This window comes from Microcebus murinus, chromosome 4, assembly GCF_040939455.1.
Source record: "Microcebus murinus isolate Inina chromosome 4, M.murinus_Inina_mat1.0, whole genome shotgun sequence".
NCBI lineage: Eukaryota > Metazoa > Chordata > Mammalia > Primates > Cheirogaleidae > Microcebus > Microcebus murinus.
In genome coordinates, this window is record NC_134107.1 from 67,287,692 (window position 1) to 67,346,122 (window position 58,431).

General features: G+C 36.8%; 1 protein-coding gene across 4 annotated transcripts; it reads left to right on the forward strand.

Moving 5' to 3' along the window:
• The first annotated feature begins 33,408 nt into the window (after positions 1-33,408).
• Positions 33,409-58,172, forward strand: PCF11 (PCF11 cleavage and polyadenylation factor subunit). Of its 4 annotated transcripts, none has more exons than XM_012736124.2 (16): positions 33,409-33,947; positions 37,617-37,742; positions 39,625-39,813; positions 40,159-40,353; positions 41,740-42,854; positions 43,264-43,447; positions 43,558-44,041; positions 44,591-46,152; positions 48,256-48,355; positions 50,941-51,060; positions 51,654-51,759; positions 54,979-55,162; positions 55,703-55,858; positions 56,262-56,354; positions 56,842-56,877; positions 57,646-58,172. In XM_012736124.2, the coding sequence occupies exons 1-16, from the start codon at positions 33,756-33,758 to the stop codon at positions 57,859-57,861; spliced, it is 5,058 nt and encodes a 1,685-aa protein (XP_012591578.1). In that variant the 5' UTR covers positions 33,409-33,755; the 3' UTR covers positions 57,862-58,172. The 4 variants fall into 4 exon arrangements, with proteins under 4 accessions (XP_012591578.1, XP_075858474.1, XP_012591579.1 ...); XM_076002359.1 differs by having other exon boundaries at positions 33,608-33,947; positions 51,657-51,759; XM_012736125.3 differs by having other exon boundaries at positions 33,608-33,947; positions 43,558-43,648.
• The last annotated feature ends 259 nt before the right edge of the window (positions 58,173-58,431 follow it).

A 58,431-nucleotide genomic window follows, 5' to 3' on the forward strand; every position in this document is an offset into this window, starting at 1 on the left:
AAATTTTTTCACCAGGCACATGTATTTTTTCCCAAAAATAACAGAGCAATTATTATGCAAATTATGGCAGATCACCTTGATGATATATGAGTCTGGTACTTTGCTGCGTCTCAAAACAGTCCTATGCAATAGCATTGTTTAACAGAAAGATACACTGATGATTGATGAGACTGAGTATCTGGCTGAAGCCCTCCTATCATTAAGAAGCAATAGGGGCCAGGCATGGTGGCTCACGCCTGTAATCCTAGCACTCTGGGAGGCTGAGGCAGGAGGATCACTCAAGGTCAGGAGTTCGAGACCAGCCTGAGCAAGAGCAAGACCCTGTCTCTACTAAAAATAGAAACAAGTTAATTGGCCAACTAAAAATATATAGAAAAAGTTAGCCTGGCATGGTGGCGAATGCCTGTAGTCCCAGCTACTCAGGAGGCTGAGGCAGAAGGATAGCTTGAGCCAGGAGTCTGAGGTTGCTGTGAGCTAGGCTGACGCCATGGCACTCTAGCCTGGGCAACGGAGTGAGACTCTGTCTCAAAAAAAAAAAAAAAGAAGAAGAAGCAGTAGGAGTATGAGACGAGGCCTACCCAGCACCAGCTCCCTTCAGCCTGCTTTGAAAGTAACGCAGCTGCAAAAAATATCCCAATGTATTTTGAGTATCACTCATGTCTGTGCCATTTCCCCATTAGACTAAAAGATTCCTGAAGGGAGGAGCCATCCATCACTGTATCATCAGCACTATCACAATGACTGGCACCTGATAAAAGTTTATTGACATGAACAGTTAGATGATTTCTTTAAGCAACCAGATATTTATGTGATGTAAATGCTACAACTTGCCATCTTTTCTAAAAGGTGGACTATTTTGATTTGTGTCTTCATCATGCCAAGCAACTTAAGAAGAAAAAAACAGGATGGTGATACTAAACACTTCAGCCACAGAATTCAAGAGCAAGCTGTTTTCTTTGATGGTGTTTGTCCTTCCAGTGCACAAGAGCATAGTTCTAAACATTCTACAAATACCTGCCTTTCCACATAGCTGTCAGGGTAAGTGTGAAATTGACACCGCAATTTATCCTGTGACATGTTTTATTAGATGCCTCTTGTTTTTAGCTCCATTTGGCCTGCTCAGAGCAGGAGTTGGTCTTCAGCCCATTTGTCCCTGGAGGATTCTCATCACATGTCAGTGAAGCATGTGTCCCCACCAGCTCCAGTGACCTGCCTCTGAGATGTGGAAACAAACACTATACTCACTACAAAGCTTCCAGCCTCTGGAAAATTGTCATATTTAGAGACTTTCTAGAGCAATCAGAAACTCTTAAAAGGCTTTTCTTCAAAGTTACTGGGAATTTTCCAGAATAGTGAGTGCTTAAAGCAACTCTCAGTTTCCTGAATCTATAAGAAACACATCCTTTTATTGGCCTTCCGTAATTTCCCAGATTTTCTGAAAGCATGAGTCAACCAGTGAGAGAATAAGGCAAGGTGAGTGGGGAGTTGAGTCTGTCAATTAATACTTAACCTTTGAGCTTATCAACTTAGAATCTCAGATAATTCCTTCCCCAGCATTATCTGAACAAAGAAGAGAGGTATAATGGGAAATAGCACAGATTGAAAGCAGACTAAACTCAGTGTGAAACTAGGTTCTGTCAACAACCAGTTATGTGGCTTTGGGCAAATTACTTAATTTCTTCAAAGCTTTGTGCCGTCATTTTGTAATGTTCTAGTGAAAATTTGCTAGATCATTCACAGCACAATTCTGAGAATACAGTAGGTACTTAATAAATCTTGTTGAGCAAAATGAGTAAATAACATACTTAAGATGACTGGCATACAGAGGAGTTTAATAAATATTCATATTCTTTCCATTCTTCACCCTTCTCACCTTCAGTTTGGGCTATATGCTGCCCTTTGGTGAAATTTGCCCCTTTAAGGTTGCTCCCCAAAGTCACCAAGGCATGTTTTTAACCAGAAAAAACACGTCCCCCAGAATTAAAGCAAAGATGGAGCATGCAGTGGAAATGTATTCACTTTAGATTCCAAATCCCCACGAGATGGCCCTGCTTTTCTATTTGTTTGGTCAAAAATGAACCTTTCCAATGTTGTTTAACAGAAAATTTTAAATTTTTGTTTTTAAAACTGTCTGTCTATAGTATTGCAAAATGGATTTAAGACAAACAATAGACAGCATTGCCAAATAGTGCATTAGAAAGTTTTTATACTTTTGCTCTGAAGACACCATGAATCACTAGTTGTGTACATAGCCTTAACCTTTGACCAACCTAGATTAGAGTCCAAACTGTATCACTTATTTTCCTGTGGGCTTGGGCAATTTACTTAACCTCAATTTAAAACCTCAATGTGCTCATCTGTAAAATGTGGCTAACAAGGGTACCCACCTCATGATTTTTTAAAGGATTAAATGAAATAATTACAATGCTTATTACCATGGTGCCTGACACAAGGTTTCCTCTCAAATAATATTGTAGTCATTATTATCATCCTCTCATTTTATATAACCTCATGGAGTAGCTACCTCTATTTTATAGGCAAGGAAACAGAATTTTAGATGTTGAACATAAAAATATTTAGCACATCATGAAGCACATAGTAAAAGTCCATAGATGAGCTTAAAAAAAAAATCAGTATCTCAGGAATACTTACTTACCTTCTATACTCTGTAGGCATTTTGTACAGGAGGAAGAAACTAAAATAGCCTATTAAATTGTCTGTCTATACCCATGAAGGATGGGAGTCCCTATACAGCATAGGTGAGAAGATGTAAAAAAAAAACTACTTGCACCTTTCTTGAGATGTCAACCCTGCAAATTTCATCCAAACTTCAAAAAAAATGGGCCATTCACATTTAATTGAGAAATTGTGGTAGACTATTAAAGCTGGGCACTAGAAAGACTGTAACATCACTGGGGGTGAGCAGGTCTCATGTTTTAGAAAGGAACATGTTAAAAACCAGAATAAATCAATAGTTAAGCTTCAGACCTTAGTTTAAATAGACATATTTTTTACCTATAGCAGAAATATAAACATGAACCTAAAAATGCATTTTCAAATGATTATTGTTGGTACAACTAGTAAAATAAAGTCCAAATTTAAGTCTTTTGGGGGATCATAGTTTAATACTCTTCTATGTCTGTGACAGAAAAAAAATATAGAAAATAAATTTTTAAAACTTAAAAATGAAAACATGTTTTTTAAAGAGATGAGGTCTCCTTCTGTTGCCCAGGTTGGAGTGAAGTGGCATGGTCATAGCTCACTGCAACCTTGAACTTGTAGGTTCCACGGATCCTCTCGTCTCAGCTTCCTAAATAGCTGGGACTATAGGCACATACCACACCCAGCTCATTTTTACATTTTTTTTTTTTAGAGATGGGAATCTCACTATGTTGCCCAGACTGGTCTTGAACTCCTGGGCTCAAGTGATCCTCCTACCTTGGCCTCCCAAAGTGCCAGGATTACAGACATGAGCCACTGTACCTGGCCTATGTTTGAATGTCACTTTGGCCATTTCAAAGATAGAAACAATAATCTAGAAAGAGGAAAATGAAAGTCTATAATAGTGGCTGTAGAGTCAGACAATCCTAGGCTATAATGCTAGAATTCTGGCACAATCAATTATTAGTATGAGACTGAGCAAGTCACACACACACACATACATATATATATATGTGTATATATATATATACACACACATATATATAGTTGTATGTATACAACTATATATGTTGTATGTATACAACTATATATTGTATGTATACAACATATTATTGTATGTATACAACTATATATGTATATATATATAGTTGTGTATATATATATATACACACACACACACACACATACACACACACACACGACTGTAGTGAAGATTAAATAGATGGTGTAAATAGATGATTGCCTGACTCTAAAGCCATGTATTACATAGATGGCTACTATTAACTACCTAGCAGAATGATGCATAGTACACAGAATGTGCTCAGTAAATAGTAGTTTTTATTATCAGAGAAAGAATGGCAAAAATTAGAGGTCAAATTCTTTGAGAATATATTCTCATATCTAAAGATTCCCAGATGGTCCCCAGAAGCAGGGTTTTATTAATATGTTTAAAAGAAATTGCCTAGAAGACAGGCATCTATGATGTGGGGTGAGTGTGAAATTTAGGACTAAAAGAACCTAGTCCCCCTGTTCTGACTCTAACACGTTTAGGCAATGTGTACTTGGACTAATCACCTATCATCTCTGAGATTTGGATTCCCCATCTGAAAATAATTCCCATGATTTTTCTGAGTAACAAGAAAGATAATGTAGATTACAGCACTTTGTAAATCGTGAAATAATCCTAAAAACCCTAGTGAGTCCTTTGTCTCTAGCTCTGTGACAGTCTTGCCCTAAGAAAGTAGATACAGTCCTGTAAATTGAGGTGTCAGGTTTTCCATCAGATGGACTGCAGAGGTCTCATGACCTCACAGCCACACTTGTATCAGATGCCAAGCCACTGACATTTCAGGGTAGAAGGGGACATAAAGGAGAGCTCTGACACAAAAAAGTTGTAGGACAGCTTTCCCAGGTCTGTTAAGCAAGGAACCTTTCACTGTCTCTCGCCCTGAGGAGGAAAACTCACCTGCACTCTCAACACTCTCACACAAGAAATCTCTTTTATAAGGGATCCAGGAACTTGGAGGAAAAAGAGAGTCTGAAGGAAGAATGCTCTTGCTCCAGCACCTTCTTTTCAGAGGATATTCCTGTAACAAGAGCAGACTTTCTCATCTTCATATCAATGCAAATAATTGGCACGTTTCATTAGATCTTTCTTACAGCAGCAGTGTAGTGTCATGCAAAGAGCTTTAGAGTAAGTAAGGCTTAGCTCAAACCCTCCATTCTTGAATTAATGTATCACCTTCAGTTGATAGCTACTTCCTTTGAACAATGGCTGATTCTCAAAGCTAAGCAAGGATATGAACACAGAGGAGACATTTCTTCCTAGCTCACCCTGTTGCTCTTAGAAGCCACACTTTCAGTGCCCAAATAGATTCCATCTTGAATTGGTCTCTAAACACTTTTCCTGAGTTAGTCTAGTCTCCCCTATTTTTATCAGCTCCAACACCTTTTCATCTGAAAATTTAGTGTCACGGGCTGAATCCACCACATAGTGTGTGCACAATACATGTTTTTGGAGTGATTAGTACAGGAGTTCATTTAAAATTCACTGTAAGCTCCTTGAGTGAAGCCCCCAAAGTACCCAGCACAGGGCAAACCAGATGCTAAAGAAATACCAATTAATTAATCTGTGCTGTATTTATCATCTCTTTCTCCTGCTTTATTTGCATCTTCTTTTCTTTGGGAAGTTGAAATTTCTTGCTGTATTTTCCATTTCCCAACTGCCACCAACTGCTAGAACAAACTGCCATACTCTTGGAGACTTCTGGAATCTCCCTTTATAGGTAGGGCTGCCAGATTTAGCAAATAAAAATACAGAATAAGTTAAATTTGAATTTCAGATAAACAATAAGTAATTTGTTTTGGTATAAACATATCCCATACAACATTTGGGTCATATTTATATCAAAAATTATTTCATTGTTTATCTGAAATTCAAATGTAATCATGTATTTTGTCTGGCATTCCTCTTCACAAGGTCTCACCTCAAGTACTGACACCAACATAGAAGTTGTCATATCTCAAAATTACACCTTTTAGCCTCTGTGCTCATTCATTAATCACTTCCCAAACATCTCTAAGGAGACAGAAAGCTGCTTTATCTTCCTTTAAGCACAGGCCTTACTCAGAGTCATGTGTTGGGGAAGGAAGAATCAAGTCCCTCAGTTTCCTGCTTGACCTCAAGTTTCCTTCATTCAACCAAAGAGCTAGCCTCACTCCTCTTAACTGAGGGACAGAAATTTATGGATGTTCCACCAATGCCCAGAAATCAAAGCATCCAAGCACTGCGTTTAAATTTCCCCAGCTGTACTTGTCCTGAAACCAGTTCATCCCTCCAAATCTCCCTGCTCCTGTCATTAAAACTCAGAAACCTTACCCTTTTCTCCAAACATCAGAGATATTTTAAACTCTCTCTTTTGTATGGCTCTTAGTGTACTAAGTTAAAAAGTCCTGGGTTTGTTCTTATTGCAGTTATTAAGTCTTTGTTCTTTTCCCTACTGAAATATTTCTTGTATCTTCCTCTTCCATTCCACTTCTCCAACCAGCGCTGCCCATTTAATATGTCATCACCTGGGACTTGGATTGCAGCAACAGTGCCTTAGCTCTTTCAGCTTTCTGTATTTGTGCAATTCCCAGAAAACTTATCATTATATAGCATCTTATTCCCCCCTGGGATTCCCCTTTGGGAGAAGCTGGCATGAATCTTGATTTCCTGTTTAACAAATCAATATCTGGCTCCACAGTCTAGCTTTCACAGCCCCCCAGCCTATTTTCCTCTCCCTGTCTGTCTTCCACAGACTGACGCAATCCATTTTCTGTTTGCCAAGCTCTGGGCCTCATCCCTGCTTTGGGCTGAATTGGCCCCATCATAGCTTCTGCCTTAAATACCCAACTGACTTCCCTCCTCCTCTGGATCATTCTTGTCTCCTTCAAAACCCAACTCAATAGAAGAGTTAGTTAGTTAGTTAATATAGCCAATCTTGAAATGGAGAAATCTTCTTCAAAGGGAAGAAAACAGAAGAGGAAAACACAAAGGAAAAGTTCAGTGAATTTGATGATGTGAGAACAAAAACAAAACAAGAGAAACTAGGAAAAACATTTGCTATGTATAGTAGACAAAGTTAATATTCTTAATATAATTTGCAAATCAGTAAGAAACAGATGTTCCAAAAGAAAATGAAAAGTAGATATTAGTGTGTGGCATGAAGTAGAAGAGGCGAAAAACATGAAAAATCATAAAATTTCAGTAGTATTAGAGAAATGCAAACTAAAATAACAATGAACTTCCCTTTCATTCTATCGAATGGGCATTTTTTTAAAAATCATACTCAATGTTGATAAAAGTACAAGAACAGGATTTTTCATACATGCTTTAGCAATCAATTTTAGGATGTTCTTTCTTATACTTCTTTAGAATAGCATATATTTGAAAATCCTATTGCTTTTTAACCTTGTTAACAGTATTTTCCAAATTTTCTACAATAAATACGTGTCCTTTTTATAATCAACACTATATGTATATGTATTTTTAAAAATTATAGATGAGGAGGGAGGAGAAGAAAAGTGCATTTTCTTAAAGACCTAGTTTGGGAATCCCTGATTGCCACTAATTACAATGAACCTCTTAAGCCTAAGATCCTCACCTTGGAAAGCTGTTAAAATGGGAAAAAGTATGTAGACTATTATTACAGTACCTGGTAATTTGTAAATATTCAAAAAGTGGTGTTGTCTATTATTCTGTTGTATCCTCACAGAGCATATAGTTTCAGTCTTTTGCATGTAGTAGATGTTAAATTAAAATATCTGCTGGATAGTCTGATTGTTTCTGTATCTTTAATATTCTTCTTCACTAACCCCATTCTCTTCTTCCCCTTTTCCTTTCCTCCTGTCTATTCCACATCTGTCCTATCCATCCCCTTTCTCTTTTTCATTACACTCCATTTGTTATGGAACAATCTTTCATAAATACTCTGAATAGCATTTTTCAAAAGCCACTGGTTTGTCAGCTTTACCTGAAGGTCACCAGCAATGGCAATGGATTCCAGTCTTCTCCCTCTTGCTCCTTATTTTATTAGTAACTGGCTTGAAAGTCATCTGTCCTCAGGATGACTCCTATGCTTGACTGCACCTGAGTTTGCTCATGTTGGTGCTTCCTGGTAGCCTATGACATGTTTGTCTGCTGACCTTTCCTCTCCTCCAGGCAGAAGCTAATTCTATGGTTCTTATAATGCCTTCTGCATGTTTATGTTCATCAGTCTTGTAAATTAAGTTTATGGCATTTGCTTGGCAGCAAAATAGCTTCCCTTCCCTTCCTCCTATTCCCCCTTTCTTCCCTTCTACTCCTTTACCCTCTCTCCTGAAAATATAATTATTAATTATTCTTTTCTTTTTCTCTGACATAAGTTTGTATTTGCTTTGGGAAAATAGAATGAATACTTTTTTACCTATGATCCATAAGCACAATATTGAATATATTTCCTTTTATTATTTGAGAAAAAATACACGAAACCCTTTAGGGCAGCTGATAAGAGATATTAACAGCAGCAGAATGTGATTATGCAACAAGCACTGGATTCTTCCCTCCTTATCTTTATAACTATTAAGGTATATGATTATGGGGTTTGGCATTAGACCAGATTTGAATTCTGTCTGCAATGCTATACAACCTAGGCAATTCATCTATCCACTCTGGGCTTTACCTTCTTTGCCTTTAAAAAGAAGATGATGACATGCATATCAAAAGTTGAGAATTAAATGTATGTAAAGTAAATGTAAGACACAATCTAGGCCGGGCGCAGTGGCTCACACCTGTAATCCTAGCACTCTGGGAGGCCGAGGCGGGCAGATTGCTTGAGGTCAGGAGTTTGAAACCAGCCTGAGTAAGAGCAAGACCCCGTCTCTACTATAAATAGAAAGACATTAATTTGCCAACTAATATATATAGAAAAAATTAGCCAGGCATGGTGGCGCATGCCTGTAGTCCCAGCTACTTGGGAGGCTGAGGCAGCAGGATTGCTTGAACCCAGGAGTTTGAGGTTGCTGTGAGCTAGGCTGATGCCACGGCACTCACTCTAGCCTGGGCAATAAAGCAAGACTCTGTCTCAAAAAAAAAAAGACACAATCTAACACAGAGTAGGTGTAGGGACACTATCATATAGGGAAGTGTGAATCTCCCCTTCCCTTTCCAAGATTCAGTAATTTCTTAGGGGATTTATAGCCCAGTGGGAAAAAAACAAGATCTATATAAAGTAGGCACTAAACACAATCAAAATGAATTTATCAAACACATAGCACTTATTACGTGTCATATACTCTATTAAAAGAACTTTGCAAAGATTACCTCATTTAATCTTCAACAGGTAGTATTATAGACCCCAATTTTAAGATGAGAAAACTAATGTTCCTATGGATCCAACAGTTAATAAGAGGTAGAGCCTATGCAATCAGGTACCAGTGTCGGTACTTGTAACTACTGCTTACTACTGTTCTTACTCATGCCTTGTACATAGTAGGAACTCAATACATGTTTTCAAATATCTCCTTTAACATTTCTGACCAAAGCAAAGAATAACCGTCACACATTCCCAGAAAAGCATGCCTGACCTATTTTTTAATCAAAACAGTTGATTGCTTTGCACAGTCTAAAATACAGATCTAGTTGGGTGCAAATGAGACAGGAGAAAATTGGGGTCCCTTTACCATCAAAAATCTGGTTTCCCTTGGGCTAGTGACTCTGTAATAATAAACACCCAGGATGTGAAGAGGATGACATTTTTTAAAGGTCCCCTTTGACTCCACAATCTCTTTCAGAGAGAATTCATATGTCAAAGCCCCTTTTATATTTGTTTCCTCACTTAATTCTCACAACTACCTTATGAATAAATATCATTTGTAGACCCAATTTATACTGATGGAGGGAAAACTAGGCTTCATAAATTACTCATTTTCTCAAGGTCAGCTGAGCTCGGAAGTGATAGGATTTGAATTTTGAGCTGAACAAAGCTGATGATGTTTCCATTATCCTACTCCTTAGAGATGGCAATATCTATAAGTTTATGCTGAAAATCTTCCCTTTATCACTACTAAGCTAAAGCATCCCACCTGTAGACTTAGAGTTGTAACTTTTTTGTGAACTCAGGTATGCTGTGAAGGAGTGTGACTCTATCTTTAGAAACATTTGGAAGCACTCTATGTTCTCAACCAACAATAAAGGGTAACTCTGACAATAACAGTTTCTCTTAAAAAAAGAACATTTAGAGTAAGTCTTCAGGACACCAAGTTAGTAGCTCTGATTTGAGGACATGATAACGAGCAGAAAACATTTTGTTCCAGCCAGTCTATGGCTCTAGTCATCAAAATTAATGATACCAAAACACTTTGAAGATTCAGACTGCTTTAAAAAGATGAATTGTAAAAGCCCTGTACTTCAATTATATTTAACCCTGTTTCAATATTATTAACATCTCATTCTGCTTGGGTGGGTTTTATTGTGAGTGCCCCATTAGGGCTTTTGAGAATGTGACTAGGAATATGGTTGACACCTCCAATGTTGATGTTTCTTACTGAAATCATATGGACACTGATTTTTCTTGAAGTAAACAAGTACCTAGAAGTTTCACAAATTTATATTTTTAAATTTAAAAATGTAAACATACTTACTATCCAAAAATAAACCTGGAATGATTCTATCTCAAGGCATGTTTTTAATGAGTAAGTTTTCTAGTTCTGAGGTGAAGATCAAGCTCATAGCATAATAACAAATGGATTCTGAACTCTCATTTATCTAGACACCATCTACTTAAGTTTAATTTTGACTGGGTCCAGGATAAATTTACCTTGGCTTAGCAAATCCTTTCTTGTTAAGACTTACTCATAATGTGGGGTTCCTGGATACTTGAGGGATCTATAATGTGGTAAAGGAGATTTCAAAATGATTTTCAATCTCAAGTGGGACCTTGATTTAATACAGGATAACCCACATGTTAACTTTGGGGCTGTGATGATCAAAACTATGTGACAAGCCGGGCGGGGTGGCTCACGCCTGTAATCCTAGCACTCTGGGAGGCTGAGGTGGGCGGATTGCTCGAGGTCAGGAGTTCGAAACCAGGCTGAGCAAGAGCGAGACCCCATCTCTACTATAAATAGAAAGAAATTAATTGGCCAACTAATATATATATAAAATTAGCCGGGCCTGGTGGCGCATGCCTGTAGTCCCAGCTACTCGGGAGGCTGAGGCAGCAGGATTGCTTGAGCCCAGGAGTTTGAGGTTGCTGTGAGCTAGGCTGACGCCACGGCACTCACTCTAGCCTGGGCAACAAGCGAGACTCTGTCTCAAAAAAAAAAAAAAAAAAAAAACAACTATGTGACAGATCAACTCTGATAGGCAGTTGCAGATGTTCTTGACTATTTAAAAATAAGAAAATAAATAATTATCATGAATTAATATAGTTTGGTTGATAACATTTTTCAAAATTTGGGATCCATGATGGCAAATGTGCACAAAAACAGAAAAGTCTTTGATGGTGAAAAGTTTGAGAATTATTGTCTTAGAGTATAAATTAATAATTTTTTATAAGACCACAGAGGAATGCTTAAAATATGGTATGGTTTTGGGAGTGATGTCAGCAAGATGGCAGAATAGGAGTTTTTCAGCACCTCTCCCTTTGAAGAAACATCAATCTAAACAACTATCCACAAGCAAAAATACTTTCACAAGAATTAAGAGTTTTTGTATATGGTCAAAGTTAAGTTGTTGTCAGCTTAAAACAGACAGCTTTAATTATAAGATGTTTCATGTAAGCCTCATGGTAATCACAAAGAAAAGGCTTATAGTAGATACACAAAAGAGAAAGAGAAAAGAATCAGAGCATACCATTACAAAAATTCATCACATCATGAAGACAAGAGATGAAGAAAGGAACAGCAAAAGAGTCAGGAAACAATGAATAAAATGGCAATAATAATTCTGTATTTATCAATGTTTACTTTAAATGTAAATGGACTAAATTCTCCAATGAAAAGATGTAGAGTGGCTGAATGGGTTAAAAAATAAGATCCAATTATATGCTTCCTATAGGACACTCACTTTGGCTATAAGGGCACACATAAGCTGAAAATGAAGGGATGGAAAAAGACATTTCATGCAAATGGCAATCAAAAGAGACCAGGCGTGACTTTAAGTGAAAAGCTGTCATAAGCGACAAAGAGGGTCATTATACAATGATAAAAGGATCATTTCCTCAAAAGGCTATAACAATTATAAACATATATGCACCCAACCTTGGAGTCCCAAAATATGTGAAGCAAATAATAACAGAAATGAAGGGAGAAATATACAGCAATACAATAATAGTATAGATCTTCAATAGTCCACTTTCAACAATGAGCAGACCATCTAGGCAGAAAAAATCAATAAGGAAACAATGGACTTGAGCAGCACTATAGACCAAATAGACTTAACAGACATACAGAACATTCCATCAAACAGCAACAGAATATACATTTTTTCCCCGAACCACAAAAAGGACATTTTTTTTTTTTTGAGACAGAGTCTCACTCTGTTGCTCAGGCTAGAGTGCCATGCCATCAGCCTAGCTTACAGCAACCTCAAACTCCTGGGCTCAAGCCATCCTGCTGCCTCAGCCTCCCAAGTAGCTGGGACTACAGGCACACGCCACCATGCCTGGCTAGTTTTTTCTATATATTTTTAGTTGGCCAATTAATTTCTTTCTATTTTTAGTAGAGACGGGGTTTTGCTCTTACTCAGCCTGGTCTCAAACTCCTGACCTGGAGCAATCCTCCCGCCTTGGCCTCCCAGAGTGCTAGGATTACAGGCATGAGCCACCATGCCCAGCCACAAAGGACATTCTTTAGGATATATGTTAGGTGACAAAATAAGTTGTAACAAATTTAAGAATATTAAAATCATATCAAGTATCTTTTCTGACCATAATGATATGAAAGTAGAAATCAATAACAGGAAGAAAATTGGCAAATTCACAAGTATGTGGAAATTAAACAATATACTCCCAAACAACCCATGGGTCAAAGGAAAAATCAAAAAATATCTTGAAATAATGAAATTGGAAAACAACATACCAAAACTTATGTCATGCAGCAAAAGCAATTCTGAGGAATATTTATAGTGATAAATGCTGATAGTTTTTTTAAAAAAGAATATCTCAAATAAATAACCTAAATTTACACCACAAGGAACTAGAAATAGAGGAATACACTAAGCCCAGAGTGAACAAAAGGAAGGAAATAATAAAGATCTGAGCGGAAATAAATAAAATGATGAGTAGAAAAAAAACCCTGTAAGTTGGGTTTCTTTTAAAGGAAAAAGAACAAAATAGACAAACTTTTAGCTAGACTAAGGGAAAAAGAAGACTCAAATAAAATTACAAATAAAAGAAGAATCATTACAATTCATATTATAGAAATATAAAAGATCTTGACACCAGTAGCTTCATGGAAAAAAAAAAGAAATATAAAAGATCATAAAAGGCTACTATGAACAATTATACATCAACAAATTTCATAACCTAGAAGAAATGGATAAATTCCTTGAGACATACAATCTACCAACTCTGAATCATGAAGAAATAGAAAATCTGAACAAAACAATAACAAAGGAGATTGAGTTAGTAATTTAAAGAAAAGCTATCAAAGAAAAGCCCAGGACCTGATAACTTCACTGGAGAATTCCACCAAATACTTAAAGAATAATCAATGTTACTCCTTCTCAAACTCTTCCAAAAAGTTGAAGAGAAGGGAATACTTCCAAACTCATTTTATAAGGCCAGAATTACCCTGATACCAAAATCAGACAAGGACATTATAATAAAAGGAAATTTCAGGCCAATATCTCTAATAAATATAGTTGGAAAAATCCTTAAAAAAGTAATAGTAAACCAAATTCAACAGCACTTTAAAAGATTATACACCATGATCAAGTGGGATTTATCCCTAGATGCAAGGATGTTTCAATCTGCACAAATCTATGAATGTGATATACTTCATTAACAGAATTAAGAATAAAAATCATATGATTATCTCAATAGATGAAGAAAGACCATTTGAAAAAAATTCCACATCCTTTCATAGGAAAAATTCTCAACAAATTAGATATAGAAGGAATGTAGTAATGCCTCAACATAATGAGTAACATATGTGACAAGCATACAACTAACATTGTACTAAATGGTGAAAAGCTGAAAACTTTTTCTCTGAAATCAGGAACAAGACAAGGATGTTCACTTTTGCCACTTTTATTTAATATAGTAATGGAAATCCTAGCCAGAGCAATTAGTCAAGAAAAAGAAGTAAAAGTAATCTCACAGGAAATAAAGACATGAAATTGTTTCTGTTTGCTCATGATATGACCTTATGCATAGAAAATCCTAAACACTTCACAAAAAATAAAACTGTTAGTACAAATAAATGAATTCAATAAAGTTGTAGCATACACAATCAACATACAAAAGTCAGTTATGTTTCTATACATTAACAATAAAAAATCTGAAAAATAAAATAAGAAAACAATCCCATTTACAATAGCATAAAAATTCTTATAAATAAATTTAACCAATAAGGTGAAAGATCTGTACACTGAGAACTATTAAACATTTATGAATAAAATTTAAGAAGACAAATAAAAGATAACTTGTTTTTATGGATTGGAAGAATTTATATTGCTGAAGCATCCATATTATCCAAAATGATCTATAGATTCAATGCAATTCCTGTCAAAACTCTGGCATTTTTCACAGAAATAGAAAAAAAATCTTAAAATTTATATAGAACCACAAAAAACTCTGAATAGGTAAAGCAATCTTGAGCAAGAAGGACAAAATTGAAGGCATCGCACTACCTGATTTCAAAATATACTACAAAGCTAATCAAAACAGCATAGTACTGGTACAAAAACAGACATATAGACTAACTGAACAGAATAGAAAGCTCAGAAATAAACCCACACATTTACAGTGAATTGATCTTCAACAAAGGTGCCAAGAGCACACAACGAGAAAAGGACAATTTCTTCAGTAAATGGTGTTGGGAAAACCAGATAACCATATGCAGAAGCATGAATTTGAATCTTTATCTTACATCATATACAAAAATCAACTCAAAATGGATTGAAAACCTAAATTTCATACCAGAAACTGTAAAACTACTAAAAGAAAACATAGGGTAAAAGCCTGTTGATGTTGGTCTGGGCAATCGTTTTTTGGATATGACTACAAACACACAAGCAACCAAAGCAAAAATAGACAAAAATAATTTATCAAACTATAAAGATTCTCCACAGCAAAGAAAACAATCAAAAGAGTAAAGAGACAACCTATGGAATGGCAGAAAGTATTTGCAAATCATGTATCTGATAAAGGGTTAATATCTAAAACATATAAAATAAACAATTCAATAACAAGAAAACAAATAACCCAAGTAAAAATGGGCAAATGATCTGAATAGACGTTTCTCAAAAGAAGACATACGAAAGGCTAACAGGTATATGAAAAATGCTCAGCATCACTAATCATCAGGGAAATGCAATTAAATTAAAACCACAATGAAATATCACCTCACACCTGTTAGAATGGCTATTATCAAAAGGACAAAAGATAATGAACAGTGTTGTTGAGGATGTGGAGACAAGAGAACCCTTGTACATGGTTGGTGGAAATATAAATTGGTATAGCCCTTACCAAAAACAGCATGGAGTTTCCTCAAAAAGTTAAAAATAGAACTACCATATGATCCAGCAATTCCATTTTTGGGTATATATCCAAAGGAAATAATATCAGTATGTTGAAGAGATATCTATACTCCCATCTTCATTGCAGTATTACTCCCAGTAGCCAATATATGAAATTAACCTAAGTGTCTATCAGTGGATGAATGGATGAAGAAAATGTGGTATCTAACCTGGAATATTATTCAGCCCTCAAAATAAAGGATATCCAGCTTCTTGGAAAGCTAAGGTGGGAGGATAGCTTGAGCCCAGGAGTTCAAGGCTGCAGCAAGCTATGATTGTGCCCCTGTACTCCAGTCTGGGCAACAGAGCAAGACCCTGTCTCTTAAAAAAAAAAAAAAAGAGAGACTTCTTTTACATGAGCAATAAACCATATATTGTGTTTCTATTATATTGTGTTTTTCTGTTATGTGTAGTCAAACACTTCCTAAATATTTCTGGAAGTGATCTAGTGATATTCTATGTGGCGGTGGCTACCGGTACGTATTTACATAACCCATATCATCCCCTAATGTATTATTTTTTTAATTGCCTGTTTCCTCCCACTAGGCTCTTTCAGGGCAGCCCCTAGAACAGAGTTCACCAATAGTAGGGGCTCAATAAATATTTACTAAATGAATGAATGGTGCTTGGAACTACAAACTGCAGGAGTGGGCACTGCTGATTGAAAGAGCTATTATCAGGAATTGTAACTCTTGTACTCATTAGTGAATAATGAAACACTGAAGTCATTATACTGTTTCACACTTCCATGCCTTTGCATGAGCTGTTCATTCTGTCAAGAATGCCTTTTACCCCTTGTCCACCAGTCATACTTCTATATATCTCTAAAGTTTTCACTCAATCATAATCTTCTCTGGGAGTCTGTTCCCCCCCAGGTCACCACAAGTAGAGTTTATCTTTCTTTATTCAATTCTATATCAAATTTGTACTTGAATTATAGCAGTTACCATACTGCCTTGCAATTAATTGTTTATATGTTTGCCTCCTTGTCTAGAATCTGGGACTTTGAGGGTATTTGACTTATTTATCTCTGTGTTCTTAGGTCCTAGCCTGATGCCGGGTTCATGGTCAGAATCAGTATATGTTTGCTGAGGTATTAGCAAGATTACAGATCTGAGGATGTGTTTTGAATCTGCTAGTGGAAAATGAAAACTATAAAGATACTTTCAGATTGCATGTTTAGTGAGGAAAGAAACAAACCAAAACAAAACTATACTGAACTAAGAGAAGGACAACCTGAATTCTGGTCTCAATCCTGGAACTTCCTCCCCAGTGACCTTAGCCTCTTTGAAAATCTAATCTCTTATCTATAAACTGTAATATAATGCCTTGCACTGTTGTTGTGAGGATCAAGTCAACAATTGTGGGCAAAAGCTCTTTATGTTAACTAAACGGTTATGCAAGAACAAACTTAAAACTGCCCAAGCACAGAATTTATTTTATAATAAAACAGCAATAATCCCCAGAAAATTTTCCTCCCAGTTCTCTAGGCACAAAGATATCTATGCTGTAGTTTAGGTCTTTATTCTTAGACCTTGAAAGACCTTCCATGAAGATGGGTCAGCTTTCAAATTGTGAGGCCTCTTATCTTGAATCAGAATCTTCTATTCTCTGATATAGCTCATCATAGGGATACATATGTTTTATTTAGGATTAATATTGATGGCAAGGCCTTTTCCTACCTCTGGAAAATGCCACACTAAATAGCAGCCAAAAATCTGAGGTCTCTTTGTGCTTGAAATTTGGGCTAAATGGCTCCAACACGTGGAAAACTCCTCCCCTCAGCCTCTCAAAATTAGGCCACTTAGTATGGTGAGAAACAGTAGAACACTCATTTTGTTTTGTATTGGTCATTTGCATCTCACCTTGATTTGCTCTAGTAGGCTAAAGAACTTAGCAACTCAGCAAATGGGGAGAGTCATGATTTAGTGGGAAAGGTGGATAAAGGGGCCAGGGGAAGATTACAGTGAAGGAGGTGCCTTCTAATTGGCTACTCTTAGCACTCAGGGATGTTTTCTTGGGCCTCACCCAGGGCTATACTTAGGATCAAATGGAAAGATGGGATATCATCTCAGTCCTGGAATGCAGTCTAGCAGCACTGATGAGGTGACTGCCACCACCTGATTCCTCTGGGCTGGCTATATATACAGAGGATCCCTGTTGCTGGGAGATCATGAGCATTTTGCAGGTTTCTCCACTGCTCCTACTGCTTCTGTTTTCATGATGGTTGTTACTACCTCTTCCCATTTCCTTTATGGGGCCTATAATCTCAGGTTTGCTTTCTGGACTGGGAAGGCTTCCTTTCCATCAACACTGGAACAGCTACGGCCTGTAGTTTTTCAGACTTCTACCTCTGCTCCATCAAGACTACCCCTTCCCCATCAAGACTACCCCTTCCACACACACCACATATAATCTTACTTCCTCGCCTTTGCCCCCATGACTTCCCCCACCCCAAATGCTGTTCTCGTTAATCATAAATTGTGCTTCCATGCTGAGAAAAGCGACATCTCACTTTAGTTTAACTTTTCTCAAACTCCTATTGTCTATTATGAGGTAGGCATTGCAATAAATTATGGGAACACAAAAGTTAATGATACATGAACACAGTTTCTGACCTCACGGAGCTCACATTCTTAGAGGGAAAAAAGGCAAGAAAACTAATTGAATACAAAGTGATCAGAGATATCACTTAGTGGTATGGGAAATACAGTTGTCTGGGAGTGTTTAGGGCAATTTGTATATTTTCTATGAGACTGTCTTGAACTACTCAAGCCCACATTATATATACTTCCTAGGAACTCTTATTCTGCTTGAAGTCACTTAGCTTATTTCATGTTATTTTTGTGTCACAACCAGATTTAAGCCCCTTGAGTTTAAGAACCATATTCTTAAACCATAGCATGTAATATTCAATAGTACTTATTTGGCTTAATAGTTGGTTGCTTGATTTGGGGTAGAATGGGATTGGAGAAGAGCTTGGCTTGGGGAATCAGGAAATGCTGAGTTCTAATTTTAGTAATAGCATTTGTTAGTGGTAGAGTTTGGCAAGACTATTGGCCTCTCTGAGTCTCACTTCTTCTTAAAATGGCGATAAGAACATTTTCTTCACAAGTTGTTATGATTTAATTACATAATTTAAGTGAAGTGCCTGGTTTTAAAGTAAAATTCTCTTTCTTCTTCCTCCTCATCTTTCTGAGAGGACTATTGGGAACATTATAATCTTTTTTCTTCTTTCCAGCTAAAGTGACCATATTTTTTAAATGAAAAATCTGGAAATGTTTTTCCAGCTTGTAAATTTATTTATATGGAAAGTCTTGCAAAAGCATAAAAATTAAATCACATCTGGAGATTGCACCATGGGGACAAGGATTATGTCTATCTTGTTCAACATTATGATAGCATTTATCTCATAACAGGTACTCAATAAAAATCTGATGAAAGAATGAATAAATTGATAATAAATTTATATAAAAAGGAATATACCAATTCACAAATGTCAGTTTAAAATGTCTGAATATTTGAAAATTGGAATGTTTCAAAATGTCCAGACCAAAACCTCTATACTTCTGGCTTCAATAGGACTGCCTGTGGCAGGAACACCCTGGCCTAGTGGAACTTGATTGAAGATGATTGGCAGTAAGATTCCATATTGAAGGCAGTTGCTCCTGACAGCTAAATGAGGCAGCTGCAGGCAGAATAGGCAGAGAAATGGCAGTTTCACACAGTGAAGTTAAAAAATGCCTCAAAATATTGATTTTAGAGGAGAACAGGAAGAGGATACACATCTGGCCAACTGTTCTCTGAAAAAAAAGGGAGGCTTAGTCTAGTTGGTAGGAGGTAGGTAGCAGCACGTTTCTCCAGTATTTTTTAGTTTTTGAAATACTTTTATACACATTCTGTCATTTTGTCTCCATAATAACTGTGCAGATTAGGTTATTCGATAGCATTTGAGCATCTTCTAGATCCCAGTTACTGTTCTTAGTACTATAGGATATGAATATGATTGTCATTGTTCTGTGACTACAGTAATAATAATACTATTACCATTTATTGGGCTCTTACTAGTTGCAAGGTACTACACTAACTTTCCTTTTCTTCTTAAAATATATCATCACATTTAATCCCTAAATAACTTATGATATTGGATGGGTTTTTTTTCTTTTTGCTTGTTTTAGATATTAATAAAAAACAATGTTTAACCACTTCAGTCCGAGCGTCGACTATAGTCGACAGCCACAGATGGACCTGCATAGCCGAGTGTCGACTGTAGTCGACAGTCGTGATATGAAGGCGCACAGCCGAGCACTGACTTTAGCATTAATAACAAAACTTGACTTTTCTATTTTTTCATTTATCAAAATGCAATTGTGAACATTTAAAAATAACGTAATAGGCCGGGCGAGGTGGCTCACGCCTGTAATCCTAGCTCTCTGGGAGGCCGAGCCGGGCAGATCATTTGAGTTTAGGAGTTCGAAACCAACCTGAGCAAGAGCAAGACCCCGTCTCTACTATAAATAGAAAGAAATTAATTGGCCAACTAAGATATATAGAAAAAATTAGCCGGGCATGGTGGCACATGCCTGTAGTCCCAGCTACTTGGGAGGCTGAGGCAGGAGGATCGCTTGAGCCCAGGAGTTTGAGGTTGCTGTGGGCTAGGCTGATGCCATGGCACTCACTCTAGCCTGGGCAACAAAGTGAGACTGTCTCAAAAAAAAAAAAAGAAAAGAAAAGATAAAAATAACGTAATGAAAACATATATGTATGTGTTACCTATTCTGATTTATATTACAAGTAAAGCTGCCTGTAAAGTAAAACAAGCTTTCAGTGCTTTAAAGCTTTCCTCATCACACAAGAGCAAAACGGATTCGTCATCAATGCACAGCACAAACTATCGTGCGGACTATGAGTGCCAGCTGTGGGCAAGGTTTCGTGGCCAGTGAGCGCCGTATCGAAGTGGTTAAAGATGTTAATAACTTGCCAAAGTCACATAGTTAACAAGTAAGGTTAACACGTAAATTAAAAAGTAAAATGTGAAACTCTAATCTTGGTTTATCTGACTCCAAAGGCCTGGATTCTCTTAACAAGTTACCAAAAGATGCTAGTAATTATTTGGCTAACAGTTACTCACTTATAGAAATATGTCTCAAATCCTATATGAAATCAAATAGGATGTACATTTAAAAATTAAAAATGTTAAACAGTCCAAGCAGAGGGAATGGTATACTAAAGCCCTAACAAAGGAAGAGGCTTGGAGCCTGGGTAAGGCCAAAAGACTTACGTGACTGTAACACAGAGAACCAGAGAAGACTGGCTTCCTGAGACTTAAGGGGTAGGCAAGGGCCAGTCTGTGTGGTACATTGTAGGATTTGGGACTTGAACCTGGGGACAATCAGAAGCTGTCGAGGAGTTTAGTTTTTGCAGCAGATGTTTAGAATAATGTCTCTGGCTGCAGAGTAGACAAATAGGAACTTACACTACACAGCTTAACCTCTAAGTTCTTTGGCAATTTCAAGTGAAGACTGTATCAGGCTGTCAAGAATGCATGCTGGCCGGGCGCGGTGGCTCACGCCTGTAATCCTACCTCTCTGGGAGGCCGAGGCGGGCGGATTGCTCGAGGTCGGGAGTTCAAAACCAGCCTGAGCAAGAGCGAGACCCCGTCTCTACTATAAATAGAAAGAAACTAATTGGCCAACTAATATATATAGAAAAAATTAGCCGGGCATGGTGGCGCATGCCTGTAGTCCCAGCTACTTGGGAGGCTGAGACAGAAGGATCGCTTGAGCCCAGGAGTCTGAGGTTGCTGTGAGCTAGGCTGACGCCACGGCACTCACTCTAGCCTAGGCAACAAAGTGAGACTCTGTCTCAAAAAAAAAAAAAAAAAAAAAAAAAAAAAAGAATGCATGCTAAGGTTTCTAACAGGCTGATTATTTTTATATTTAAACAAAAATTGATATATTCATTTCAAATAATCAGAGATACCTTGAATTTGTATTACCTAACCTGATTCAACAAAAAGCATTGTTAATATGAATTTTTAAACTGTCCTAGAGTTGCTTTTATACATAGAAAAGTTTTCATGATTTTTTAAAAATTAATATTCAATATATTAAGATGACAATTTGCCTTATGACTTTGATTTAAAATAAAATCAAATTTTCTATATATTTTTATACCTATAAAATATTAAAAATTACCTTTTTAATATTCAATCAGCTCCACTTGAATAAACATTTATCAAACAAATCTATTTTCAATTTAGTTGAGTTTCTTTAAACCTTTAGATTGCATTTATAAATTCAATACATTTTATTTTATTTTATTTTTATTTTTATTTTTTTTTTTGAGACAGAGTCTCGCTTGTTGACCAGGCTAGAGTGAGTGCCGTGGCGTCAGCGTAGCTCACAGCAACCTCAAACTCCTGGGCTCAAGCAATCCTTCTGCCTCAGCCTCCCGAGTAGCTGGGACTACAGGCATGCGCCACTATGCCCGGCTAATTTTCTATATATATTAGTTGGCCAATTAATTTCTTTCTATTTATAGTAGAGACAGGGTCTTGCTCTTGCTCAGGCTGGTTTCGAACTCCTGACCTCGAACAATCCGCCCGCCTCAGCCTCCCAGAGAGCTAGGATTACAGGCGTGAGCCACCGCACCCGGCTAATACATTTTATTTTATTTCAAACACTTTAAATGCTTGACATCATAAGCAAAACCTTTCTAAGTTTTTAAGTTCTTTTAAATATTGTAATACTATTTATAAACAATAAAATTATTTTATAAATCTAAAATCCAATTACTCAATTATACATTTTAAATTGGGAATTGTACGGTTAAGTGTCAGATTCTCTAAAATGCTAAATTCTCTAAAATTACAGTAGTGCTTCTTAAGAATGACATGACTAAATAGATGTAATACCCAATTTATTTAAATAATACTACCCATCTTAAATACAACAAGAGTTCTTTGAGCATCTTATGAAAGATATAAAGTAGATTATCCAAGGCATGTTGTTACAATTCTGATTCAGAGGTAGCAAGTTCTTAAAGACTTTGGTTGTTGAAGCCTTTAATTTGTAACAGGAAGAGTAAAAACATTTGAAGAATGCTACAAATAAGACCATGGAAACTTGCAAACAGAATTTTTGTTTGATTTAAAATGAAGTGAATAAATACAAGCATATGAAAACTCTGTCTCCTCAGAGATCACAGGGCAGCTATTTTTTTCTGGGTTTATCTGTAAACATAAAAGTAATTTTAAAAATAAATATGTGTATTTGCCTCTATTTCAGAAATACCTCTGAAACATTCTAGGTGCTGAAGGTGTAAAGGAGATCCTGTGTCCAAAATAAAGTACATTCACAGACTTTTGGCAAAAGGTAAAATATACACCAACAGAAAGAAAGTGAAACCGATCTTTAGAGGAAATGATTCATTTAAGAGCTAGAACATTAATGAGTTGTTGTTGAGGTAAATGTGTTTCTCAAGTCTCTAGCAGTTGTGTCAAACTATCTTACATATCTACTGAAGGTGACCAGGAAGTAATGGCCAGTTTACTGAGTTACATTTTTAGCTTCAGATTTCTTTCTTTTATTTCGGAGATTTCCATTTGGTTCTTTTTTCTTGTTTTAGAGATTCATTTCTCTGTTGAAATTCTTTATCTTTCCATTTATTAGTTCATATTTTCTCAAATTTCTTGACCATATTTATAATAACTTATTAATATCCATGTATGTTAATCTAACAGCTGGGTCATCTGCTTCTATTGACTTTTATTTTCTTGGTTTTGGGTCAAATTGTCTGCTGCTTCTCAGGTTTTTAAATTTTTAATTGATGCCTGCCAGACATTGTTTTAAAAAATATATAGATTTAATGTGTGCCTATGGTTCCACCTACTTGGGAGGCTGAGGCAGGAAGATTCACTTGAGCCCAGAGATGGAGTCCAACCTGGGCAGCATAGTGAGAGACCCCATCTCAAAACAAAACAAAAACAGAACAAACCAACCAAACAAAAACTAAAGATGAGTACATAATTTGACAACTCCCTCTCGCCCCCAGGACACCCTCTTTTTTCTGTCAGGCATCTACGATAAGGAGATGATCACTTTGATCCAGCCAGTGGTTGAGCTGGTTAGGGATGGGTTGCATCTTAATTACTTTCACTTTATCTTTGGTTTCAAATGTCTTGAAGGAAAGATAGATTATGTGTACAATAGACGGAGGTCTCTTCTAGAAGCGTGTTGAAACCTAAGCACCACAAGACCCTGTCTTTGCCTTCTAGCCCAGCCTTAAATTTTATGCTCTGCTACACACTTAGCAAAAATCCTGCTGCTGGATCTTCCCATCTTCCTTGATGACTCAGTGTGGTGGCAAAGGCACCTTGAGCTGACATACTCAGATCAAAGCTGAAAGGCTGGGGAACCAGACTGGGGACAGAGCAAGGTGGCAGCTCTCCCTAGCCACAAATCCCTACTGCTGCTACTATCTTGCTCCTTTCTCCTCCAAATACCACTTTAAATACAAAATATGTACAAAGTATTCCTATGTGGGTTTGATTTACTTCGTTGTCTCTGTATTTATCAGTCTAGGGAAACTGGGGTCACCAGCTCAGCAGAATGAGGTCTTTTATGGACAAGTTTTTGTCTTGGGCAGCATATACCCAGAGTCATTGTTCTTGAGCCATTAAGAACCACATTTAGGTCCGGGTGTGGTGGCTCATGCCTGTAATCCTAGCACTCTGGGAGGCTGAGGCGGGCGGATTGCTCAAGGTCAGGATTTCGAAACCAGCCTGAGAAAGCATAAGACCCTGTCTCTACAATAAATAGAAAGAAATTAATTGGCCAACTAAAAAAAATATATATAGAAAAAATTAGCCAGGCATGGTGGCGCATGCCTATAGTCCCAGCTACTCGGGAGGCTGAGGCAGGAGGATTGCTTGGGCCCAGGAGTTTGAGGTCCCTGTGAGCAAAGCTGACGCCATGGCACTCACTCTAGCCTGCGCAACAAAGTGAGACTCCCCCCCAACCCAAAAAAACCCACATTTAGCTCTTTTATAATAAAACGATGTGACAGATTGACTCACTGGTCACAAGGCTTCATTACTTGCCTGTATTAGAATTCTACAACTACCAGTATGTTCTGACCATATAACTCTTTAGTGTATTCCACTAGAGTAAACGGAGGGTACCTCCCGTCCTCCCAACTAATGATGCGCTTGGCTTTGTAACTTGTTTTAGTCAATGAGATGTGAGCCAAAGTGACAAGCATGCCATTTCCAGGCCAAGACCTCAAGGGATATCTTATGTTTCTGCTTACTTTCTTGGACTCTAATGACCTTTCATGAGAAGAACATGTACCAGGTAGCCACTGGTCTGAGGAGAATGAGGAAATATGTAGAGCAGGCTTGAACCTAATTAGGAACCTGGAGTCAAGCCCAACTAGTTCTAGCCAAGCCCAGCAGAGCCGCAGCCAATCTACAGAACCATGAAAGGGGAAATAAATATTTGTTACTATAAGCTCCTGAGAGTTTAAAGTTGATTGATAGGCAACAGAATCTTTCAAACCAATGGTTAGTTTTAAGCATTTTTAAAAAGATTTTGTTAAACATTTAAAAAACATTTTTATGCTGATTTGGCTCTATGAAATTTTATAATTCACCTTCAGATTTTTTCACTTGATTGATTAGATAGCTAATCTATTTACACCCTGATTGAATTGGACGTTATTTTTAGATTAATGTTCCCCTATCTCTATGATTGTTATGATCATGCTAATAAAAGATTTAAAATAATTGTAATAATCAGGATGTTTAGACTTTGTGTATTTAATTCCAAGGCAGTTTAGTAAGAGTGTATGCACTCAGAATAAACAATTTCCAATTGTTTTACATTTTTCCTTTTTTAATTGAATTGAATTTATTTTTTTTTTTTGAGACGATTCTTTCTTTGTGACCCCTGGTAGAGTGTAGTGGCATCATCATAGCTCACTGCAACCTCAAAATCCTGGGCTCAAGCAATCCTTCTGCCTTAGCCTCCTGAGTAGCTGGGACTACAGGCACATGCCACCACACTCTGATAATTTTTTCTTTTCTTTTCTTTTTTTTTTAGTAGAGATGGGGTTTGCTCTTGCTCATATTGCTCTTGAGCTCCTGACCTCAAGTGATCCTCCTGCCTTGGCCTCCAGAGTGATAGGATTACAGGTGTGAGTCACCATGCTGGGCCCTCATTTTTCCTATTGTTAAAAAAGCTTTTTAGGCCGGGCGCGGTGGCTCACGCCTGTAATCCTAGCACTCTGGGAGGCCGAGGCGGGCGGATTGCTCCAGGTCAGGAGTTCGAAACCAGCTCTCGCAAGAGCGAGACCCCGTCTCTACTAAAAATAGAAACAAATTAATTGGCCAACTAAGATATATATACAAAAAAATTAGCCGGGCATGGTGGCGCATGCCTGTAGTCCCAGCCACTTGGGAGGCTGAGGCAGGAGGATCGCTTGAGCCCAGGAGTTTGAGGTTGCTGTGAGCTAGGCTGACGCCACGGCACTCATTCTAGCCTGGGCAACAAAGCGAGACTCTGTCTCAAAAAAAAAAAAAAAAAAAAAGCTTTTTAAATAATGGTTTTATCTCAGATTAGAAACGTACTGCATTAATTGAGCATCTGTCAGGCATTTATATGTGTGTGTGTATATATATATTATACATATATAAATATATATACATAAAATCTCTTTCTTTAAAAACAAATTAATTTTTGATTTGTTAATACTTTCATAAGGTAGAAAATTCAAAACACTAAAAAAAGAATAAACTGAAAGTTTCCTCTTGCCCTGTTTCCTTGTTGCCCAGTCCAGAGGCAATTAGTTACCAGTTTTTTTGGTATATTCTTCCAGTAATATTACATGTTCATATAAATACATGTATATATGTATATATTCTTTTTCCATGAATTTTTTTTTTTTTAGTTAATGCAGTGCTGGTATTCTATTTAAAGGGTTCTGTATCTTATTTTATTTTTTTCACTGAATGTATCTTAAAGACATCAGCACATAAACAGCTGCCTCATTCTTTTAAAAAAGCACGCACACAATATTCAAATGCATTAGTTTTCAAAATGACAGGGGGTCTTAAAGTCAAAATTATTTTCATAATAACCTTAATACATTATTTTCCTTTTTCATTCTCTTTCACTAGAGTACAATGAAGTTTTCCAGAGGCTACATGACCTGTGTTACTGCAACAGAGTGAATGCAGAAGCAGACCTGAGACTCCTTCTGTCTTTTATTAAGCCAGATATTAAAGAAATTTGCAAAAATGTAAACCGATTTTTTTTGTATTTTGGAAAATACAGCTATTTTTCAAGAAAAGTGTTATTTATATTAACATGTAAATGATTCATTATTGTTATTTTTAAATGAATAAATGGTTTTATAATGTCTAGGTTCTAATTTCCAAAATAATAAACATTGATGTATGTAACTCAAATAAACTAAAGATTTTGGGGTCCTCATTGCTGTTCTATTGCATAGATGTCCCATAGCTAAATCTGTCTTCTACTAATAGACATTTAAATTATTTTCAATTTGGTGCTACTAGAAACTATACTGAAATGAATAACCTTATATATACTTTATTTTCCACATGTTTGAGTAAATCTGTCTTATGTTGGAAGTGGAATTGTTGGGTCAAATATACCATGCATGATAAAGTCCCAGAATGGTTTATGCCATCTCATTCCATTTTTGTAATGACTTTATAAGCGGAGTCATTATTTGCTTTTTACATGTGAGAAAATAGAGGCTGACAGAAGTTAGATAACTTTCTTAAAGCTGAGCTAGATAGCTCATTCTGTAATACCAGCTACTAAGGAGGCTGAGGTGAGAGGATTGGTTGAGGCCAAGAGTTGGAGACCAGTCTAAGCAACATAGCAAGACTCTGTTTCTAAAATAATTTTAAAAATTAGGTGGGCATGGTGGTGCATGCCTGTAGTCCACTCGGGAGGCTGAGGTGGCAGGATTGCTTGAGCACAGGAGTTCAAGGCTGCATGGAACTACAACAGCACCACTGTACTCCAGCCTAGTGACAGAGCAAGACCCCATCTCTAAAAAAAAGAAAATAATAACTTTCTTAAAGTCATGGGGCTAAGAAGCTGCTACACAGAGTAAAACCATTACATCAGACTCCATGCTTTAAGTCACTATTCTGAATTAATGGTTTCCCCATGCAATAATACATGTATCCATCCCTTCAGTTTAATTAACTTATCTGCTAACAGACTTTATCCTTGTCTTGGTGTAGGTTATTTCCTGGCACAGGACAATTCTGGAAGAAGGTAGATGAATTGGGCCTCTCAAGCAAAAGTAAGTACCAGAAAATGATTTAAGAGAAAAGAATGGAGACTTTTATTTTGACTCACAAGAATTTTAACCACCAAACAATTTGGGAAATGAATTTTAGAATGTGATGCAGTTAAAACTAATTCATATAATTTTCAGAGTAAACTTTAGAACCAAACATATATGTCAAAATAACATTTTACAAACAAAAAGAACAAACAACAAAACTGGACAAACCACAACAGCCCTGTAAAAGAAACTCAACAACCTTAAAAATTCCCCAAATAATAAAATAACATATTATGTATAGTATATATCTGCTTTTTCCCCATGAAACTTCCACTGCATTCCGATCCTTGATTAAGCAATATCATATTTTACTTAAGCACACATAGCAAACAACCCTGAGTATTTTAAAAGAAAGTGAAATGCAATTTAATTTTTACTAAACCTGCCATTGCCATAATTATCTTTTTTTTTTTTTTTTGAGACAGTCTCACTTTGTTGCCCAGGCTAGAGAGAGTGCCATGGAGTCAGCCTAGCTCACAGCAACCTCAATGTCCTGGGCTCCAGTGATCCTGCTGCCTCAGCCTCCTGAGTAGCTGTTGACTACAGGCATGTGCCACCATGCCTGGCTAATTTTTTTCTTTTTGTATATATATTTTTAGATGGTCAATTAATTTCTTTCTATTTTTAGTAGAGATGGGGTCTTGCTCTTGCTCAGGCTGGTTTCGAACTCCTGATCTCAAGCAATCTGCCCGCCTCAGCCTCCCAGAGTAATAGGATTACAGGCGTGAGCCACTGCACCTGGCCCAGAATTATCTTTTTGATACAAAAATCTGGCCACTCCTCCATAAAAATCTTTTAGTGAATTCCCATTGCCTGTACTATAAAGCTCCAAAGAGGTCACTTGTGATTGGCTCATCTCATCCATTCTCCTATATACATCTTTTGACTGTTTTGAAATAATAGTAGATCTCTGAATCTTTGAGAAATCTATTAATATTTTCTCCTTTGAATAGGTCTCTTTGAATAGGCAGATATACAGTGAAACTAATAAAATCTCACTTACATGGGCCATATAATTTTATATTTGTGATTTTGTATTCCTTTTCTTAAAGGTTTTCTAAGTTGTGTATACTTTGGGCCCCACAAAACCTAGATCCATCTCTCTCTCTTTTTTTTTTTTTTTTTGCCTGAAATTCCCTTTTCTTTTTTATCTAGTTACTTCTATTCACTCCTTTGAAACTTGCCAACTTGTCAACTCTTCTGGGAGGGCTTCCCAGCCCATCCCCAGTCTGATTTAGATGCCTCTTTCATGCTCTCAGTCTATATTGCTATCATGATTCATCACACCATGCAGTAATTGTTGGTTTAATTTCTTATCTCACCCAGCTGAATATGAGTTCCTTGAGAGCATGGGTCATGATGAATGAACAAATGAATAGAAACAACTTTTTTCCCCAAGAAAATTTCTCTGTCACTCTCTCTCTATATATATCTATCTACATATGCATGTATAATCCAGAGAATAATATAGTATAATATATATTATATAAATAAAACTTGTTATGAATTCATATGTTGGAAGTTTTCTATTAGTTTAGGCTTTCTATTCTCTATTTCTAGAGAGAGAGACTCCAGAGAATAATATATGATAATACATATTATATGTAAACTTAGTTACAAAATCATATTTCTATAGTATTTATTTTCTTCATGTTCTTTTGCTTTTTTCATCCATATTTGGAAAGGAATGCCAAATGATCAATGTAAATACATAAGAGCAAAACTTAAAATTAAGAAATGTTCATTAAATCGTATTTTTCAGTAAACAAGTGAAAAGACTGCTGGCAAAATATAATTTCTAAGCCTTAAAACTATGAACTGGTTTTTGGAACATGGTGATCACACCATTTGAATTGTCAGCCAGGCTTCTTTCCTGATAATCTCATCTCTAAACTCTGTAACATCAAGTCTAACCTCTGCTCTAGGTTCTCAACTAATGCTGCGTTTGCCTATTCAAACTAGTAGAGTACAACAGTGAACATGCAAGGTCAAATTAAAATCAAGGTCTGGATCAGTCAACAAATATTCATTGAATATCTACTACATTCCAATTTCAGAGCCTCCTTTACAGACAACAGGAAAATGGCTTCATTCTTGTCCTAGCTATCTTTTTAAGACACAAATTTTAAGAACAAATGCTTTGAATTATATAGCATTAGGACTGTTCATAAAAGGATGTCTATGATACCTAAAGTTTAAAAAGCAAGTTATGAAATATATATGTATGCATACATATGTATTACATTTTTATAAATATCAAAAATAAAAAGCTCTACACATTGTATTTATGTATATGTTCATTCAAAAAGGCACAGGAAGAGTACATATTCTACCTACTGGCATTGCTAGCCAACTTTGTTTTTAAAGGGATTGCTTTTTAATTCTTATTCCCTTACTTCATTTCTACTTTCTGTGTTTAGTATAAACATTTCTGTCTTTCTGATGACATAAAAAATTTACATCAGTGAAGTATTTGATTGCCTAGAATAAAGGCTTTTTTTCTTTTTTCTTTTTTTAAAGGAGGAATGAACTCCTTGTAAGCACTCTGTGAATCAAAGGAAGAGTAATTTTCCTCAAAAACAATGGAAAGGCTTCATATTCAGAAAAACAAAAATCAATGGATTTGATTATTGAAAATAGTTCTGGGATACCCACTGTTTTCTGGTCAAATTGAGTACTTTTTCATATTACTACATGAGATTATGATTGAGCTATAAATTTCATGAAGGCAGAGCCAAGGGTCTATCCTTTTCACCATTGCACCTAGCATAGAGATAGGCAGATAACCAGGGTTTAATGTTGGGGGAAAGTGCCTCAGTTGCATATTCTCATGAAAGAACTGGCACTGAAAACCCATGGGAAAAGTTTCATGCATTTATATGTATATTTAAAAATACTGAGGCCAGGGTCTCAGCTCACGCCTGTAATCCTAGCACTCTGGGGGGCCAAGGCGTGCGGATTGCTCAAGGTCAGGAGTTCAAAACCAGTCTGAGCAAGAGCGAGACCCTGTCTCTACTATAAATAGAAAGAAATTAATTAGCCAACTAATATACATACATAAAATTAGCCAGGCATGGTAGGGAATGTATGTAGTCCCAGCTATTTGGGAGGCTGAGGCAGAAGGATCGCTTGAGCCCAGGAGATTGAGATTGCTGTGAGCTAGGCTGATGCCATGGCACTCACTCTAGCCTGGGCAACAAAGCGAGACTCTGTTTCAAAAATATATATATATATATATATATACTGATTATCTAGTTTGTGTCCTGTCCTGAGTGAGATATTCTTTTTGTATTATAGCATATGATTTGAATAAGATTGCTAGTCACTTGAGTTTTCCACGTCTTTTGTGGGTTCATAGGTTTGTTGATTTACATGCTAAAATATATTAATTGTTTGCTCTGTGGATAGGTTATGAGAGATACAATAGAAGCCAAATCAGAGCTTTGAAAACTTTCATTTTTTTTTCAGAACTCCACTTTGTTGTTAAAAGGATATTAAAAACAACAAAAGGCAGATAGTTTAGTGACGAAATTCACCTTTAAAATTATAAGGAAAACTACTAGGGAACTATTTTACCCTGGCCATTTCCCTCTAGAAAACAAGAAAATTTGAAAGTTATTTAATTTTAACTGTGTTTATTATATCTAAATACCATGAATAACAATGGTATGAAATTATTGAGATTATAAATACCTATTCAACAATATTTTTTAGCTTCAAACGAAAGACAAGTTTCTCCCAGGTTTTACTTCTCAATCATATGTGTGATATCATGCTAAAAAGAAATGAACAATACTTAAGCCAAAACTTAACTTGCGGCCATGCGCACTGGCTCACGCGGGCAGATTGCTCAAGGTCAGGAGTTCGAAACTAGCCTGAGCAAGAGCAAGACCCCGTCTCTAAATAAAATTAATTGGCCAACTAATATATATAGAAAAAATTAGCCGGGTGTGGTGGCGCATGCCTGTAGTCCCAGCACCTAACATATAATCTATCCTAAAGAATGTCCTTTGTGGCTGGGCATGGTGGCTCACGCCTGTAATCCTAGCACTCTGGGAGGCCGAGGATTGCTCCAGGTCAGGAGTTTGAGACCAGCCTGAGCAAGAGCAAAACCCGTCTCTACTAAAAATAGAAAGAAATTAATTGGCCAACTAAAAATATATAGAAAAAACTAGCCAGGCATGGTGGCCTGTGCCTGTAGTCCCCGCTACTCGGGAGGCTGAGGCAGAAGGATGGCCTGAGCCCAGGAGTTTGAGGTTGCTGTGAGCTAAGCTGACACCAGGGCACTCACTCTAGCCTGGGCAACAAAGTGAGACTCTGTCTCAAAAAACCCCCACAAAAACCAAAAAGCTTAACTTGTTGCACCATTTATGTGCAGTTTATTATTATATATACCAATTCTATGCCAATAAAACTGCTAAAAACCTAAAACAAAAGAAAAAAATCAAAATGTTACTTTATATGGGACAAATGAAAAGCGATTTATTTCCTAAGAGCAATTCCTCTGGAAACAACAAATTATCTCTCAAGTGCCTAGTAGCCTACGGAGGACAGTGGCAAAGCAAATCTTATGTAATTAATACTTTTTAAAGTCTGTATTTAGGTTAATATCTCTACTCAATGAAAAAAATTACATTTAGTTATGTTATGTTGCAGCACCATGGTAGAACTATTTGAATGCTCTGTGTTTTTAGAGCAACATTCCCAACCTGGGAACAGATCCTATAAGTTTAAAAACAAACGAACATCAAAATGAAATACATATATTTTTTCACTGCGTGTCCCAAATAGTGTATTCTAAAGCTGTTCTGAAGTGCAGAAGATTCAGAGAGGGGAGCTATTAGGCTCTCGGCTGGGTGTAGCTGTTGTGAGAAACCTTTCCTAGAGATTTGAGTAGGGTCCCTAAATAGCTCCTCCAACCCCCTAGGGAAAAACCTTTCATACGCAACCTCTAAATAAAGGCATTTTCCTGGGGATTTAACTCAAGCAAGCTGGCCTAGGTTGTTTTTGTGGGAGTAGGAGGCGGCGTGCTGGAGTCAACTCTCTAGAGATTCTTCTCCAGGTTCCTGGCAAATTCGGCGCCTCCCTCTCTGGTCTCACTTAGTTCCCCGAGAGACAGGAGATCCGCCTAAGCTCTCGGGAGCACCTGGGGCAAGAGCGGAGAGAGGGTGCGGCTGGCCGAATGTCCCCGCTCCTTCCACCCACAGCCGCCAGCCGCGGCAACCAGGCCAGGCAGGAGGGAGGATGATTGACAGAGCCGCTTAGTGGCTGGGAAACTGCAGAGGGAGGGACAAAGAGGGGACGGCGGAGCTTTCTTCTTAAACTGGTTGGGTTGGGCCTTGGGAACAGCCTTTTCCAGGCCTATTGGCTTCCCTGAATGGGTTGTTATGGTAACAAATGATCGAACAGTCCCTTATGAATCGGCCAATGAGAAGGTCCGTCTTTTCCACAGCACCTCTGAGCAGTAGGGGTTGCGAAAGTCCGGGTAGGGATCGGAGAAGAAGGCGGTGCCAGGACGTCCTGCGGAAGGACCGGAGGCGGGGCTTGTGACGTCGCCAGGCCAGCCAATCACACCTGGTTTTATCAACGGCCCCGCCCTTTACCGCACATTTCCCCTCCCCTAGCTCATTTCGCACGACGCAGCGGTTGGGAACACAGACATTTTCGGAGCTGGAGCCGCCACTGCCGCCGCCATTTTGTGTCTGTGGAGAAAGAAGCTTCTGTGGCGGCTGGAAGTGGACGGAGATCACCCGTGAGACGGCGGCGTTTCATACCCGAGGTTCCCCCTGTGTCGTCCCCCAACCCCCCTCCGCGGTCAGCATGTGGTGAAGCCGGAGCCGCGAGAGACCCGGGGAGAGGAAGAGGAGTCGGAAGGGAGGCGGGGTATCGAGAGCGGCTTCAGCTTCAGCTGCGGCGGACCTCGGAGGGGGGCCGCGGCGCAATGTCAGAGCAGACGCCGGCCGAGGCCGGTGCTGCGGGGGCCCGGGAGGACGCCTGTCGGGATTATCAGTCGTCGCTGGAAGACCTGACCTTCAATAGCAAACCGCACATCAATATGCTGACCATTCTAGCCGAGGAGAACCTGCCCTTCGCCAAGGAGATCGTCTCTCTCATCGAGGCCCAAACCGCCAAGGTTTTTATACACCCCGCAGCCTCCTATTCTTCTAATACTCCCTGATTTTAGTGTCAGCCTCATCCCAGGTCTCGCTTCCATCCAAAGGGGGACAGTATTCCTCCCCCCCAACCCTCCCCCTCCAACTCAGGCTCGGTCTTTGGCCCAGGCTTCGAGTGTGGGCCTCTCCGGCGGGGAGGGAGTGGGGAGGATAAAGGGTGGAGTCCCACTTCCGCTTACCAAGTCCGTATTTAGGCCACCGCATTGTATGTCCCGACACACACAGGCTTTGCACAGAGCTCTTTGGGGTGGGGGAGACTGAAAGGCAGTTTGTGCTTTGGGGAAGTAAGAGTTAAAACAAACCATTTTAACCCCCTGGGAAGGTGGGGAGTGGTTTTCCCAATTTCTCCCCAGTACCCTTTTCGGTAATTGTGCTCTCTGGGTTGGAAGGAGGTGAAGGGGGACCTGGGAGCGAGCTGTTGGTGGGTGGGAATAGGAAATTGGCCCCGAGTGGAGCAGCCGCCTGTTAGGAGCCCAACATGGCGCCTGAAAAGCACATGATGCGAAAGGGAAGAGAGGAGAATCCATTCCCTGCCAGCCAGGCAGCTGCTCACACCCGTCAGCCCCATTTTGGGGTGGGGGCGGCTAGATAAAACTCTTATTCTCCTATCGGAGGGTCTAATTTGTCCCAAAATATGGGCAGTTGGGGGCGAGGGTGGGGTTTGGGTGGGGGAGGACATCTTATCCAACCTGTAGGTGGAGAACTGGCCCAGTGGGTAACAAGTACTTGTAGTTTCTCTGAAAAGTTCAGTCCCTCCTCCTCTTCCTTTTCTCTTTTTTTCTCCCTTCCCTGATAGTGAAGGCGTGCTTTTCTTCACCCCTTGACAGAAGTGGTCCTCTGCCACCTTATATTTCCCTGTAGTCCTCTTCTGTGGATTCATGTGGGAGCGATATGTCATTTAAGTAAAGTTACTGTTAAACTTAGTTATAATGAATTTTAATAGCTTCCCAGTACTACGTTTTAAGTTATTTTTCAAGCTTGTACTTACGGTTTAGTTTTTTCTAGCTGTTAGTGATTGCAATTATCAGGATGAGCCTCCTTTTAGCAGAGTGAACCCCTTTTAAAAGGCCACTTTAACAACAACCACCAATATGTTTAGAGACGGTTTCTGTCTAGTGTAAAACTGAGTGGTCTGACTCTAATAAATGGTTTTGAAATGTGTGACTGGTATTATAAAATTTGTGAATAAAACATATAAAATATGTATTTGTCTTTTTTATTTACCTTTGTAAGGTGTAGAATCTGTTTCCAAGACTTATTTTTATCTACGTGGTTGTGTGTTTTAAACAAAAGTCTTTAAGTGACTTGGGTTCATTCTTCTTTAGGTTCCATCCACTCTTTTGGGTAAATCTGTTCACAAGATACACGGTTTCAGGTGGTCCTTTCATACCTTAATTTAAAGAGGACAAAAAGTAAGGTTTTTTAAAGGGCTCAACAAGTTTGTCATGCTCAGCCTGACAGCTAAAATGTGTCTTCATTCACCTTTTCCTGTGAATGCCTATATAAAACAGCTATTTTTCTTTTTTAAGTATGAGATTAAAAAGGAAACATTCCTCGTACTCAACATCCTTTTTATTGATGCCATAAACATTGTGGAAATCTTAGTGTTTGCCTCGTTGAAGGCTAAACTAGACATTAATGTGTATTTTTTTTAAAGCAGTTGCATTTTTAAGGCGATAACATTGATTTTTTTTTTAAAAAATCTAATTCCCCTGTATTATGAGTAACATTCCACAGTGCCTGATATTTAGCAGCTCAGGTTGTCACTCAGCATTTTCCTTGCTGGTTTTTAATGGATCCAGAAGAACTTCCAGAACTGAAAACTAAATGCTGACTGTAATGACCACATAAAACTCGTGTTTGTGTGTTGCTACACAGTGGTGAAAATAATAGATGGACTATTTGCTGGTAAAAGACAGCTGAAATTTTGGGGGCACACGTTTTCTGGTTATTTTTGTAAAGCCAGATTGAGGGAAAGATGTAAAAAGTCACTTTGGGGGAACTTTTAATCTGGGTTGGGGTTGAGGGTGTGGGGAGGGATTTTCTGTCATACGGTAGCAAACTGGCTTGGTTTTGTGTTTCTGGAGGTGAATGTCATTTTTTAGCATCTCAGCATAACTAAACTTTAAAATTCACACCTAATTTGACTCCTCCCACGAGGCAGCAGTAGTGAAAAAGAATATTACATACAAGGATTTCACTTGTACAATAAAAAGTAGCCTGCTGAACAGATTTTGGTGTTAAAAGAGAGCCTGTTTATCTTCATAAGTACAATATGACTAAAATGGTATAAAACATGACATGGTAAGGCAAAGACACAGCAATAAAGCATTTGACATGTTGGTACTTAATGTAGTTTACCCACATGCAGGGGCCTTGTGAACCCTTTTATTAGTACCTTAAAAAGTATGTACAAAGTTAAAGGTTTCGTTAGCCAACTTTTGGTGTTGTAAGGTGTTATCAGAGGCAAGAGCATTTCCACACACTTGTACGGGCAGTTGGTTTTATGATGGCATTGTGTACTCCAGAGCTGTGAGCCTACCCTAGCTACAGGTAGCTATGGGTAAGTGTTATTCAGGGATAAGATTCCTATACACGTGGGGTGGGTAATGGGATAACCTAAGATTTTTTTTTTTTTTTTTTTTAAATCATGGGTGCTCCTGTGGAGTCAGAATTAGAAAAATCTTCATATGGTATGTCTTAATATGCTCCTCAAGTCTGTGAACCTGCTGATGCTTTCTGGAAGCTGCTGTGCCTTCTAAAAGCCAGTGATGGGCAGGCATTGCGGTTGAACTGGGGCAACATTTTTTTACTTTGGAAAGGGCCACCTGTATCAACATCTCAACACTGGCTCTGCACAAATTTAGAACCCCTGGTTTGTGCGTGTCAGAGGAAAAATTTTCGACGGGAAAGTCCTTGCTGTGAAGAAAATCTTCAGGACAAATCCTGGTTTCCAGAGTCAAGTTCAACCTGGTTTACGTGATTCAGCGGCTGCTCCATCCAGTTTTTCTTGTATCAGTAACAAACTTGCACCTTCCTGCATGCTCATGTGCAAGTTTAAAGTGTTTGCCCATTGACTTCATAAGTGTTTTTAATTTCTTTGTTCGTTTGGATTATAGAGAAGTAATCCTAATGATTTTACAGGTAACAAAAGCTTCATAGACTTTAACATATAAAATATGCCTATGGGAATTAGTGTTTTTACCAGGGGTCTAAAAACTACTTCATTAAGTCGAGGCACACCATTGTAAGTTAATATGGATCCCCAAACTGACAATTGGATTACAGAAAATAATTTTCTCTTGCCTTCCCCCTTTTTTTTTTGTCACAACATGGATCTTTTTACCACATGAACTTGAAATTCCATTGAGTGTTAAGTGAATGTACTAGAGATTACAGTTTTTCATCCTGGTAATTCTGAGCTTATGTGTGCTCAATTGAAGATCATTGTAAGATGAGAACTTGATTGAACACTTAGGTTTCATAAAGGTTAATAATCAATTCAAAAGTATTTAGTACCAACAAAAAAATAGAGGTCTGTATTGTAGGTCTAAAAACTCACTATTAAAAATAATTATTTGGTGGCAATTCATTATACTAAACTTTTCAGTTTCTTTTTATTACTTCAGGCTCCTTCCTCAGAGAAGCTTCCTGTTATGTACCTTATGGATTCTATCGTGAAAAACGTTGGAAGAGAGTATCTCACTGCCTTTACTAAAAATCTAGTTGCAACATTTATTTGTGTGTTTGAAAAGGTATATATGCATTTAGAAACATTTGAATTTTTTTCTTAAATGTGTTCCTGATTAAATAAATACTTGCTGTGTGTTGGGTTTTCTTGGGTGGTAAAAAGTTTAATTCTCTTGTACATTGATTATTAAGTACCATTTCAAAAAAAAAAGTGGTTAAAGTTAATGTTTTGTGTTAGATTTGAAAAACAGACTCTAGGGATTTACATTATTTAAGAATAGATGAGTTTGCTTTTAGAATTGTGGTTTTTTGAATTGAGTTTGTTTATTTGATTGAAAATCTAGTTCATCAGTAGAAAATGGGCAAAAAGTTATGAAATATCAAGAGTACTTCAGATTTCATTGTTTAAATTTCTGGTGTTAGGATGTTGACTATTCCTATCTGAAAAAAAAAAAAGCAGCCCTTTAGTGTGTCTTGTGATTGATTCCTGAAACTTTTGTGTGTTTCCCCCCTCTACTTTCTGGTAATGTTTCCTCTTTTGTTAGTTTGTTCAAGTATGTTTTATGTGAATGTTGTAGGTATGTGTGAATGCTGGACCAGTGAATTGCTTTAGGGTATTTGGAAATACTTTTTTCCCCTTAGTGTTCAGAAGAAAGGCTTGTTAGTTTCTATGTCAAGAGACTGTAAATTCCTTCCATAACGTGTCATGGTAATTTGGTTAATACAGTATTATGTTGAAGACAAGGGATTTGCTGAGGTAATTCTCTGACAGGCTTTATCTTTCACACTTAGCAAAAGGGCACTTACAAGATACTTAGGTTTAAAGATTGTTTCCTAACAAATGATTGGTAGTTCTTATATTTTAGTAGATGAGCACCTGTTGTGTCAGTTGTTAGATTTGTAAAATTGTGGTTTTTCTTTGGAATAAATATTAGATTTTATGTTTGTTAGAACAAAAAATGTGTAGTTGCTACTTGAGTAATTTTTTAAAATTCTTAAAAGAATATATACAGAAGAAATTTAGAAAGCTATATTTCAGATAGCATTAAAAAGCTTGTTAATTAATAGTGTATCATAGACATTTGCTGAATACTGCGTACCTGAGGCTATAGTTTAAGGAGAAGCTTAATCTCTTGGTTTTGGTTTCAGTGTGTTCAAATTCGTTTGGGGTGTTTGGTAGCATAGCTTTACTGGATCTAACTGGGCATTAACTCTACAGTTGATAGAAATGACCTTGTAGTAAATATATTATCTAAATACTTTTGAATATAGTTAAGGCTTTACTGTCTTAGTTAAAAATCTAAGTTCTCTCAAGTACTAGGTTTCTCTGATGGCTAATTTTATAAAAATTGTTATGCCCATCACAAATATGAGCTGATACGTCATGAAAAGCTAAAAGCTTATCAGTAGTTAAGATTTTGTGAATTCAATTTTTAAGGTGCTTTCCACATTACAAATAGCCTGTTCATAGGTACTAACCTATTGTATTGTGAAAGATTGGTTAGTGAGATAGTGTCTTAATTTTAATTTTGTATTACCATATAACTAACTTTAAAAATTTAAGCTATCTGGTATACCGTTTTCTAGTTTTATGTTTCGTCCAGAGTAAGAGTAACATTAGAATATTATACCAAGCCCGAAAATGTGGAAACATTTTGTACATACAAAGACTTGCCTAGTTGATTGCTTGCATGAAGGTTAGGTGATAATGACTTTAATAATTTTAATTGTTTAAGAAGGAGAAATTTCTTTATTAACTTATATTTGCAAACCAAATAGACCTTTAATAAATTATTACTGTTGTATATATTTAACAATGGGTAGTATAGTTCTCTATGTTCTTTATGCTCTATATAATAAAGAGCAGGGATTTATGTAGCTTTATACTTAATATATAAAACATTCTATAGTAACTTAACAAGCCATAGAATTGTTCTGTTGTTCTAGGTGGATGAAAATACTAGAAAAAGTTTATTTAAGTTACGTTCCACATGGGATGAAATATTCCCTTTGAAGAAACTTTATGCCCTGGATGTCAGAGTCAATTCGTTAGATCCTGCTTGGCCTATTAAACCTCTGCCCCCCAATGTGAATACATCTAGCATCCATGTGAATCCTAAATTTTTAAATAAATCGGTAAGTTTTAACATGAATGGGATATAATGAATACTTTTAACTATCAAATTTTTAGTTCTGTAAAACTTCTTTCCGAAAGCAAAAATGGAGCACCTTGTGCTGAGTCGGTTCAATTTGAAAAAAAACAAACAATAGTATTATATATTTAAAATTATTACTTAAAAATATATTTGCCTTGTTTAGATATGTAACATTTGTTTTGGATTTTAAATTCCTGGAAAGTTTTCTGTGTGATATTTAAGAATATGGATAGTATTAAGAATTAAGTTGAAAACTTTTAGTTACCCCTTAGCTTCCTTTTTAGCTATGATACATTTTTCTTAATGAAGTATTTTTTTCTTACAGCCCGAGGAGCCTTCAACACCTGGCACAGTGGTCAGTTCCCCTAACATCTCCACTCCTCCAATTGTTCCTGATATACAAAAGAATCTTACCCAAGAACAACTAATACGGCAGCAGTTACTGGCAAAACAAAAACAGTTGTTAGAGCTTCAGCAGAAAAAGCTTGAACTGGAGCTAGAGCAAGCTAAAGCACAACTGGTAAGTGGAGGAGATTGGTATATTAAGTATTTTAATCCCGTCTTCCAACAGGGAAGTAATTTTGTGTTTGAATTGTATTAACATTTTACTTTTATTGATAATGTATTCTTTTCCACTTTTATTTATTTGAAAATTATGGTATATTAATTAGACCATATTTTTATGTCCTTATTGTAAATTTACTTGATTGGAAACTGTATACTATTATTTATTTGAAGATTATGGTATATTAATTAGACCATATTTTTATGTCCTTGTTGTAAATTCACATAATTGGAAACTATACTATTTCTTCCAAATAATTTTCTATTAGATTGCTATCTTATAAGGTAGCACCTTAATTTTGTTTCACTATTATATATACTTAATATTTCAGTTTCAATATGGTAGGTGTGTTGTGGTAAATATTTTTGCATAGCCTTTAATGTTTTATGAGCTTATGCTTCATGAACAGAAAATCAGGTTCCTAAAAGTCTACAAAAGAAAGGCCATCACAAAATTAAGGAGGCTAGGAAGATTATATATTTCCATGCATGAATGACCTTATACTTAGTTATCTTACTTAGCATCTGAGTTTGAGAGAGAAGAGATATAGGAAGGCAGAAGTTTATAAGTTCATTACCAGTACCATTTTGGGAGAAACTAAATTTTATTACTTAAAATTTATTGATTTGGAATGATTCTTTGACTTTTAGGCAGCTGGAGTGTAGTGTGATTTTGCAATTTCTTAACAATCTGGCTCGGGATCCTGAATAATAAAAAAGAGGGAGGCCGGGCGCGGTGGCTCACGCCTGTAATCTTAGCACTCTTGGAGGCCGAGGTGGGTGGATTATTCCAGGTCAGGAGTTCGAAACCAGCCTGAGTGAGAGTGAGACCTCGTATCTACTATAAATAGAAAGAAATTAATTGGCCAACTAATATGTATAGAAAAATTAGCCAGGCATGGTGGCACATGCCTATACTCCCAGCTACTTGGGAGGCTGAGGCAGGAGGATCGCTTGAGCCCAGGAGTTTGCAGTTGCTGTGAGCTAGGCTGATGCCATGGCACTCACTCTAGCCTGGGCAACAAAGCGAGACTGTTTCACACACACACACACAAAAAAGGGGGGAGGAATTTTTTTCTTTTCTTTTTCATTTTATCTGGAGATTATATTATAAAACCTCAAAGTACAGGACTACTAAGAAATAATAGGCCGCTTAAGTATATGGACTTTCTCCTTTTTTCATTATAATCTCAGTTTATACATTAGAAATAAACAGTGTAAATACCATGTTGAGTAAATAGACTTTTTGAATCAAGCATTATATTCTTCAGTTGTTTATAGTTTCTTGACAGATAATCTGCATGTTTTATAGTATTAACATAAAAATTTATTTGTATTTCAGGCAGTTTCTCTTAGCGTTCAGCAGGAGACATCCAACTTAGGTCCTGCATCGGCACCTTCTAAATTACATGTTTCACAAATTCCCCCTATGGCAGTTAAAGCTCCCCATCAGGTTCCTGTGCAACCTGAGAAAACCCGTCCAGGTCCATCCTTACAAATTCAGGATTTGAAAGGGACTAACCGGGATCCCCGTCTTAATAGGATAAGCCAACATTCTCATGGAAAAGATCAAAGTCACAGGAAAGAATTCCTAATGAACACATTGAACCAATCTGATATTAAGCCAAGTAAAACTGTACCCTCTGAAAAACTAAACTCATCCAAGCAAGAAAAAAGTAAATCAGGTGAAAAAATAACGAAGAAAGAACTTGACCAATTAGATTCTAAATCTAAATCTAAATCTAAATCGCCATCACCTTTGAAAAACAAATTATCTCACACAAAAGACTTGAAAAATCAAGAATCTGAAAGTATGAGGTTGTCTGATATGAACAAGAGAGATCCAAGATTAAAAAAACATCTTCAAGATAAGACTGATGGCAAAGATGATGATGTAAAAGAGAAGAGGAAAACTGCAGATAAAAAAGATAAAGATGAGCACATGAAATCATCTGAGCACAGACTGGTTGGAAGTAGAAATAAAATAATAAATGGCATTGTACAAAAACAGGATACAATAGCAGAAGAATCAGAAAAACAGGGGACAAAACCAGGGAGATCGAGTACTAGAAAGCGATCAAGATCTCGATCACCTAAGTCTCGGTCACCAATTATACATTCCCCAAAGAGAAGAGATAGGCGGTCACCCAAAAGAAGGCAAAGGAGTATGTCTCCAACTTCAACACCCAAAGCTGGAAAGATTCGCCAATCAGGAATTAAGCAGTCACATATGGAAGAGTTTACACCACCTTCCAGGGAAGACAGAAATGCTAAGCGAAGTACTAAACAGGATGTTCGAGATCCAAGGCGAATGAAAAAGACTGAAGAGGAACGACCACAAGAAACTGCAAATCAGCATTCTACAAAGTCGGGCACTGAACCAAAGGAGAATGTGGAAAATTGGCAAAGTTCCAAGTCTACCAAAAGATGGAAATCTGGTTGGGAAGAAAATAAAAGGTATGATGTTAACATTTTTAGTCAAGTAGAATAATAACATTTTAAAATACTTTTCATTTAAAAATTGAGAAATGTTTATTGGGTGCTATTAATTACTACCTTATTTCTTCTGTTTAATTCTTATAATCCTGTGGGTTAAAAACCATTATTATTCCTATTTTACAGATAAGGAAACTGAAATTTAGAAAGGTTAAATAATCTACCTAAGGCTTCATACAGTCCAGGACATGCAAGAATCAGAATTCACATGTTCTTCCTGGTTTCATATCTTGTGTTCTTAATCATTTAATTACTTTTTCTGGTTACATGTATCCATTTTAGCCATATCCTTTGAAAAGTTTTCTTAAATATGGTCCTGAGTATTTTTTGAAAAACATTTTAAATTAACATACTGCTTTTATGATTTCAGTTTACAACAGGGTGATGAACATAGTAAATCTCCTCATCTAAGGCATAGGGAGAGCTGGTCAAGCACTAAAGGAATTTTGTCACCTCGAGCCCCCAAGCAGCAGCAGCATCGATTAAGTGTAGATGCCAATCTTCAGATTCCTAAAGAGTTAACTCTTGCAAGCAAAAGAGAATTACTTCAAAAGGTAGTTACTATGATTATTCCCATGTAGTCATTATTCTCTTTTGTTTAATTTTTTTTGTAAATACTTTTTATATTTAAAATGTTTAATTTCCTTTTATCACCCCTATGCAGACGAGTGAACGTTTAGCATCTGGTGAAATTACACAGGAAGACTTCCTTGTTGTTGTGCATCAAATTCGACAGATATTTCAGTATCAAGAAGGTAAACATAGATGCAATGTACGGGATAGTCCTACAGAAGAAAATAAAGGTGGATTAAAAAAGAAACCTCTCTTATCTGATGCTGAATTAACCTACTATGAACATAAAGCAAAACTGAAAAGGACACAGGTTCAGCATTCATTTCCAAGACTTGATCTCTTAGATCCTGATATTTTTGACTACCCTTTGACTGATGCCTTGTTGTCTGGAATAGAATGTGAGCCATCCAAAAGTAAACATGCAAGTAGGAATAGTGGAGCACAGTTTGACAGAAAAGAACAATTTAGTGAAAGAGCAAGACGTCTTTCTCCTATATCTGGGAGTCGTACTTATGCTGAGAATCTTTCACCCCATGAGGGCCGGAGAAGACATGACGAGCAAGTCTCTGCTAAAGGTAGAAAAAGTTAAATCAGATTATGCCTATTGAATCACACAGCAGTGAAGGGAAAATGAACAAGCTAAGTGGGGATGGATTTTTATTTATGACTGTTCAGACTACTGTTTTTTTTCCCATTTATTTTATGTTTTTTCCATCTAAGGAAATGGAAGGGAAGGGAGCTAATATGTTAAGGCTAGTGTGTGTCAGGTACTTCACTAGGTTCTTTTATATGTAATTTGATTTAATCCTCACAACAACCCAATGAAATGTATATTATCTCCATTTTACAGATAGGAAATATAACTAGAGAGGTTAAATAACTTGCTCTCAAAGTCAATTATTAAGTTAACAGGATGGAGTTTTTTTAACCCAGGTTTGTCTGACTCTAGAGGATATCCTTTTATTTGCTGCTTGATGTTGTCTGTCTCTTCCTGCCCCTCTAATAATAGTGAGGTTGTTATGTATATCTTTGGATAAACATTTTTATGAATATAGAAAGAAGATTTTGAGATAATTTGATATAAATTTCGATTTAGTGGAAATAATTTTTTTTCTTTTAAAAAGGTGTACGAGAAGAACAGAGATCTCCATTCAATGATCGTTTTCCACTTAAGCGACCTCGGTATGAAGATTCAGATAAACCTTTTGTAGATAGTCCAGCAACAAGATTTGCCGGTCTTGATACAAATCAGCGACTTACAGCTTTGGCTGAAGATAGACCATTATTTGATGGACCTGCTAGGCCATCAGTAACAAGAGATGGCCCAACCAAGATGATTTTTGAAGGACCTAATAAATTAAGCCCTAGAATTGATGGACCTCCCACACCAGGTTCTCTTCGGTTTGATGGGTCACCAGGACAAATGGGGGGAGGAGGCCCTTTGAGATTTGAAGGACCACAAGGTCAGCTAGGAGGTGGGTGTCCTTTGAGATTTGAAGGTCCTCCAGGACCAGTAGGGACGCCTCTGCGGTTTGAGGGGCCAATTGGTCAAGCTGGAGGAGGTGGTTTTCGGTTTGAAGGTTCCCCTGGTCTTAGGTTTGAGGGATCTGCAGGTGGTTTGCGATTTGAGGGACCAGGGGGCCAGCCTGTGGGTGGTCTCAGATTTGAAGGACATCGTGGTCAACCTGTAGGTGGTCTAAGATTTGAGGGACCTCATGGTCAGCCTGTGGGTGGACTTAGATTTGATAGTCCCCGAGGTCAGCCTGTAGGTGGACTTAGATTTGAGGGAGGTCATGGTCCATCAGGGGCTGCAATTAGGTTTGATGGACCTCATGGTCAGCCAGGAGGAGGGATCAGATTTGAGGGCCCTTTGTTACAGCAAGGAGTTGGAATGAGGTTTGAGGGCCCCCATGGTCAGTCAGTAGCTGGTCTGAGATTTGAAGGACAACATAATCAACTTGGTGGGAACCTTAGGTTTGAGGGTCCACATGGTCAACCAGGGGTTGGAATCAGGTTTGAAGGACCTTTAGTCCAACAAGGAGGTGGAATGAGGTTTGAGGGTCCTTCTGTACCAGGAAGTGGCCTGAGAATTGAAGGGCCTCTGGGTCAGGGTGGTCCAAGATTTGAAGGTTGTCATACTTTAAGGTTTGATGGGCAGCCAGGTCAGCCATCACTCTTGCCAAGATTTGATGGATTACATGGTCAGCCAGGTCCTAGATTTGAAAGAACTCCTGGTCAGCCAGGCCCACAGAGGTTTGATGGACCACCTGGACAGCAGGTTCAACCAAGATTTGACGGTGTACCTCAAAGATTTGATGGTCCACAACACCAGCAAGCATCAAGGTTTGATATTCCTCTTGGTCTTCAAGGCACAAGATTTGACAATCATCCTTCACAAAGGCTTGAATCAGTGTCTTTCAATCAGACTGGTGCATATAATGATCCTCCTGGCAATGCTTTCAATGCCCCGTCCCAAGGACTACAGTTCCAAAGACATGAACAAATATTTGATTCACCTCAAGGACCAAATTTTAATGGACCACATGGTCCTGGAAGCCAGAGTTTTTCAAATCCACTTAACCGAGCTTCTGGACACTATTTTGATGAAAAAAATCTTCAGAATTCTCAATTTGGAAACTTTGGCAATTTACCTGCTCCGATAGGAAATATTCAGGCGTCTCAACCGGTAAGTCTTGTAGTTCTAAATTTATGTTGTATACAGATAACTTAACCATTTTTTAATGTTTTTAGGGTTTGAGGAAGGTTTTCAGAACTTAAGTTTATTGTATATGTGGGAAAGAAGTTTTTAATGTATTATAAAGCCCCATTTTCTAGGAAAATGGGATGAGAGTCCTTTGGGGATGAAATTTGCAATTTAAATCAAAACTGGTTTTAGCTCTTCTAGGATCCAAAGAAATATCTCAGTCCTCCTCAACTCTTGTTTTTGGGTTTTTGCTTTAACGCTGGTGAAGTATTGTACAATTGTGTTTCATGGATCTCTGCTACATTTTAGAACTGTTGAGCCCTGATATACTTTAAAGTAACTGCAGAGCTGATTGTTCATACTATTCTTTGACAAAGAACTTCCTTAGCCTGAGTTAAATAAGAAAATTAAATTCTCCATGCTTTTAGGGTCTGCAGTAATCTTTTTCATCCTGTCTTCCTACTTTTTACCCTTTCCAGTCACTCCAAACACAGTTGTTTGATATTAATGTCAGCCTGATAAAATTGCTACTTGCCTTTCAAATACATTCTAGTTACCTTAAACATGTATAGTTACCTATTGGAATTTTGTACTTGTTTTGCATACATTTAAAAATGCATATTGAAGTAACTTTAAAGCAATATTTTTACAATTTTTGATTAATTCAGTTCATTTTGAATGATGACTTTAGCATGCCTGCTGGAATTCTCCTGAGCTAAGTTTACTTTGTTTTTCAGGCATTATACTTTCTAATTAGGACAAATTTATAGTAGTAAGATTGCATGGAAGACAATATAAAATAAGGGATTTTTAAAGCACATTATTATTTTTTTTATTTTTTATTTTTTTTGAGACAGAGTCTCACTTTGTTGCCCAGGCTAGAGTGAGTGCCGTGGCATCAGCCTAGCTCACAGCAACCTCAAACTCCTGGGCTCAAGCGATCCTCCTGCCTCAGCCTCCCAAGTAGCAGGGACTACAGGCACGAGCCACCATGCCCGGCTAATTTTTTGTATGTATATTATTAGTTGGTCAATTAATTTCTTTCTATTTTTAGTAGAGACAGGGTCTCGCTCAGGCTAGTTTCGAACTCCCGACCTCGAGCAAGCCGCCCGCCTCGGCCTCCCAGAGTGCTAGGATTACAGGCGTGAGCCACCACGCCCTAAAGCACATTATTGATAGAAAGTAGTCTTCTGTTCATATGCAATGGTTGGAAAAAAACTTGGCCTGCCTAGTTAGATTTACTTTATTGTATGACCTTGAAGGAAATGATAATATTATTGACAGATACTCTAGAATGGGACTTGACTTATTTAGGCTTGTTCCTACATTATACAGAATTGGTGGGGTTTTTGTTACCTATACACACCACTGAAAATTCACATGGACACTGAACAAGGCTTATAAATGCATATTTACCTAGCAGCAACATATAGAAGTCCTGCCTGTCTCTGGACTACAAATACTGCTATTTGTATGCCAGAACAGTTCTTGGTTCATGACTTTTATTTTTTAACATTCCCTTTGATATCTTTTATAATTTACTTTGCAATTCAGCTATAACTGTATCCAAAGATGATGGCCAGGTGTATTGATCCCCTTGAATTAAGATTGCTAATTAAAGCAATAATTTTGATATCTGTGCAAAGAGGTCAAGGGTCAAGAGTTCTGGCCTTAGTTTTGTTGCTAATTAGCCCCTATGATTGTGTACAGGTCACATCGGTGGATGTCAGTTCTTCTATTTGTAACATAAGAGGAAGCACCAGCAAGGTAAAGTGACTTGTGTAAGGTCACACAGCTAGTTGGTGGCTACCTTATGTTTGCATGGTATCTTAAACTTTTCAAAGAAATGTCAACCCATTCTCAGTCCTTATAACTCTGTGAAACAGATAAGGGAAGGTATTATTGTTCCTGTTTGTAGAAGACCTAGAAGTGAACTGACCCAGCCAAGTTACTTTTCTAAATCTTTATTATTGTATGAATGAGCCAGGACTTGTTATATCTGTGAATATTTTTATGTGATTAGAATGTTAAAGTTTTACTTAAAAAATGGAAAGGATGTTCTTAAAATCAAGATTTATCTTAAAGGTTCTGACTGGTGTTGGTCAGCCAGTGGCTTTTGGCCAAGGACAACAATTTTTACCAGTTCATCCACAAAATCCTGGAGCATTTGTTCAGAATCCTTCAGGTATGTATTTTCTGAACTTTGTTTTTCAAAAGACAATTATTGTTTTGTTGAATAGCTAACTTTGTCAATTTTAGAAAATGACAATTCTGAGAGGACATAATTAATTTGGAGAAATGTAATCTGGCTAAAATGTTTTTGTCCTTTTTCTAAGTTTGTTTACATTGTTAGTATGTACTTACACTGGCCCTGTTTACTGCTAGAGATGGTTAGCTAGTACTTGTAGACCTTAAAAAAGAGGGAAGGGGACCTACTAGGTGAAAGCTAGGATGTGGGGTGGGGATGTGACATTTGTGTTGCTGTAGAATGAAATAAATGACAAACCTCAGACATCTTGATTATTTGATATTTTGAGTTTTTGTATGTGTGTTATGATCCAGTAAACATTTATTAAGTGAATACTGGGGAATACTACTTTATAAAAGTTGATCATTTATATGTTTTTATGGTCACTCAAATAGAAAAAAACTGATTTCCTATCCAGGTCACCTAATAAGCATCTTTGTCACTGTGGGGTGAGGCATAACTAATACTGGATGTAAGAGCTTTACAAATGCATTTTAGTTTTAATATGTGGTAAATGGAAAGTATATAAATTATGGTGATTTGTTATATAACTGTAAAGTTCATATATTGAGAACTAGCCTAACCAAATAGTAGTGATAATTGCTTAAATTTCTAAATTATTAAAAAAGTCATTTTCAGAAATATGCTTTAACATTGAGTTATTCAGTTTACAAACTTAGGGAGTTTTCCAAAATTTATGAATTAGGAAATTCCTAGCCACACTCTCTTTTATGTATTAGTTCTTAAACTGTGTCATCTCAAGAAATTTATTCAATTAATTTGAAAGCTTTTTATTTTTAATTTCTAGATGGACAATTAGGATCAATTCCTACCTGTTAGGTTTTTTATTGTCACTAAAATGAAAAGGAGAGGAAAAAATTTGAGATCTAAAGTTCAGAAGACCAGGGTTAGAATCTCTATGCTGTCACTTCATAGATGGGCATAGTTTAAGCAAGTATCCTCCCTGATACTCAGTTTTTTCCTCTGTAAACAGGATATGGTACTGTCAGTATTAGCCAGGGATTTTTTTTTTTGTTTTAAGAGAATCAAATGAGATAGTTTATGCAAAAGTACTTTGTAACATGTAAAGTCCCAGATAAATATATTTTCCTTTGGAACTCAGTTTATATTGTTGACTAGAGGATTTGTTGTATTGAGGTTAGTGGTATGAGATACAGTGCAAAACCTACAAATTTTCTTTTTGCTTTTACAACCTTGTATTATATGTATATACATACAGGGCATAGTAGTGTCACAGAAGAAATCACATCTTATTCCCTTGTGTTGAAGTTCTAACAAGAGGTGTGAACATTATTCAGTGTGCTATATATTTAGCTTCTCTCAAGGTTCTTTAATTTGAAAGTGAAAATGTCTCTTCCAATAGTAAATATACTCATGTTCATTTTTTCATTCAGACATATGTTGATCATTTACTTACTGTATGCTAGGCATTGTGCTAGGTTGAATTTAATAAGGTACATCCTTCAAAGAACTTTAAAGTGTAGCACATGTATTGATTTTTATTTTATTGTTTTTGGTTTAACAAACACTGTATATAATGCCAGACACCTCAGTGCCTTACAAATATTAATTCATCCTCATAACAACTTTAGGTGGGAACTATTATTATCCTTTTACAGGCACAGGAAGCTGAGGCACAGATAAGTAACTTCATCATGTCATAAAACTAGAAAGTAGAATTTTTAGCTAGAATTCCAGGAGTCTTTTCCCACAGTTCATGCCCTTGATCACTAAACTTGACTGCCCTCAGACATATGAATGGCTAATTATGTCTCTTAGACATATAAATAGCAAATTCTAATGGAATGCTATTGTAATTGGTTAACTATAGAGGTTGATTTATTCATTTGTGCATTCATTTGTTGTGAATAAACATTAATTAGCCTACTGTGTATAGTAGGCACTGTGGTAAGTGTAGAGTATACCATGGTTAAGGCTAAGGATTTTGTGTATTGTGGGTATAAATTGAATTTCTGTCTTAAGAGGAATTTTTAGTGATTTCAGAACTTTGTTCTGGAAGTGTAGTGTGATGCATCATAGTGACGTATAAATGCATTAAAATACTGTTTTTATAGTTGAGTTAAATACAATTATTAGAATAGTGCTTATCAAAGTATGGGAGTGCAGTGATTGTTGTGCTTGTCTGATTCAAGTTACTGAAGTTTTAGTAAGCCTGACACCTGTTCAGCAATACCCTAAGCTGCTTTGCAAGGGTAGTAGTGTATGATTCAGAAAAGGTCATGGGGCATATGTAACTCTGAGTTACATACAGTATCACTGTTTTCAACATTCGTCCTAGAATGTATTTTCAAGTGCTAATGATTTGTTGACCTAAAGTAAGAGTTAATTTTAGGAGCTTCTTAAATAATTAATCCCATCATTAATATGATTTTGTTCAGTTTACCATTGGTAGGATATATCTTAAAGAAAACTTTGAAAAATGCTCAGTATAATTTACAGCTTTAAGTTCTTTTATTTTAAGAGTGTTATTTTCTTTAAAGGAGCCCTTCCCAAGGCATATCCTGATAATCATCTCAGTCAGGTGGATGTAAATGAATTGTTTTCAAAACTGTTAAAAACAGGAATTCTCAAATTGTCCCAGCCTGATTCAGCAACAACACGTAAGTATGGTTTTATATTTACACAAAGCTTCACTGAATTTTAGAGATGTATGATGTGATATAATGATAGAAGTTATGGTAAAAAGGTCCTTACCTAGAATAATTTAATTCTTATATATAACTTTATTTTTGATTTTTGAAAATCAAATACAATTTTTTATAATGAAATTCTTTAAAATTTTCTAAGATTAAAATATTACCCTTATAGTGGGCATTTGTTTCCATTAACAAACATTGCTTTCCTTCACCTGTCTAGTGATAAAAAATAAATAAATGATATAAAACAGAAAAACAAAAAACAAACATTGCCGCAGATATCATGTACAGACTTCATTATTTCTGTTAATTTGACTTTGGAAAATAATTTGAATATTGATAAAATGTCACGAAGATTCACTTTTAAGAGATGAGACTTAATGTCACATATCAAAATAAAGAATTTTATTAGGTTCCTTAGCCAATAAACTTCAGACCAGGAGCACTATAAATAGACTAGATAGATTTCTCTATATGCTTATAACACTATAGTGTTCCTCTGTAAAGAATACATGAGAATGATACTGAGAAATTTGTATGTCTCTTTTCAATTGAAGAAGTAAATGAAGTTGCTGCTCAGCCTCCCCCTGAAGAGGAGGAAGATCAAAATGAAGATCAAGATGTTCCAGATCTTACTAATTTTACAATTGAAGAATTGAAACAGTATGTAATCTAGTTTTAATAACCATAGAAATTATTACTATTAGTGCTATTTCATTTTATGCCTTTTTTTTTTTTTTTTTTTGAGACAGAGTCTTGCTTTGTTGCCTAGGCTAGAGTGAGTGCCGTGGCGTCAGCCTAGCTCACAGCAACCTCAAACTCCTGGGCTAAAGCGATCCTTCTGTCTCAGCCTCCCAAGTAGCTGGGACTACAGGCATGTGCCACAATGCCCGGCTAATTTTTTCTATATATATTAGTTGGCCAATTAGTTTCTTTCTATTTATAGTAGAGACAGGGTCTCGCTCTTGCTCAGGCTGGTTTCGAACTCCCGACCTCGAGCAATCCGCCCGCCTCGGCCTCCCAGAGAGCTAGGATTACAGGCGTGAGCCACCGCGCCCGGCCTTATGCCTTTTTTTTTTTTTAATGTGATAATATATACATAACATCTTTAGGCAGGCTATTTTTAAATTTCCTTTTAAAATATGTCTAATGCACAAGTACTTAGCAAAATGGCCACCCCCAAATTTTCATTTTTTTATGTGTGTTTGGTACAGAAAATATAGGGAGTTTAAGCACTAGGTATTGATAATTTATTCATGTGTTTCTTTTTATCTTTAGTTTCTCTCTTTTTTTTTGAGATAGAGTCTCGCTTTGTAGCCCAGGCTACAGTGAGTACTATGGCGTCAGCCTAGCTCACAGCAACCTCCAACTCCTGGGCTCAAGCAATCCTACAGCCTCAGCCTCCTGAGTAGCTGGAACTACAGGCATGCACCACCATGCCCGGCTAATTTTTTCTATATATATTAGTTGGCCAATTCTTTCTATTTATAGTAGAGATGGGGTCTCGCTCTTGCTCAGGCTGGTTTCCAACTCCTGACCTTGAGCAATCTGCCTGCCTCGGCCTCCCAGAGTGCTAGGATTATAGGCATGAGCCACCACGCCGGCCTTCAGCTTCTCTTTTTTTTTTTTTTTTTTTTTTTTTTTTGAGACAGAGTCTCGCTTTGTTGCCCAGGCTAGAGTGAGTGCCGTGGCGTCCTAGCTCACAGCAACCTCAAACTCCTGGGCTCGAGTAAAAAATCCTTCTGCCTCAGCCTCCCGGGTAGCTGGGACTACAGGCATGCGCCACCATGCCCGGCTAATTTTTTATATATATATCAGTTTGCCAATTAATTTCTTTCTATTTATAGTAGAGACGGGGTCTCGCTCTTGCTCAGGCTGGTTTTGAACTCCCGACCTTGAGCAATCCGCCCGCCTCGGCCTCCCAAGAGCTAGGATTACAGGCGTGAGCCACAGCGCCCGGTTTCAGCTTCTCTTTATCATCATTTTTCTGTATTGATGTTCTTACATTTTTTAGGTTCAGAAATGAGACTTTTGTAGTCCAGCATTAAAAAAATTTTTTCAAATCTATTTTCATTTTATAAGTAATGTTCATTGTGGAAAATTAGAAATATAATCAAGAACATAAAATTACCTATAGTTCTCACTTTATGGAGAACAGTGTTAACATTTGGTGTGTATCTTTTCATACTTTTCTTTTGCCTATATAAATAATTTTTTTGTTTGCTTTTTGAGACAAGGTTTTGCTCTGCTGCTTGGGCTAGAGTGCAGTGGTGTCATCATAGCTCACTGCAACCTCAAACTCCTGGGCCCAAGAGATCCTCCCGCCTCAGCCTCCTGAGTAGCTGAGACTACAGGTGTGCGCCACCACACCCAGCTCATTTTTCTGTTTTTAGTAGAGACAGGGTCTCACTCTTGCTCAGGCTGGTCTCAAATTCCTAGCCTGAAGTGATCTTCCCATGTCAGCCTCCCAGAGTGCTAGGACTACAGGCATGAGGCACTGTGTGCAGCCCTATTGCCTGTATTACTTATGTAAAAAAATATTTAAAGCAGTTTTCCAGTATATGTATTCTTTGTTTTTTTTTTGAGACAGTCTCACTTTGTTGACCAGGCTAGATTGAGTGCCGTGGCATCAGCCTAGCTCACAGCAACCTCAAACCCCTGGGCTCAAGCAATCCTTCTGCCTCAGCCTCCTGAGTAGCTGGGACTACAGGCATGCACCACCATGCCCGGCTAATTTTTTCTATACATATTAGTTGGCCAATTAATTTCTTTCTATTTATAGTAGAGACGGGTTCTTGCTCTTGCTCTCAGGCTGGTTCAATATATGTATTCATTATATGCTTCTGAGTCCTTTATAAAAAAATAGCTGATGATTTCATTCTTTTAAAAATCAGTATTTTTTCAAAGTAATACTTTCACATACCCACTTCCCCTTATAGGCAAAAAGAACAAGAGAACAAAAGCAAAAATATAAAACAAAAACAAAATAAATAAAATACTTTCACATAGTTAAAGGCTTATAATAAAAGATGGCATCCCTTTCTCCTGCTACTACTCTTCACCCAATCCTGTCCCCAGAGACAACTGTTTTTAAAAAAACTCTTCATTTTTTTCTGGCATTTATCTGTTTATTTCTTAAGAGATGTGTATTTTTCTGTTTCTTGATTTATCACATCTAGATAGTCTTTTGACTTTCTGAAAGTGACAGTTTAGCTTTTTTACTGTTCTACCAACTCCATGTAGTTATAAAACTAGTTTTCATTAAATCATTTAGTATTAATATGTGACTATCTTATTTGCTTTAATACAAAGTATCAGTGTTCTGTACTTTATTCTACATTTTTTTTTCGAGTTAATAACTGCTCTTATTTACGTATTTGGTCTGTATACCTTTCTTCCCAAATAGGGAGCCCAGAATTTTAAGAAACTGATTATTGCTGACCAGTTTCTCAGTGGTTCTCTAATTTTTCTTTTTAGTTATCCATGTTATTATTATTATTATGTCTTCTATACTTTTTTTTACTGTTCTTTAGACCAAAATAGAGGAGTTGAATTATTCAAAAGATTTCCAAAGATCTAGAAAAATGAAAGGCATGTCCATTTTAATATTGGCTCCAAGCCTCATTAGCTAGCATAGGATCACTCCATTTTTAGCTAAAAGGAAGTAAGTGGGTCAAGCCTATCAATAAGAAGACGGGCTCCATGTTGAAAAAGTCACACAAATTAAGGTAAAGAGGGTCAGTGACATACTATTAATATTGACCCTTGGGTATCAGCTCTTGGTTTCATAAAATATGGAAAACTGAAATGTTTTTAAACTAATTTTTCAAAGGCCATTAAGCCATGTTATCAACACTAAAGATTATTTCTTTTTCAAACTAGACGCTATGATAGTGTTATAAATCGACTATACACTGGTATTCAGTGTTACTCTTGTGGAATGAGGTTTACAACATCACAGACAGATGTATATGCAGATCACTTGGACTGGCATTATCGGCAAAATAGAACAGAAAAAGATGTTAGCAGAAAAGTCACTCATAGACGGTGGTACTACAGTTTAACAGTAAGTAATCCATATGCCTCTGAACTATCTTTTAGGTTTAAATTATATCATTCTAAAAGTATATTCGTTTAAATAATTGCTGAAAGCTAACATGTAAATTTTCTGAATAAAGTTTGGCCTCTGGAAAATAGGTTTTTTAAAAAAGGAATTTGGAAGATTAATTATTTTTTGTTGAGATCAGAGTAGTACACAAGCTTGTTCTAGCTCAAAAATTCTAAGGTTCTGTGACTGAATTTTTTTGTGAAAAGTTGTATTTGCAGTTTGTTTAAATTAGTAGTTTATATTGTTTAAATTAACTCTAGAGGCAAGGAGGTAAAACTCTATAGGTAAAATTAACATTAAGATCTTATTTGTTGATTAGTTGCTATATGTTGTCTATTGGTTATGGGGCTCAAAGAGAAAGTATAATTTTAAATAATATTAGAGCGTATTGTAGCAGAATGTACTATTACCTTTAAATGGCATTATATTGAAGATATGCAGTAAAAGTTTAGAAATAAATGGAAATAATATATTTAAATCAACTAACTCCTTTAAAAGGACTGGATAGAATTTGAGGAAATAGCTGATCTGGAAGAACGTGCAAAGAGCCAGTTTTTTGAAAAGGTGCATGAAGAAGTTGTGCTCAAAACTCAGGAGGCTGCTAAAGAAAAGGAATTCCAAAGTGTACCTGCTGGACCAGCTGGAGCAGTTGAGGTAGGAGAATGTTTAAATTTTCTTTCCCTGTAAGTGTCCTTTACTTCCTTTAAGTGAGAAACACTCCTAGAGTGATAAACATATCACTTTATTTATATCCCTTTTTTAATGATTATAAGATTTCTTATAAGCTCTACTCTTCAGTTTTACTCTTACCATCTGGCTTTAAGTTTCATAACTGCTGTAGATAGTACCAGTGACCAATAACAGTGGTATGTTTACTGTTTTTTACCTGGAAGATTGACAGAATCCTTAAAACTTATTTTGTATCTGTGTTACATATTGGGCATTCCTTAAACTTGACATTCTTAAATTTCTTTCTCCACTTAATGTTTATATATTTTTACTTAATGAGTTTAAATGTTCCAATGAATAAATTTCACTTTATATGATTCTATTTTAGAGTTGTGAAATCTGTCAAGAACAATTTGAACAATACTGGGATGAAGAAGAGGAGGAATGGCATTTAAAAAATGCTATTAGAGTAGATGGAAAGGTAATTTTCAGTTTTTATAAGGAAGTGTTAAGATTAGTATATTTTTGTTGGGGTAGCTCATGACTTTGAAAGAAGGAGGTTCTTGTTTTTTGGTTTTAATGAAAAAGTATTGGACTTTAGAGTCATAGAATGTTTGAGTTGGAAGGGATCTTCACAGTTATCTGGTATAATGCTTATTTTATATATAGTAGCTTGCATAATTAGTTAATGATAGTTCTGGGTCTTCTGAATCTAGTTAGCTTTTGTTCTACCCAACCACTGTTTTGATTCTAAATTTATATTTTATCATCAAAACTGTACTGTCTTGGAAACAAACCATGTTTAAGTGTAAGGATGGAAATTTTGGTTTTGTTCATTTTTGTGACCGATTCTTGTCACCTTTCCAAAGACAGCTATCTTCTGGTTTAAATTGTAAAAGAAAAACCATACCAGAATTGTCTATCAGAAATGAATATGCATGTATTTACTTTTTTTCTTTTTGCTTCAGATTTATCATCCATCATGTTATGAAGATTATCAAAATGTAAGTTCTTTTTGGTTACTGTATTTGTTCTCATTTATATTAATAAATTTTACCTGTCAGTTATTTTTTGCATCGGAGCAAATATAGTGAGCTATTTTTATGTATCAATATAGCATTTAGGTTGTTCGCTAAATATTGGTGCTAGATTGATAGGACTTGATATATATCAATATATCATTTTCTGTAATATGCAAACAATTTAAACTTGGAAATTTCTGTATCATTCTTTTCATTTTATTCACTTGAATCTTGATGTCTTTTATTAGACCACTAGGCCCAGAAAAATGTGAGGAAAACTGAAGATGAGAAGGATAATGATGAGAATAGGTTTCTAGAGCTATGGGTAGCATTTACAGCTATATTTTTCTTTTAACAGTGAGTTCAAGAGGCAGTTTGAAAGATATATTCAGGTCCTCAAAAGACTATAGTTTACTAGGATGGCTTGATGGTTTGTGGGGACTTAAAAAATCCTGAAAATATTTGAAATTAAGATAGTAACAAAAATACTAGGTAAGGGGGTTACCATCTATGTGGGGATTAACGATAGAATCAGGTCACAGCTTAGCTGTTAGCTAATTGCTAAGTACATAATGAATTATTTGATTGCCTTTATGGCATGTTTTGTGGGGTAGCAGGTATTTAACTTGCAATTTGGTATGTATGTGTATGTTCCTTTGTCCATACAAGGATCTTTATAAAACTAGATGTCATTTAATGTGATAATTTTGAACTTTTTATCAGTACTCATAGGTCTTTTTCATTTTGTAGACATCTTCATTTGATTGTACACCATCTCCCAGCAAGACACCAGTTGAAAACCCCTTGAACATTATGTTGAACATTGTCAAAAACGAATTGCAGGAACCTTGTGAAAGTCCCAAAGTTAAGGAAGAACGGATTGATACTCCACCAGCTTGTACAGAGGAAAGCATAGCAACACCCACTGAAATTAAAACAGAAAATGATACAGTTGAGTCAGTCTAAATAAAATGAGAAAGGTATGTTTTTCTTTTTTTAAAAGAGCTGCTGTTGGATGTAGAAGGTGAATAATTTTTTTATGTATATATAGACATATCTATATAAATTGTCTAGCTGAGGCAGGGCCTTCAGCTATCATTTGGTTAATAAATACATTTTAGTATTTGCATTTCCTACTGCCTGCACAGTTTCAGGTGCTTGTTGTGTGAAAGTTCTGTAGATGTGTGCAAATTTAACAAAATGAAATTGTATGTGTAAAAATGTACGATTTTCACTTGTGAAACTGTAAATTATAAATAAAAAATATTTTTGCTATCCATGGAGTGTAATATTTATGCACACCATCAAATAAAGACAGTGTTTCTGTACTTTTTATTGGGTAAAAATGGAATTGAACAGCAACCTCAACATAAGATTTTTTTTTTCTAGTAGCTTCCCATGATTAAAGCAACAAAGTCTGAAGTTAGTTTTATCCTTCAAAAGGGGGTTGTGAGAGCACTGCAGGACTTTTCTCAAATAGAAAAGCCAGATTTGAAAATTTTTTAAACAAAACAGGACATACTTGCATATATATAT

Bases quoted from the DNA above. Each gene is read 5' to 3' on its own strand.
- PCF11 (XM_012736124.2), top strand. From the start codon at position 33,756: ATGTCAGAGCAGACGCCGGCCGAGGCCGGTGCTGCGGGGGCCCGGGAG. The intron at 42,855-43,263 runs GTATGATGTTAA...TTATGATTTCAG, and splicing joins GGTTGGGAAGAAAATAAAAG to TTTACAACAGGGTGATGAAC. The intron at 48,356-50,940 runs GTATGTATTTTC...TTTTCTTTAAAG, and splicing joins ATTTGTTCAGAATCCTTCAG to GAGCCCTTCCCAAGGCATAT.